The sequence below is a fragment of the Hypomesus transpacificus genome, chromosome 8 (assembly GCF_021917145.1).
Source record: "Hypomesus transpacificus isolate Combined female chromosome 8, fHypTra1, whole genome shotgun sequence".
Classification (NCBI taxonomy): domain Eukaryota; kingdom Metazoa; phylum Chordata; class Actinopteri; order Osmeriformes; family Osmeridae; genus Hypomesus; species Hypomesus transpacificus.
Window position 1 is genome coordinate 11,178,461 of NC_061067.1, and position 60,948 is coordinate 11,239,408.

Consider the following 60,948-nt stretch of genomic DNA (forward strand, 5'->3'; position numbering starts at 1 on the left):
TGATGTGGCATTTCTCTCCAGGGCGGTAGATAATAAAGCCACGGCAGTTGACCAGTCAAATGGTCAACTGTCCTTTGTGTGACCATCTTCAAACAGGAAACAGGACACAGTCCTTCTATGGCACCCATCCCCGGACCCAACTAAGACCCTCTGGACTTTAGTTGGGCATCTTAAAACAACACCATAAATACCTTAAGACAATCTGAGTGTCCCTTCCACAGAGTAAACCACATCACAGAACCTCAGTTTCTGACTATAACAAAGGAACTTACTTTTTACCGCTTAAAGAAACATAGATATTGAAACTGTGTCAAAAATTGCCATTACACCACTGAGATAGGAAAGGGCACCCACAGCGAGCTTGGAAAGTTGAGTGTGTATTAGTTTTTTTGGGGGGGAGCACCATCGTAACTTTTTTTGAGCAATAAAATATATCTCTTGTTCTGCCTGTTTTGTGACAAACATGCCTAAAAGGGTATGTCTCACTCTATCTTTGCCTCCTAGTCTACAGTGTCTGCTACTCAACGCAGGCCTTCTTAACTAATGCACAAGCAGTGTACCCTTCATCGTGAGAGGTTACTACAGATAATACAGCAACAATTGGCTAAGTGGATATACTTAGTTACTTAGAGTATAAGTGATACAGACATCTATCAAGTACATAACATTGAATAGGTTTGAATAGAACATCCTATTCATACATGATGTAAACATGTAAACATAATACCCCCCCCCCACAAACACACACACACACCCCACTCCCCCCCCCCCCCCCCAAAAAAAAAGAAGACTAAATGTAAACAGCAAAGCTCACCAGGACAGATTGAGGGAGTAGACCTTTTGAGGGTAGATAAGTGCTGACGCACAGCCTTGTATTAGTCATAAAGGGAACAGTGACACACTTTCACTTAGGTTTCAAGAAGATCATCTTTTTTCAGGCCACGTGCACTTACCCTGTGGTCATTGCTGCAAATTGATGCATTGCTTTCATATCAATAAATATTGTACAGTACAGCATGTGCTTCAGGCCCGTAAAGAATACCCCCGCAGCCACCGCACCGCGGGGGGGCCTCGCATGGACGGGGGGCCTCGTGGGAGGTCTCCCAATTTGAATTACATGGGATGCACACTATGGTCTTATTGTCTTGTCTGTGTTTCCAGAGGTGATTTGAAAATGAAGAAAAGTATGTTTAATTGTGCTTTCTTTGTTGGCTAGGTAAGTGACGTGACGAAGCAGGTCAGGTGGTCACACAGACCGGCGAGCCCGCTGCAAATAGGTAGCTAACTGTAGGAAAAATGAAATGCACATTTGAAAGCGGTGCCCAAAAACGGCATTCCCCCCCTTAAAAATATCTGAATTAAATGCCAAACTTACAAAACTTACTAGTCTTTTCCGACCAGCCGGTGAAGGAGGGTGCACAGAAGAGACAGGTATTGTACTGTTTGCTATAGCTAACATTACTGTACCACGTAGTGTAAGGGGTCCCATTATCGTCCACTCTAAATCTCCAACGTTCGGGGCCCCATTATAATCCACAACCGTTTCTTCCGTTAATTTCTTAAAGAAGATATGCAGCAGCAACGAAAGAAAGTAACTTATCGATATGTACACATCTTATATTGCTGCACACCAAATTACAGCTTCTTACTTTGAGATTTGAGTATCTAAATACGCTCTCAAACCGTATGTAGCATCTGCCTTGCGCAGTGTCAAACTGACATTTCTCCATTGAAAGTGGTTGGGTGGATGATAAAGGGACCCCCTGGCTAACTGCTAAAATCAGGAAAATAGCTAGCTAACGCTATACTTTGACAGCTGTACTGCTCTGTCTGTGTTGTGCTTCCTAGCGTTAACAGCGAGCCTCCTTTAAGAGCCAGGAAAATTTGCCTTCTTGCTCCTTTATTGACTTCCTATCAAGCTGACACCATTAAAATGGAGTGAAACTACAAATAAGAGAAAGTAGAAAAAGTGCTTAATTAGCCTATAAAATATATTACATAACTGACATTATTAGCAAACATGCTAACGTATGCGACATAGTAGTATCGTGCAGTTGCAGCGACTGCGTTTGACTATTTACAGTAAACATACAAAAAACATAATCAAAGTTACAATAACTCATTGTATTTCAGTTATATACATATTATGATTGTGTAAAACGTAGCTACAGTCATTGCTTTCAACAAGTTTCACACGACAGATCGAAAATACAATACTTCATAGCTATTTGACAGTTGCTATGTGAACGATGCCCGGTTTGTGTACGTTCCAAACTTCCTTTGCTTTCCCGATCTCTATGGGCGTCAAAGTTAAAGTCCCATTCACCGTTTACACTTAAATCATATTCTGTGACAGAGGATAAGGGAGAGCCAGGCGTGCGCCAAGCATTTCCCTCACAAGACAAGCTTGAGTTTTTATATTGTGCATTTATTATAAGGCTCTTAGAATGTTCTAAAAAGTTCAGTTGATCGCGTCTGGGTCCTGTTCGGCCCGTCGGTATTTGTATTACATTATTCCTTACATATGTGGGGGGAGGGGGGGGGCCTCTCAGACTTATTCTGCGGGGAGGCCTCATGTGTTTCCGTTACGGGCCTGATGTGCTTCATCCAGCTTCATTTATGTTTTTCCTCCCAACATGCATTGTTTTTCCAATTATCATTTCAGTACAGTATATTTACTACAGCTGTGAAAAATAATGCGTTAACACGTTATGATTAAATTACAGGATTTTACTCATTTAACGTAATATATCCACAATTCCACCCAATCTGCACTAGTCGCCTCTCTAATGCAGACAGACGGCAGCTGCTATCCAAACAAACAAAACATGGATAATTCTGATGAACCTGAGGACCTTCTGGATGGGAAGTTTGTGTTCCAAAAAAACTAAGATAGAACATTCAATAAAACTAAAGTGATATACAAACTCTGCGGGAAGACGTTATCGATTCACCAAAGCAATACCTGCCTAAAGTACCACCTCAACGAGAAGCATGCGTTGGTCGGCGAGGGGAGTTCAAGTGGATGCGCCAAAACACCCTCACTGAACAGCATAGGCCCCTCACCAAGTCTGCCTGTGACAAGTTGACTAGCACAGTTGCCAAATGGATTGCAAAAAGTTGTAGACCGATTAATATTGTTGAGGATGAGGGGTTCACCGAAGTTTTGCGAGTGGCAACGGGGGCATCAAAGCACCACAAAGACGCACAATATATACACATACAAGGAGAAAATCTGTAAAGGTGATTAATCATGATTAATCCACAGAAACCTGTGAACGATTTTTTATCATTTAACAGCCCTAACATTTACCCATTCGAGTCATTGGTATGCACTAGTGTACTGTGCCCATGATGCAGTCTGGGATTAAGATGTTGGTGAGACATACTGACATAGATTCCTGGAACTATAGATAGATAGTGCACATTGCTTGTAATGGAGTAGGTGACACAAACACACACACATTCCTGGAATTATGGATAGGGCAAGGTGCCCGTGATGCTGTCTGTGAGTAAGATGTCGGTGACACACACAGATTTGTGGAATTTTAGATAGACAGTGCAGTACTGAATTACAGTTCTTAGTGTTTTGGTAAATACATTTCTAAAATCCCAATTGAAATTCTCAAGAGTACTTCAACCTCCTCATAAAAGCAATTCATCATTATTTTAAACAAATTGCCAATGCTCTGGTAGATGTATGCACATGCTTATGTAGCCTACAATTGGCTGCTGTTTCCTACACTATCAATTGCTTATGATCAAAATGTATTATATTGGTTCTCTGTTAAAATGTCTTACCCCACAAATATCTAAACATTTAGTTAATAACATAAGTCATTACATGCACAATGGTTGAGACAGTTGTCATAATTGTAGGCTTAATTTATCATACAGCACTGCATGCACAGTTCTGCCTAATGGATGTTTGCTATGTTTAAATTAACATGAGCTTTTTCTTTCTTTCTTTGTGCTATTCAGTACTGTAAAATAGTCTTGGATAGTCTTTTCAGTTTCGCATTCACATGCGATACAGAATTAAACACAGACAACTAAGCGATTAGGCTAAATTCTAAAGAACATTGCTCCTATCGTATATCTGTTTGCGGCTAACTATATCCATGGCTTAAATGGAATTGATTCAGTGGCACACACACACACAAAGTTTCCTGGTAATGGTGCATAGCCCTGCCTGTGATGCAGCTGGTAATTATAATGTTTGTCAGTTTATTTGGTGTTAATTTAATTAGATCATCATCAGTTAACGCATGAAATGATGTAACAAAATTTACTGATGTATACTGAATTATAGTATCCACTTCATATTGTCTTTCTGTAAGCTAGCCAGCATATCATCCATAAAGAAAACTCTAAAAAGAAAGAAGAAATGAAGAAAGAAGCTGATTCAATGTTATGCCAGGATAAGCAGCACTGCTCATCTGGCAAAATCGGCATTGCTAAAGCGACACGAAAATATGTTTCTAAATGACAGTTTTCTCCCAATTTTTTTTTTGTGAATTGCCAAGTGAACAGTGGTCCACATATAAGTCCTTATTTGAAGATGCCTTAAGCAAATACACAAGCAAATCAGGAGTGCCTACATACCAGCAGGCACTGTACAAGGGTATACTGTATGTAAGAAGCGGGAGGACCTTCCCCCATCCAGTGTGCCCTGCGGCTGGGGATGAAGTGAAAAGGAGGCTAACTCTGAGAGACATCTCCCTAGTGAGTCAAAGCCAGGCCCAGGCAGTGACGTAAATGTCACAGCAAATATGTCAAAGGCGCAGGACAAGAGCAGGGTTCATCATGGAGTCTCATCTTGAATCCCCTGTCATTCATTTGGAAATACGGAGAGAAACCTTTCTTCTAATTTCCTCTGTCTCATTTGCTCTGTATCACACCACAAAGAGTCCCCAGCAGGATAAAGCATCTCTTTATGGGCCGATGTGTCACATGAACATGCTTTGAATTCACCCAGATTTTGGAGTTAGTTCTGAGCTGTGGGACTCTACAATTGCACATACAGTGCCCTCCAAAAGTATTGGAACAGTGAGGCCAATTCCTTTATTTTTGCTGTAGACTGAAAACATTTGGGCTTGACATCAAACGATGAATGTGAAACCAGAGATCAACGTTTCAGCTTTTATTTCCAGGTATTTACATCAGGATCTGATGCACAAATTAGAAAATATCACCTTTTTGTTCGAACCCACCCATTTGTCACGTGAGCAAAAGTATTGGAACATGTGACTGACAGGTGTGTTTTGTTGCCCAGGTGTGTCCTATTACATACATTATTCAATCAATAAATACCACTGAATGTCTACACTCAGGTTCAGATTGGGTAAGATAGGTTTTGTCTATGCAGACTGTATTCAGAGGTGAAAACAACATGAAAACCAGAGCGCTGTCTTTGGGTGAAAAACAAGCAATTGTGAGTCTTAGAGAAGATGGAAAATCAATCAGAGCCATTGCAGAAACATTGGCCATAGCCAGTACAACCATTTGGAATGTCCTGAAGAAGAAGAAAACTACTGGTGTACTAAGTAACTGACGTCGAACAGGTAGACCAAGGAAAACATCAGCAGTTGATGACAGAAACATTGTGAGAGCTGTAAAGAAAGACCCTAAAACAACTGTTAGTGAGATCAGCAACAACCTCCAGATGGCAGGAGTGAAGGTATCACTATCTACTGTTCGCAGAAGACTTCATGAACAAAAGTACAAGGGCTACACCAGAAGATGCAAACCACTCATTAGCAAGAAGAATAGGAAGGCCAGGCTGGAATTTGCCAAAAAGTACAGAGATGAACCTCAAAAATTCTGGGACAAAGTTTTATGGACTGATGAGACAAAGATTAACTTTTACCAAAGTGATGGAAAGGCTAAAGTTTGGAGAAAGAAAGGAACTGCTCATGATCCCAAACACACAAGCTCATCTGTGAAACACGGTGGAGGTAATGTCATGGCTTGGGCTTGCATGGCTTCTTCTGGGACGGGCTCATTAATCTTCATTGAGGATGTAACACATGATGGCAGCAGCAAAATGAACTCGGAAGTCTACAGAAACATTTTGTCTGCCAATTTAAGGAAAGATGCAACCAAACTGATTGGCAGAGCCTTCATCATGCAGCAAGATAACGACCCAAAACACACTGCCAAAACAACAAAGGAGTTCATCAGGGGCAAGAAATGGAAGGTGTTAGACTGGCCAAGTCAATCTCCTGACTTAAACCCTATAGAGCATGCATTTTACCTGCTTAAGAGGAGACTGAAGGGAGGAACCCCACAAAACAAACAACAACTGAAAGAGGCTGCAGTGAAAGCCTGGGAAAGCATCAAAAAGAAAGAATGCAAAAGTTTGGTGACGTCAATGGGTCACAGACTTGCTGCAGTTATTGAAAGCAAAGGATTTGCAACTAAATATTAAGTCTTATTCACTTAAATATGTTTTAAGTATATCTGTTCCAATACTTTTGATCACATGACAAATGGGTGGATTCAAACAAAATGTGATATTTTCTTAGTTGTGCATCAGATCCTGATGTAAATACCTGGAAATAAAAGCTGAAACGTTGATCTCTGGTCTCACGTTCATTATTTGATGTCAAGCCCAAATGTTTTCAGTCTACAGCAAAAATAAAGGAATTTGCCTCACTGTTCCAATACTTTTGGAGGGCACTGTACATTGATACATTTAGTTTACTGAGATGTGTATTACAGAGTCAAACCTTCAACACAATGATAAATCTGATCACCTCAGTAAGACAGCGTACAGCAGACCACATTAGCACAACCCCTGACTTTGCAAAATATGACGCCTTATAGAATGCCCCTATCTTTTTGGATGAGCTTCAAAGGCTTGATACCGTCTCCTTCTCCCCATGGGGGAATGAAGGGGCAGCCAAATGGCCCACCTCCCTTAGCCTTACTCCAGAGAAACAGGATCAAACAGAGGGATCTATCCAAAAGAGACCTTTTAATGCAGTGTTTCCATACATTGATTTAGTGTATTTCTTCGAGTAAACACCAGTGTTTCCCACACATAGACTAATTTGTGGCGGTGCGCCACAGAATCAACACCGACCGCCACACATTGCGTTTCGTGAAACATTTTTTTATCGCTATTTAGGTTAAAACACGCAGCGTATTCGTTCAGCTGCATTTCCTTTACCCTGCCCTCCCTCCGTCTCTCTGTCACTCATGCGTCTTTCTCACATATGCACAGTCACAACGTCAGCACACGTTAGCAACAATGCATACATTCGCCGTTCTAGTAAGACTGAAAGCTATATCAGCGAGCTTTCAGCATTAGTGGCGTAGCTAAAAGTCGAGGAAAGTTGAGGCTACTTTTCGCTAGGTACCTTACTCGAAGGTTCCCCTTCGTTCTTTTGGTGAGAAGTCTCAGGAGCTAGCTACTACCGGCGTCCTGGAGCCGACCAGTTAAATAGTTGTTTAGCACTAGCGTGGCTACATGCATAATGCAGAAATGATATTAGTTGTTGTTAATTTTGTGAAGGTGTGAATCATCTAGGATTAATATTTAATGTAACAAATTATTAACAAATTAACTGTGTAACAAATTATTAACAAAGAAATTATTACGACTCCCCCCCCCCCCCCCCCCCCCCCCCCCCCTGGCCTGACGACCCCCACCCCCCTCCCCGCCATAACTAGATTTCTAATCTGTGGGAAACACTGAACACCGTCCTCAAATAAACGCGGTCTCCAGGGGCGTCGTTAGACCCTTTTTCCTGGGGCACGTGCCCCAGTATAAAGCTGCTGTGCCCCAGTAAAATCTAAAGTTTTAGTTTTAACAATTTACTTTATTAGTCAGTGCATTAATTTAGGTTGATAATCCCAGAAAAAACAGTGCGAAAAATTACAAAACTAAAAGGAGTTTCTAAATGATAGGCCTACCGATCATCTTATCTTTACTAGAACATAAAAACAATATTACATGAAGCAAAAAAAAATTGTACACTTGCATTAACTATAGATGTCCCTGCCAAAGCTGATATCAAACTTGCCTCCCTGAACTGTTGTATAGTGGGTTAAGCAAGGGGAGTTTCTATAGCCTAGTAGTGCATTGTACGCAGCACGCTTGAAAGAAATGGTGGGCCTGTGCCCCAGTATAGTTTTATGTCTAACGACGCCACTGGCGGCCTCGCATAAACGCTGCACCAAAAATTAACATTGTGTAATAAATGCCTCCCTCAATTAAACGCCACATTAAAAAAAGTTCATTGAAGCGAGGTAGCTGACTTCTCCACTTACAAATTCGCCTTTCATCAACCCCAAGTTCACGTGCTACAGATCTGTTGCTACTGGTGAGCAGTGTTGGGGGTAACGCGTAACAAAGTAACTGTCTGAATTGTAACCAGATTACATTTGTCTGTAATGCAGTAGTATAATGCATTACTGTTGATAACTTCAGTAATCGCATTACAGTTGCTAACAATGTGTAATGTAAATTGTGTTGCGTTACTATTGCTGCGATCTGCATATCGGAAGAAGAAAAAAACAACAAATCAAACCTCCCTTTACAGTAGGCCTACGTGTGTTTGGGTAACACTCGTCACTTGACTTAGCCCCAGAGTTCAAGAGGCGAAACAAGAATGGCAGAGCCGACATCTTTTGAGGTATGGAGTTATGCACATTCCTTTGTATTAGTTGCGCTAAAGGACAGATACGTAAATGTACATTGTGCCCAAGCCAAAAACACCTCTCCACCGCCGCGAACACAACCTCTATCTGTCAAAGCATCCTCAACGGCAACACGCTAACTCAAGACTAGCTGCAAAAGACCCTTTTGGACCCTGAGTGACACTGACGCCGATAAAAAGGTTGCCATTGTTGACTTTCAACAGCAGGTTACCAAAGCAGAGATGAACAGGCTTGTAGCAGCATACATAGTAGAGGAAATGTTGTCTTTAATGTTTTAAGCATTATTTTATTTAGAGATATTTTGCTTACTGCCAGTACTGTAGCCTTGTTATGCTTGACAACTTTTAGGTTGATGTTCACAACTTTTTTGTCAGCTTTGTGGTATTAAAAAACATAAAAGAGAGATATTGTGTATGTCCTCATTATAATAAGAATTTGAGTTGATTTGGGCCTAAATATGGTACATATATTGTTATTTGGCAAGTGCATCTCAGGTAATGTTACGGAGTAATCCAAAAGTAATGTAACTAGTAGTGTTCAAGTTCAAGTCTTTTATTTGTCAGGTATACAGAACAACACAAGGTTAGACTGGGCACTGAAATTCTTAAGACAAGACAACGCAAGCACCTGGCATAACATAACATAAGTACACAGAACATAATTTACATCTATGCCGAGCTTTAATAAGTGAAACTTCCTAAATATACAGATAGCAATAAATAATCGACTATACTAACCCTAATACTAAAAACTTCCTACATTACAGATAACAATAAATAGTACACTATACTAACCCTAAATGCACATAAAACCTGTTTCAACCCTGTAACCTGTTCTAACCTAAGTGGAGTACAGTACAATAGTGCAAATTTGCAGATCAGTGACTAAGTCAATGACCATACAGGAGCTTGGTAGCGAGGTACAGTGAGGTACAGTAGTGCAATGTTACTGATAGCGCAACCAGTAGCTGAAAGTGACAGTGTATAAGTGACTAGTGTGCAGTAAATCAATGTCCATATCAGTGTCCATTCAGAAGCCTGATGGCCCTTGGGTAGAAACTGTTGTCCAGTCTGCGTGTGCGCAACTGGATGCTGCGGTAACGCCTGCCAGAAGGCAATGGGGTAAAGAGACTGAGTGTAACTTAATAGTAGTAGTAATATATAACTTTTTTGAGTAACTACCCCAACACTGCTGGTGAGTGCTTTCTGCACAGCTTTCTGTTTGAAAGTGAAAGTGTAAGAACGTTTCGGCATGCTGCTTCAGATTTCTATACAATCCAGCCCTATTTTGGGGGGGCTCCAATAGTTTAATACATTTTTTCGTTCAAATTTTAAATCTCAATTTGTTAATTTATCTTCCTAAAACCCACTAGAGGACACTATTTAAAAGGATATTTTCAAAAACTTCTTCTGGGGGGGAACATGCACCCAGACCCCCTAGTTTTGCCTGGTCACAGAAAAGATAATAGATTTGATCTAGGGGTTTAGCCCCCCCAAAAGTGGGAACCTAGATTCCCCTCTGTATACAATGTAGAACACTTCCATTCGAGACAGTTAAAGTATTAACCAACCACACCTAATTGATAGCCAATGAGAAAGGGAGTTGCCTCACTCATATACAAACAATAGCGTTGTGAATGGTTTGCACTAGTACTCCCAACTAAATGTGTTCGTGTTTGACCTCCTTGTCTTTTCTTTGTTTATCTAAGGCCACACTGCAGTAGCCTGGTCCTAACCAGACTCTCGTACATTTCATTTGTACAGAGAGTCTGGCCTCGCTCCATTGACAAGCGTTGACTTCCTTGTGGGCGGGTACTCTGTTGAAGTTTAAAACTATTGGATTTGCCCAGAGCCACTCTGATCTGCCATCACCATTCGCTAGCGTTCGCCTTAGCCAATTCCTTCACCACTACTGTAACAGAGCTAGCTGCCGTAGCTGGAAAATCAAACGGTTCCCGAACCCTGTGGGGAGGAGGGGCCACAACATCATGGCCACCAACAAAATGCAGAAAAACATGTTCTTGCTCCAGCTTTAGTTATCTAAATATCTAATATAGATATTTGGCAGTGGTGCCACAAAGGACCGAATGGCTTCGCTCGCATCTTTCTCCGCCGCCATTACGGAACTACAACACAAACTAGCGCACAACATCAACGTCATCGTTCTCAGCCACTCCCTCTGTTCGCTGATTCGCCGGTAGAAAATCAACCTGCAAAATCTGAACTGCGTACCAAATGGCCAGACCGAGTACAGAAGCAAAATTCAAATTAAGCGGAAGTACGTAGGAGGGCAGAGCCAGGCTAGCACTGCAGCTACAATTCACTAAACCTCTCTTACTAATTAAACGCCGCCCTTGAATAAACACTGCCCTCGAATAAACGCTGCACCAAAAATGAACATTGTGTTATAAACGAAGAATGTTTAATCGAAGAAATACCGTATTTGAGGTGACAGCCACAAATTTGTAGAGCTGCGTGCAGCCCATTGATTCGCTCAGACCCTTTTTGCCCCAAGTGTTTTCTCTCTCTCACTACAGCTGACCCGTCTGTGAATAGCCCCCTTTCTCTGTGCACGCTTTGAATAGAACCCTCACCCAGGCTACAAAGCAGCCTCATACACTGATAAAATGAACTAAAATTAAGTAAAATATATTAACTCAACTGTCATAAATTGTTGTTGGGCTGATTTTCTGAGTACATGTTCAGCCTGAGTATCCGTAAGGTCAAGAGGTCCTGCAGCGAGGCCTCCCACTGAGCAGAGTATAGCACACAGCCCAGAGAGTTAGGAGACTGTGAGGCAAATCATGTACGAACTGGGACTTGAATGTAATTAACGACCACTTTAGCTGCTGAATGCTCTAGTGTCAGGGGCGGATCTAGAAAAATATTCATGGGGTGGCAAGAGGGTAACAGGAGATTTTGAGGGGTGGCACCCCCGTGGCAGAAGTATATATGCTGATTTATTCGCAGTCATATTAATCAACGTTTATTTGGAATCAATGTTTATTTGGAATGCCCCCAAATTAAGACATTTTAACTCAAAAACATAATGCTACATTATTATTGCACATTATTTAAGCCTCAAATCAAAGATATTGAGGAAACACTGAACACAATTTCAAAAGTGTTTTCATTGATTTATTGGCTAATCCATAATAAACTGTATCATCCAACCAAAGTTTGGACAACTTGGCCGGCTAGTAGTAGAAGAATGTGCCACAAGTTTGAAGTTTGTATGGTCCATTTTGACAAAAATGTTGAAGAAACACTGAAAATGGTGTGCATTTAAATGGCTGATAGATTTTTTCGGCATTCAGGCTGTCTACTCTTTTACCCAGGTCCCTAAGTATGACACAAAGCTTGAACAAAGTTACAAATATGAATGTCTGTTGGATCTCAAATATAAAACTGATTTCACCTCGGTCTCAGTCGGTGCAGTGGGGAGGGTGGTTGGAGTCGTTTAGTGCTGCACTCACTTGAGATCAGTGGGATATTAGCAGGCCCAAAATTCGCGAGCGAATTACGTTTTAAGAAAACCCGTGGAATTTCAAATAGAATATACGGTGGCTGACATGTGCAAACACGCTACAAATAGACAAAGTACAAGCAAATTGACAAAATACACAAGATAGAGTGTGGCTTGTCTGGGTTGTTATATGTTTGGAAACTGCACGAGGCAGCTCGGATCCAAGACGGATTCGAGAGACCGCAGATAGAGTGCGGCTAGTCTGGTTTGTTATATGTTTTAGATCTATTACTTTTATCACTTGTATTATTGTTTTTGTTGATTTTATGTAAAGCACCTTGAGCTGCAATTACTGTATGAAATGTGCTATATAAATAAAGTCTTACTTACTTACTTACAAGCAAATTAAGAAAACATGTATTTGACCACACATGCGCAGCATTCAGGAAACGCGCTGCGAATATAGAAACACGCTGCAAATACACACAACACAACCAAATATATAAACACGCTGCAAATATAGGAACGCGCTGCAAAAAGGAAACACGCAAACCCCGAAAACAAATGCAAACAGAAAAATGCTGCATCCAGATAACACAACGGAAGCGCTCCAGGCCAGTGGGAGCGCTAAGTAGAAGAGCGTGATTTTAGAACCAGAGAAGGCAGATGAGAAGTTTGTTTTGAATAGGACCAAAATCGAAGTGAAGAGGCGACATAAAAAGATTAGTATTCATTTTTACATGTGCCCCTCCTCTTTGACAGTTTTTCAAAAGACTTACTTCGATGTTGGTCCAAACTTTTCATATGCTCTCTCTTTCTCTCTCGCTCTATGGGGCTGAAAATCAAGATTGTTCCACTTGGCTCTCCCCCTCGAGGCCTGGAAACTTCCGTTGTGAAAACTGGATGCAGCATTTTTGGTTTGCGTGCTTTTGTTTTTGCAACGCGTTTATGTACTGCAGCGTTTTTAGTTTGCGTGCTTTCGTTTTTGCAACGCGTATTTGCAGCGTGTTTATTGAATGCTGCACATGTGTTGTAATTTTTTTTAAGATGTTTTCTTAATTTGCTTGTGTTTTGTCTATGCATGTGCTTTCTTAGTTTGCAGCGTGTTTGCACATGTCGGCCACCGTAAGAATGCATTGGTCTGAGGCAAAATTTAAATAAGCTTGTCAACTCATTATGTCTGTATTATTTTCGAAATGTTTAACCTGTCTTAATAGAGACCATTTCCACCAGTGTAGGTAGTAACCTAGGTCTGTGATAGCAATCAAAGGAAGTCTGTCAACCCTGAAACTGATACAGTAACGTTTACGTTAGACTATAGCCAATATTAAAACGTTAGTCAAAAATGCTCAGATTCAGCCCTGAAGAATTGACATGGAAACACTTATCAACCAAATAATACAGGAATAGACAGGGACAGTGTGTGTTCAGGCGATCTTTATGAGGATGGATCAATCCTTTTCTGGAAAGTCTGTCAACATTCAATCGACCATAGCCTATTCCGCGTCAAACTGTTGTGGAACATCTTCGGTCGCTTCGACAAAATAACAGGAACAGGAGTTGTATATCCAAAGGTAGTCAGACCCGCCGATCTGACTCGTCCTGAAGCAGAAAAGAGTTACAGTCCCAGCATCACCTTATCTTCCATGATCAAGCAGTAACTGAGTCAAATGAAATGCAAACAGTCGGACACCAATGATTAAACACAGATATTAAAATAAAGAACCCATTTGAGGATATTTTTAGGGTGGGACAACAAACACAGATTTAAAAATATCCCATTACTGATTATACAATGTTAACATTCCATTCAACAATAATGAGAGACTATGCAGCGTTATGGCCAAGTGGTGAGGAGACACTGGACACAGTGGGAAAACCCCAATGATGTTACAGGGGAAAACCCACCGTCACTCCGCAGAGTGGACATTCAACATCCATGTATCCACGGCAGACCTGGACATTCTCACAGGCCCCCTTCACCACATACATACAACTTTAGCCAAGCTTTTTAGAATTGTAATATAGAAAAAATAAAAAGAAATTATCAAAAGAAATGTAATTCAAAATGTAACTGTCAAACCAGTCTCCTGGTTTAACTCCTCCAGTCTTTGGGTTACAGCTTCACCTGGAACAGAATTTAGCAGAAGATATCTCTTTTCTAGTTAGCAATTTTTATAAAATTGGTTAACCATTTGATTCACCTCTTCATTATGCTATGTGAAAGGTTTAAGTTGTAGTACATATGATCTCCAATAAATCAATTCAAATGGTGTTAAGCATCTGGTATAGGACTGGGAAAGACTTCAATTCACATAGTAAACATACTGTATCTATAATTACCAGGCAGTATTTTCCCCTTCACATTTCTTTAGTTCAATAAAGTGCATGCATATCATGTTTGCACAAAAAAAAATCTTACGGTTTTCTTGAATAGTTTTTAAATCCATATGCTATAAACACTCTTTCGTTATCTCCACCCCTCCTGTTTGAGACATGATTCATCCCATGGCTCAAATCAGCACATAACGAAACAGATTCCTTAGTTCCATAAGTTCCTCCTGCGAATTTACATAACCTACCAGAATTTACAATATGTTTCTTTGTTTCCTTATTTAAACAAAATCAACTGTTAATCTTGTTTCTTTCACTTCAAAAAAGGTTTTCTTTCTTTTAAAAGTAAAGTTTAAGACCTATACTGTTTCAGATTCTCCATTTTACCAAATCACACCTCTTTTCATCAAAGATATGATAAACGCAATTTTCATTTTGCCAAACCAGAATCTGTATGCTTCTTAAATGAAATATAGACCAATTAATGTTCTTAATGTAGCTATTAACCAAAAATTTTTCCCAACTATATTTTCTACAAAGGTCAGATAGGTAGAACTTCATAACTCGCTTTGCTGCAGTTCAAAACGAGTCATTTAGCTCAAACCATCATAACCACAATTCATCAGACTTTATGAGTCTTCCCAAATTATTTCTGAACTGAATGTTATAATAACCCTCTTCATGCACAAATACCATTTATTAATACAACATTATCACAGCCTAACTGTTTATCCCAAACATTATGCCAGGCTCTGATAAAACTTTCAAATAAAACTTAAAACCAAATTACAATTAAAATCCAAATAAAAATACATTTAGTTTTTTCTCTGGCTCATTTTTAACCAAATTACATCTAATACCTTTATCAAAACTCTTAAAAAAAACTATTTTGACTTAAAATGTTATCCCATATACCTTCAAAGTATATTGATAATATCCTCTTCAGTACATCAATGTTTTTTAACCTATCATATCTTCACATCCACAAAACGTTCTTGTTTCATTTCATAACCTTCCATGATCCTCTCTAAACCAATTTTTTATGTAACTTTCCAATTGCTTCCTCATATTTTTCACATATATTTCCTCAAACCATTCTTTGACAAACTCAGCTGGTTAGCGTTTACCTTCTATTCACTTAATTTTGCTCTAGTATAACTCTTCCAATTGTATTAGAACCAATTTATAAACCAGGGGTTAAATGTCTGCATTTTTACTGAATACCATTACACATCACAGATTCTCCGATTATAAATACAAGTTCTGGTCGGAAAGGTTTCAAAAAACCTCCCTGTTTGGCTAGGAATTATAACAAATGTTGATCAAGCATTTGTTAACTACCAAACTTGGAATTCATCTAAACAAACACATCTCTCAGCATTAATACTCACTCATACATAATCATGCAGAACTATACCCTCTGGGATCACCTTTGTAAGATCGTAAGTAAGTAAGTAAGTAAGACTCTTTTAGCCCCCACCTTTCTCCATCCCTCCCCAGGATTTCTTTAACTTCTTGGTCAAAGAAAAAAACACGCAACACTCATCTCTATTTTTATTCAACACAATCTGACTCCACTCAAATATGACTTGATCAGAGGACTTTAACCCCTCCTTGACAGGGCTTGTAATGGAAATGTTGGTCATATGCATAGATGTATGTGTATGAAATCTATAATCTTCTATGTTCATTGGTAAGAGACAGGAAGGGAAAATAATTAAGTTGAGTTCAAAGGAATGTGAGGTGCTGATGGCTCTGTGGGCAGCTTGCCCTGGGGGATGGGTGAAGCATTTTATATGGCCTTCTGTCCTCTGGTTACTGTAAGGGGTCAATGAGACAGTTGCTCTGAACTTTGGCTAGAAGGACTGTGTCCTGGACAGTTGACCATTTGACTGGTCAACCCCTGTGGCTTTATTATCTACTGCTCTGGAGCGGGTTGCACCAACAGGATTTAGGACCAGTCTTAAACTAAGACTGGCGTAACTCAACGTTCTATGTCTAAAATGATGTTGCGCCTGTTGCACCACGCTGACTTAAGCTGCTTTTTCCCTAAGTCTAGTCCTAAATGTTACGCCCTGTGGAGAGGAGTCTTATGTTAAAACAGAACGTTTTCTGTGTTGGTTTCTATAGTAGGCTAATTTTCACAAAACCGTTGAGTGCAGCTAAAACAACAAGTAGCCTATAACAATGGCGCGTCTAATTTATAGATTGTATAATGAACGCGCTTTAAGACGTGAGAGAGTAGTGCGAGACAGAACTAACCCGCTGGATATGTACAATGATGAGGAGTTATTTCAGAGGTTTCTTTTCAGTAGGGTTGAGATTTTTTCTCTAGTGGACGAACTGTCCGACGATTTGCGCTTTCAGGCAGACCGAAATGCTGCCCTGACGCCAACGTTACAGTTTTTAATTGCACTGAGGTTTTATGCAAACGGTGCATTTAAAAACACCGTGGGGGACATGATTGGCGTGCATAAATCTACAGCTCGTAGAGTTATTCGTAGGGTCTCGCTGGCACTGAGTCGCCGCCTACCGCATTATGTCAACTTGCCTAACGAGGCCGAGGCAATCGCTGTCAAGCAGCGTTTCCGCCAGGCGTCTGGCATCCCTGGTATCATCATGGTAAAAATGTATGGGTATCATGGCAACGCACGTTCCATTCTAGAATTCCACGGGCACTTTCATTAACGCGCATGTTACCACCAGTCTTAGTTAAGACTGGTCGTAAATTCAGTTGGTGCAACAGGCGTTAGATATGGGCCTAAGACCGTTCTTAACTAAGACTGACTTAGGACTTATGACAGTCTTAGCAAAGACTAGTTGGTGCAACCCACTCCTGGAGAGAGCTGTGACATCAAAGAACTTTGGGACACACTGGACACTTGGTATTGTTTCAAGCTGTCACTAAGTTGAGTTAGCCAATCACAGAGTTTGCTTCATTGATTGATTGACCTTATGGAATGCCATTTGATCTTAAGTTTATATAAGGCAGTGCATGTGTGATGGTTGGCCATCACTCCTGCGAACGACCTGTGTGGATGGCACCTCCTTCGTTGAGACTGATCAGCAAAGCTTTGTTTATGTAATTGTATAGTCTAATAAATTGTATTAAAACCATATCCCTTGACTATTCAGATCTACACAGTGCCACTCGAATTCTTCCTTAGCAGGCTCAATGGACTATAATACCTTGTATTGTGCCACTCTGCTGGCTGCTCAACCATAAAAATCAAGAAGGAGCTACATTTAAATCTGTCACGATTTAAAATTGGCTGAATATTTGAAAAAGCTGAATCTTTTGGGAATAGCTGAATGTTGTGATAACGACCTGCAGCGAGATGAAGGCAGAAAACAGAAGAAAGGAGAAGAAAAGCTAAACAAAAAGGGGAACATTTCAGAAAGATGAGCGGCAGGAAAATGTGAAAATTTAGCAGAAAACCAGTTGCTGATGTCTGGGTTGAAAGAATTTGAAGGTAAAAGGACAACACTGGAATTACTTGAACTTGCTGGAAAAAAAGGCAGAATTGATTAAATGGCTGAAAGAAAGTTATAAGTCCTCGCAGAAAAAGTTGAAGGTTTAAAGAAGGAGATGGGAGATGAATTATGTTCATATTTTGAATTCTTTTTTTAATCCTTATAAAATGAAGTCACCTAGAAATGCTAAACAAGTTGACAAAAGGGAAAATGAGCAGAAATGTAGTTGCTGGAACTCTTTTCAGGGCTGGAAAGTACTTGTGGAAGGACTTGGAGCTGAATTAGCATTGAAAAACAAACTACTGTAGGTAAGTAAGTAAGACTTTATTTATATAGCACTTTTCATACAAGAATTGCAGCTCAAAGTGCTTTACATAAAATCAACAAAAACAATAATACAAGTGTAAGTGTAACAAATTACTGTAAAACATGTAAAAAAAAGAATAGTGCTGAACAATAGACCAATTTTGTGTAAAGAAGTTCAACTGTTAAACAAATATATATTTAAAGAAGCCAATATGACAATTAGTATGTACTCTGATATTAGAAGGAAAGGAATAAATGAAAGCTTAAACTGGACCAAGTCCAGTAAGATTAATGATTGTTCAGTTTTTATGAAGACGACACAATAATTGTCTTTTAAAGCATTAGAATTTTTTAAATCAAATATTAACAATCCAACCGATTTCTTTTAAATCGGGAAGTATATTTTTTGATTATTACAAAAACATCAAAAACATTTCACAAAGTAGTTGGAAAAACAGAAATTACAAGGTTCAGTCATATTCTGTTATGGATTTCAAATAATGTCCATTATTATTTGATGTTATGTTATAATTCAACAATAATATTATTAATCAAATGTATGGTCTTATGTTAATCTTTAAAATTTACAGAACTACTAATATGAATATTAGTACAAATTATTCCCAAACCAAAATACCAGCTGATACCCCACACTAAGACAGGATTCACTCAATCGTGTGTTCCATTTCAAAAGTGTGTTTCTTCATCCCTGTGCAATTTTTGGGGGTCTTTAGAATGGCCAAATAAAATGTTCTATAAACTGTTCTGCTATCATTAGTTTCCATATGGTGGAAAGGTTTTACGTATTAAATAATAACCTGATCATCAATGCAGGTGGCCGTGATGGAGAGCATTCCCAAATGTCAGGAATGCTCTCCATAATGAGTCAACATAACATGAGTGTGGGTCCTGTCTTATTCCTTTTATAATTACTACTAAATCCATCTAATCCACTTATTTCATGTGTACATTTATATGTGATCACTGAAGAGGTCAGTTTATTTAGTTTAACTATGTCATTGTTTCAGTGATAACCAAAATACAGGAAAACATGATGGAGAACAAAAGAAGACACATTTTTGTCAAAGGACAAACTTAAATATATAAAATAAAACGTTTTTGTTTGGATTGAAGTAGTTCTATGTGAGTATGTTCCTAGAGTATATTTCTTTATGTCTCACCCTAAAACTGTTGGATATATTAAATAAGAAAAAAAACAAATAACACAAAGAAGATAGACAAATAAATTAGTACAAAACTAAATTCCCATTATTGGTTTCTGTGATCATATTGAAAGGCAGGGCTGAGCAATGTAAGTCACCAACACACTAAACCTGCTCAGACATCCTGTGTCATTTTCATTATTACTTATTTTCTGTGGTTTTATGGTAACCAAGTTTGAATTTAGTCCTTCTTTCTTAGTGAATAAAACAAGGCATAGATCATGAGAGTTATGGTAATAACTGTGTGTCTTTACCATAACTCACATAGTAAGTTGGTTATTACTGTTTGTTTATCGGTTTCCAAATACACTGATAAAATACACTATTTATAAGTGTTTTATTGAACACTGATAAACAAAGATATAACAATTTCAATGACTCGCAGTTTTGTTCAGCCGTATCTCTTTTCACATGGTGGGGTTTATTTTCTGTGTGTGAGTCCTATCTTATTCCTGCTATAAGTACGACTAAACCAGTTCTCTCTGGTGTGCTCATGACTACATTTGCACATGATATCTGAAGTAGTCAAAGTTTCTAGTGAACAGTGACCAGATATGAGGACACATGATGGAGAAAAACACTAATGCATTGTTCTGAAACATTAAATAAACATTCACATTTACACAGATGGACAGGATAAAATGTTACTCAGAGTCCTCCATTTTGTCCACAGTTCACTTTTATGTGGTTGCTGTTTGTTGAATCTGATGGTGCAAACTAAAGAGTAAAAGGAGCACCGAGTCAATGTGAAGATGTAAAGTGTTCTCACCATGTGACCTTTTTCACTTTCACTTGCTGCTGAACTGCTGCTTCCATGTACCTGCTCAGTGTTCGCTGCAACACTGTAAAGATGGGTACAGTCCTTCAAGAGGAAACTAGGAGTATTTTTACCTTTGAGCTTCATTACGAAGGCCTGATGCTGCACAGAGGACCTGCTGCAGCTTTAGCTGACGCAGCGGGACCTCCTCTCTCCTGATGCAAATCATCCTCACAGATGACAGCTAAATAACACAGTAAAGCACTTATTAATGTAGTTAGAATGAAACATGTCACAGTGACAGCTTTTATTTAGTAAAACATTTAAAATACTGGTTTGATTAAACAATTAACCTACAGAAGATCAGTGCACACATTGTAATTACTGGGAATGTTGATTAAAGTTAGTTTATCAGTGTGTTACTGTGATGAACAGAATCAACATACTTGCACAATTTTCCCCTCCATCTTAAGGAGGCCCTTGGTCCCCTTCACATCCTTTATGGATGTGTGTGAAGACGGGGGACAGACGTGACCACCAATCAAAGAGCCAACAGCAGTTTGTCTCTATTGGAGAGGAAGATGATGCAAGCATGAAGGTGGAACTGATCTTGAGGAGAAGACAAATATATAGTCATGAACATTAATCTTTAAAATCACAAGCTGAAAGGTCACATGATGCATGATAAGTTTACTGTATACCTTGAACAGTGCTGCAGAGCACAAACCATCTCCTGTCAGTGAGATTTAACATGTGGATGTTTCAGAAGTGTTGATGATAACTTTCTGTTCATCTGTTAGGGTCTCAGCTATGAAGGATTCACAGGAGAGGAAGGCCTACAGAAAGACGATGGAACTGGGAATTTGCATACTCAGAGTAATGAAATTAATATTTTGTATTTCCAAAGAGAAGATCTCCACTCTACCTTCTGAAAGCTGAGAAGATGCTCTGCTTTGAAGAAGGACTGGGATGGCAGGATGCAGAAGATTTCTCTGTGATGGGTCTGGTTTGGGCTGACAATTCATGAAGATGATGTTGAAGTGTGTGTTGTTGTGCTGGAGTTGGTGCTGAAGGATGTTGTCATGAAAGATACAGGAGAACATGTCTCCTGTCTGGAGGAAACAAAGCTAAACATCTAAACAGTTTTAGTTATAGTAGAGTTATAGTTCTTTGACCGGCCACCCCACCCCCAACCCACTTTGCCCTCCACCCCAGTGGGGTATCAGCTGGTGTTATTGGTACATCAGAAAGCATGTGCTGCACCTACAGCTCATGCTTTCCGATGGTAAATGTAGCAGCTTTTATAAAGCTGCTCAGACAGTGGTGGCCTGTGCATTTATCAATCCTGACCCAACCCACCCAGATAAATGCACAGGCCACAACATGTTGAAGATAGAGGTCATATAAATGTATTTATATTATTATACCTATTATCATTTTTATATATTATCATCAATTGATTCATTATAACTTGTATGTGTCATATTAATTAAATTATAAGTATTATATCAGCTGTACATAATCTTTTATGAGGTGAAACCTTAAATATTGAGAAAACTTACAGTATCTGGGAAAAATTCATTATCTGATTCTGTTAAACATCAATAGCATTTTGTGATAACACTTTTCTTAATACTTATCTAAAGAAAACATTATTATCTCTTCACCAAAAATACAAACTTCAGGCAGTAATTCTTTAAATTTTGTTATGATTTTTAAGACTCACCGACCTCCTCATGGTTCACTGGTGGACACGACACAGAACACTGGGTTGTGATAGCTGTAATACGTCCTCATTACCCCTGACTGGAGACATCTCTGTGGCTGGGAAATGAAAACGAGATCAAGCAGTGTGTTCTTGTCTGTGGTGGCAGAAGTGATCAGCTGTACATATCCCTTAAACTGAAACAGATCTAGAATTACTGACCCGAGTACCTGATTCTCATTGAAGTCTCCACACACAATTGCAGGGTGACAGTCCAACACCTTGTTGGGGGCTTTTTTGGTGTCAAAGAAGGAGAAAAGCAGGACAGGGGTCAGATGAGGAGAGGAAACGGCCCCATGTAGGGAATTAAGCTAGAGAGGAAGACTTGTTTGTCTCCATGTAAGGAATTAGGCGAAAGAGGAGACTGGTTGTGTCCCATATTCAGTTATGGGGTAAGAGCGAGCTGGGAGAGTCACTCTCCCCTCCCGTTAGAATGTTCTTTTCAGAAGGAAGTCAGGTCAGGATGACCTGATAGGGTGGTGCGTTGCTCTTTAGAGCCACGGGTTGCACAAGAATGGCCAAATGAGGGAGGACATCTGTTTATCTTGAACAAACTGTGTGTTGTCTGATAATTGGCAAAGATATTTGTATGACGTAGGAAGACTGTATAAAAGTTCTTGTCTATTGAATGCATGTCGGACTTCTCTGGCTAGAGAAGCTCTGCGTATGGTTCCAAACTACCTGGCAATAAAGACGAAAGCCTTTGTAATCAATCTCCTGACTCCAAGCCTGTTAATTCTTACAACACTAAGAACCACTTTCGAGACTCCAACAATTGATGACGCCGACGTGATTCGCTACATCTACATTTGAGAAGGTGGGCAATGAAAAAAACCTGTGAAACCTAATGAATACCTAGATGCGAATCTTGAACTAGAGAAAGTGAAAAGGCTTTGGAGAAGGGGAGTGGTTACAAATGTTTTAATTGCTTGGATGTATGTTTCCCTGAATGTAAGAAAGATTGAATGTTAAATGTTTCTTGCTAAAAGCTTTCTACTGTCGTACTATTAAACTCGGGCAAGGGGGTATCCGGCGACCCCTGTTTATAACCAGTGTTTAGGTACAAACATGCTATGGGCCTCTTTAAAACAAAATTGGAGTAAACTGAGGACATAACTTTTTAGGGCTTTTTGAATCTAGCAAAGGGTAAAATTCAAAAAGTCTGGCACATCGTGACTTGACCAACAAATGGTCAAAGCGTGTGTAATTACAGTAATGGTGTTACGCTTCAAAACAAGGCTGTTGGAAAGATCAGGTTAGCCAAAGGTGTTAACAATTTGGGAGAGCATCTGCGTGACTACAATTTCAACAGACCTCAAACTAATTATTATTGTAATATCCGTCCTAGGTAAAAAGTTACACTATTAACAACAAGTGACAGCAAAGTATAGCGGCCGCTATTACTTTAGTCGAAAGTGAGTCAGGACTAGCTATCCGAAAAGAGTCATCTTAAGACGTGCTGAAAAAACTTAGTTTCGACGGATATCCGTAGATAATGTATATAATGTATAAAAAGATGTATGTTTTTGTGACATTCCGAGAGATGGGAGTCTTGGGAAGTTCTGAGAGTTCCTAAGACAGCTGTGTTCAATAAAGGCTGTTGAGGGAGCAAGAGGAACCAAAAGACAAAAATCTCAGTTAAAATGCTAAAAAACATATGGAAGATGGAGTCAGGTAAAAACGAAGTGATAAATCTATTGACTGTTTTGATATTAACACGTAGAACCCTGAAAAAATCAGCAAAGTAGAGTCTGAAACATGAGAGATTACGGCTGTTGCGCAATCGTTCCAGGCTCGCTCCAGGAAGGCGAGTTGTAGGGGAGGGGGTGAGCAAGGGCTGTTCAAAAAAGGGCGTCGCCCTGAGCAATGTGTGAATATCGTAAATCAGCAATAGAAGGAAAGAATAAGTATATGGGAGGATATGAGAATAGTAATTTAACTAATTGATAAAATCACAGAATGAAAATTTATGAAATTAATCAGTAAAAAATATTCAGCAAAGTATAGCGGCCGCTATTACTTTAGTCGAAAGTGAGTCAGGACTAGCTATCCGAAAAGAGTCATCTTAAGACGTGCTGAAAAAACTTAGTTTCGACGGATATCCGTAGATAATGTATATAATGTATAAAAAGATGTATGTTTTTGTGACATTCCGAGAGATGGGAGTCTTGGGAAGTTCTGAGAGTTCCTAAGACAGCTGTGTTCAATAAAGGCTGTTGAGGGAGCAAGAGGAACCAAAAGACAAAAATCTCAGTTAAAATGCTAAAAAACATATGGAAGATGGAGTCAGGTAAAAACGAAGTGATAAATCTATTGACTGTTTTGATATTAACACGTAGAACCCTGAAAAAATCAGCAAAGTAGAGTCTGAAACATGAGAGATTACGGCTGTTGCGCAATCGTTCCAGGCTCGCTCCAGGAAGGCGAGTTGTAGGGGAGGGGGTGAGCAAGGGCTGTTCAAAAAAGGGCGTCGCCCTGAGCAATGTGTGAATATCGTAAATCAGCAATAGAAGGAAAGAATAAGTATATGGGAGGATATGAGAATAGTAATTTAACTAATTGATAAAATCACAGAATGAAAATTTATGAAATTAATCAGTAAAAAATATTCAATTTGAGAAAATTAAGGTAATGAAAAAATACAACAGGCAAGATCAAATGTGGTGAAAGTGTCTTACATGCTGTTCTCTGAACATTACAGACGCTGATCCGGGCATTTGGACCCCGGTTGTGTGAAAAAACCCTCCTCAGGGAGGAGTAGAAAAAAATAAAAACTGTTGCCATGTGTAAAAATAAAGAGGAGAAACAATGAGTGTGTCTCCATTACTGTCAGCTGTGTGTTTGCCTCGTTCAACAAACAACTCATTTACATTCACATTCACATTTACATTTACATAACGAAAAGATAGATACAGGAATGAATGTATGCAAATGGCATATGTATAAAAACTGGCCAGTAACACTCATATTCTAAAGTTTAGATCTGCCTGTTCCATCCCAAACGCATCATGAGTGTGCCAAAAAGACCGGTAGAGGGAGGAGCCAGAGCTATCCTGTCGCCTGACCAGACCGTGCCAGCTGCTCCTCTGCGCGTGACCGCCCAGGAGGTGCTCAGCCTCCAATTCCCTCTTCTCCGAGAACGCCTCGTCGAGATGAACAGGAAATGGGCCAAGCGCACTGCCAAGATGACACCGGCATGGCCAGAGCACAGGACTTTCGATCTAAGCCTCTGCAACGACATGAGGGTCCTGATCGCCAACCACAGCCATTCTGGTTCGGTCAAGAAAAAACTCAAAAAACGCAATGAGGAAGCTGAAGTTCTGAAGCTGTACGAAGATCAAGGACAGAACTATCGTGATACAGTTAAGGCTTGCATGCTCGCAGCCAAAACTGATCATGAGACTCTAGATAGGGCCTCCCCTCCCCCATACGCTAAAGAGAAGAGCGGCTCTGCCCCACCCAGAAAGACTGTGTATACGGGGAAAATGTGCAGAACTTCAGTGGGACAACGAGCTCGTTCAGTGATGGTCTGTGACAACATATCTCTGTCAGCCTGAGACAGCTCATCTGCCTTTTGTTTCACCCGAATCCTGTTCAACATGTCTGCAAAGGCAACATCATCTTTCTGTCTCATGATCTCAGTCAGAGTGATCATCTGAAAATGTTCCTGCCACAGGTCAATATCTGCTGGATCGTGTACACAGAGCGGTTTAGACTGTCGCACAGGTGGCAGCTGATAAAAATCTCCTACAGCTAAGGCCGAATCCCAATACTCCCCCTTACCCCTTACGACTTCCCCTTAGTTTTGCGCGTTCCCGTGAGAGCTAGTGGTGTCCCAATACTCTTTTGGAGCTAGGGGAAGGGCTAAGACTAAGGGGTATACACCCCTTAAAACCAAGTAAGATTGGGAGCTTACTTGAAACCTAGGGCTATGTGAAAACTGCGAGACTGGCAACAATGGCGACCAAATCATCCAGAGAGTCCGATAAATGTTATGTTAGGCTTAATTAATTGATAAAAAAATTATGACAGTCTTGTTTTGTGTTATATACAGTCATGAACATATATATTTGCAACCATTTTCCTAATTGAAACGTTTCTAAAAATTGCTAGTTTGGTACGTTAATGTTACAGTTCTGAATTGCACTACAGTCCCGCATTTCTTTGACTAGCATGTCTACAGTTCTAAGTAAACTCCATTAGCAGCGAATTTCGTTTAATATCAGTGCATAACGCTACTTGCTTTGGAGATATCGATACGTGCTAGATGACGTACCTGTAACCAAGTGGCGTCCCATTTCCTAGGGCTATGTAGCCCTTACCCCTTACTTTCGAGGGCCAAGGGGAAGGGGTAAGTTAAGGGGAAGGGGTAAGGGGAAGGGGTAAGGGGGAGTATTGGGATTCGGCCTAAGACTGACATTCCACCAAACGCTCTCTGATTGCCTTTGATCTGTTTCAGTCGTGCGTCCACATAAGCAAAAAGAGGCTTCGAAACCATCGAGATCTCATCGATTATGATGATTTGAGCATTAAACAGTTCAGATCTGAGTTCATCCAGTTTGTTACCAAGTCCTTGGATTGGTGGTTTCAGACTGCGGGGAAGCTTCAGTAGAGAGTGAAGTGTTGTGCCACAGATGTTGAAAGCTGCAGTTCCAGTGAAAGAAGAGAGTAAAACAGTTGGGTTTGATATGTCAAACTCCTCTGAGTAGAGTGGCAGTTTGCTCAGTATCTTAGATGCCTCTGAGTAAATGCATTTTATCAGGTGTGACTTTCCTGTTCCTGCACCACCGTTGACATAAAAGAAAAACTGCTCTGGATTTAGACCACGTTTAAATTTATTGCACCAGTCTCTGATTGCATAGAACACACAGGCCTGCTTCTGGTTCAGGTTCTGATACATATCTCGTAGCACAGCTGGATCCATAGCTGGGGGTTCTCTGATGGCTTTCATTTCTGTTACAGCAGCAGACTGAGGACAATAGTCAGGCACATTTTCCTGTTCATCGTTTGGCTCTCTTTCCTGCAGGTCATCATCACACGGCAACCTCACAACTTCAGATTCAGGAGCAAGATTACACCATTCATCAATCACATGGTCTCTGCTCTCCTCAAACTGTACAAGTGCATTCTCAATCTCCTCAGTGTTTTTCTCATATTTGTCTCTGTTTGTTTTGACAATATGTTTCACACTCTCAGGACAGTTTGAGCCTGGTAGCTGGACCCAGCCAGAGTTGTAAAAAGAGTCGTAGGTTGGAAGATCGGCACTTCGTATTTCATACTCAGATCGGTGAGGAAGGTACAGTTCAGTAATCTGACATAAAACTGCTCTGGGTGTTTCTCCTTTGAACAGTGGTAATATCTGATGACAGAGGGCTTATCATTTTTCCGCCTTTGGACAAATTCCAGGTCATTCAGAAGTGGTAAAACACCATCACGCTTTGAGTGGTCTGCACTGACAGACCTGCAGGTAGCAGCAAAATCAGCCAAGCACATCTCCTCATACTCTGGTGTCTCAGGTCTGGCTTTGTATTTGTCACTCAAACTTGTCATCCAGACATTACAAGACTCTGACGGGGTGTCCTCCAAGAATGACATGGGGCGACTCATTTTCACTGGATTGTCATCAATCGGAATGAACACAACACTGCGTGAACACTTTTTCATCTTTATTCCACATGCACGAGTCACACACTCCTGAGCACTGATCTCTCTCTTTTTTGAGTAAGCCTGCATGAGAGCTCTCATCTCATCACACTCATTAACTCTGTCCATGTTGGAATTCTCCATGACTGTTTTCAGGTACTCTGACAGACCACTTTCCTTCTTTGTGATGTATTTAGTCAGATACTGTATACACGAGTAAGCATTCAGAATGAAAGACACATCTATGTTACTGTCCCAGGCTTTAAGCAGATGTGGGTTGTACCCGTTTATCCAGCAGTCTTTGGGATCACGCTTCAGGTGGATCGCAGTCTTTTTGTTCATACTCTGAAGGTACTGTTCACACTCTGCCAGTGTCAAGTTGCATTGAGAGAGGACCTGCTCTAGACTCAAGGAAGCAATTTCAGGTTCATTCAGCAGCTGCAGCAGAGGTCTGAGTTTGCCCTTTGCAGTTCCAGTGTTATCATCCTCACCAGGTCTTGTGATCATTGTGCTTGTGAAGGGTGGCTTTGGAAAACCAAACCGACAACCAGAGTTCACACTCTTGAAGCAGCTCCTAGTGTGGTTCTTACTGTGCTTCTGAACTTCAGAGACTTTCTGGTACAGTTCAGGTTGTGTTTCTGGGTCAAGTAGTTGTGCTGAGATGTATCTGTCTACAAAATCACACACAGTCTGATCATCACAAACATCCAGTTCAGGTGCTCCATCAATCCAAAGCATTCCATGAATATGTGGACTTCCTCTGTGCTGAAACTCTACTCTGTAGAAAAAGCCAATCACTTTCCCCAGTGGCTGAGCATCTGAGAGCAGCAGATCTCTGAATAGTGCCTCAACGCGCTTATCAAACAAACGCATGCATGTGACAGGGTTGGATCGCAGAATCTGACATTTAGCAGTCCAGTCAAGTGATTCAAAATCTACCTCTTCACCTTGCTGTCTCTTTATTGCTTCAATCACTTCAGGCCATCTGAATTCAGCAGCTGAAAATGTGCAGAAGAACGTCGGAGTTCCCAACTGTCTGATCATGGCAAACAGATCTTTCGTGGTTTTCTCCCAGTATACTGGAGTCCCTCTCAGTGGCTGCATGAATCTGATTGCATCTTTATTTCTCACCAGTTTCGCAACCTCTCTTTTCGTCTTGTAACATGCCTGAGGTTATCATGCGTCCATCTCTGGTCATAGTTTTACCTTTCCTCAGCTGTATCGTCATGCTGTTATTGGCCAAGTGTATCTCTATCACAAACTGTGCAAAGAACAAGTAGTTTGGGTCTCTGGCGAAACGATCATCCACATTAAAAAGCCGTGACTTGAAATATCCACTTGGACTGACTTTTATGTGTCTCATTTGGTCCAATGTGTTCTCACCCATAGGAAACTGTACCGGGAATGACATTGATTCCAAATGTGGAGTCCTGAAGAAGCTTACTGGGCTATTCCTTTGTGTTGGTGCCAGACAATAAGTGTTATCACTGTAACAGAGGATCACTTCTGATATGTCAAGAGGCTGAAGGCATGATTCTAAAGCAAACCCTCCATTTGGCAGATCACCTTCGTCTCCATCATCGCTCTGCTGCTGTGGTTCACCATTCTGATCATTTTCAGGCTCATTTTCTGCCTCACACAGTGTATTTCTCTCACACACGTCAATTTGCATCAAATCTGCATCATCATAGTCATCCTCCCCCATGCCAACATCATCATCATCATCATCAGGAAGTGTTGGGTCACAGAGTTCCGCTTCATCTCTAATAGTAACGTCCTGATACTGTGGATGAATCTGCTTCAGTTTCAGTAATGCAGAGACTAGTTTAGACCAGGTTACTGTCTGAAAAAGCTGATGCCCTCTGTAAGACAAACGTCTTTTCAGTTTCACTCTCATCACCTGAGACTCACTCCTCAGTCTGGGTAATGCATTGTTTCTAGGACCTCAGATGGCACACACACAACATTTCCCCTGATCAGTCTTTGTCTGCCTCTTGGAAGAGGAATGATCTTTGCAAACGATATGCACTTAGCAATGTCTTTCCAGAATGTTCAGATCTGACAGTTCGCTGGGAATTTCAGACAACTCAAGTTTATTAGCTGCTGCGAGGTTTGGCATGCATCCTTTCTTTAAATGAACGTGGCATGTGTGACAAATCCACTCTTTCCTTCTCTCATCAGGAACTGTCCATGGTTCACTTCTGCAGGCTTCATCACAAACATGAACATACTTTCCTGTCAGACATTGTGCAACCACATTTGGATTTTTGTCAAAGTTTGACCTTGTGCAGGTTTGTACCTGGTTGGGAAACGAGGCCTTATGGCACACAGTGCAGACATAAGTGGGACCAGCCTTAATATTAGATCTAAACACAGATATGGCTTCATTGATCAATCTATTCTCAACTGTCTCGTGTTGCAGACTCTGTGTTTCTCTGGTATCTGTTTCACTCCGAGTGTTTCTGATCATCTGTCTGTATTTTCTTTTTATGCTCACTGTACATCTGATGTTATGCATCATCCTAAATGAATTATTGTTATATTTTTTTCTCATTAGTTCTTTCATAAGCTGTCTGTGTCTGAGCCTGAATACTCTGTCATTTGCATAACGATGAGTGATATAAGATCTCTGTTTCTGTCGAAAAGCTTCACTGACTGTAACGGTTTCTGATGTTCATCTTTTTTCTATCTCGAAACACTTTGTTTGTTCTATAATTATTAGAAACATACTGTGAAATGACAGAGGCTTGAGTTCATACATACAAGATGACTGGATGTCAAACATTGTGTAGCACAACTTGATCCTGTCAATCATGTCACTCAGATGTGTGAATTTCAGCATCACAGCAGTACCTAAGTTCAACAGCCTGGAGGACAGTGGCATTCCATTTGTGTTCCTGGAGTGTGGGTCAAAGTATCCGTACTGACCAGATCTGTATCTGAAAACTCCGATACAAAACCCTGACATGATAAGCAGCCCATACTGTACATCTGATGACAGAAAGCTCAGTCCATGTTCAAGGCTGAGAAGCCTCTCTCCACCTCCAAATGTTCCATACACAGACAGCTGAGTCAAGTCCACCTGATACTTTGACCTGCGTGCACAAACTTCATCTGGAAGTTCATCAGATGCCAAATGGACACTGTTAGGAAACCTTGCTCTGGCCTGTCTGTACACAACATCACCTTTATCCAGAACTAGGTCAAGATCTGCTCTGCTAATATTTTCATTCTCATGAAGAAATGACAGAAACACCAAACTGTTGGTTACACACTGACTGTTACTGTATTTTCCATATTTTAATGAAGCCTGACTGCGTGAGGCACAGACATGTGTCACTGATGGCTGAGGTTCCACATTCACACGGTGTTGATGAGATGTTCCAGCTGCATCACGTCCTTTCTTTACCATGTCAGCATAAGACACCTGAGGTACACCCTGCTTCACCTGTTGTTCTTTATCATGCTGGACAGCATCGATGACCGTGTTCCCATCAGAAACTGCACTCTAGCCTCTGTTGTTTACCTGCTGTTCATCAGAAGACTGTCCAACACACATACCATCACTGTGATGTCCTCTCCTTACAACCTCAGCATAAGATACATTCTGTGACACTGGGATACCTTCTGCTTGTTCACGCTGAGATTCTTTCTCCTTCTGCCATCTGAGCTTCTGAGCCTGAGAACGTTGACCCTTCCTTGGCATCGTTGCTGTGCTTTAAAACCTCAAAACTTACTTTATTTGTACTGATGTCACAAACACACTCCGGTTGTTGTTATATTTCAAATGTAGCTGTGTTTAGTTTATCAATATCCAACAATTAATTTATTTAATTGGTAATTATACATGCAATTACAAAAAATATGAAAGTAGAAAAGGTTGGTTGTCAAATGTGTGGGAAATATGAACTATGGAAATGTATACCTTATGTACAGTTATGTTAAGAAAAAAAAAATATTTCATGTATTTACAACTCAATAACAGGTTTTATAGGACAAAACAGTAGATATCCAGAAGATAAGTAATATGTTTTAAGTACTCGGTCACACCACAGAGAAAATTATTATCAAGGAAATATACAAACTCAAGACTAAGTACAATTTGTCTTGAACTTTTACCAGCAGACAAATAAATAAATATGGTAGTTAGAGTTTTACTCAGTAAGAATAAACAACATTAATTGGGTGAGATCTCAGATTTCTGAAACAGAAAGAAAAGGTTCCAATCAACCTTGGTTTTCCAAAACAAATCTGGTTCCGAGAACGTTGAGCCAAAGCAAATCTGGTTCTGAGAACGGTGAGCCAAAGCAATTCTGGTAAGCCAAAGCAAATTTGGTGAGCCAAAGCAAATCTGGTGAGCCAAAGCAAATCTGGTGAGTCAAAGAAATTCTGATAAGCCAAAGCAAATCCAAATATTAGATAGAGAGGGGACAGAGGGATACAAGATAGAATGTCCAAATATTAGATAGAGGGGGGTAGATTGATACAAGATAGAATGTCCAAATATTAGATAGAGGGGGTAGGTGGGACAGGAAAGACAGAATGTCCAATAATGATAGGGACAATGAGAGGAGACACGTTGAACAGGAAGACACAGAGAAAACAATAATTAGACATTGTTGATAGCAGTAATCTAATCTAGCAGTCTGTTACATAAGATGTGTAAACAGTTCAACATTTAATGGATTCAAATAAACAGAATATTGAAAAAGTTAAATAAATCACTTTTTAGGCCAGTAGTTTACAGATGTGTGTGAAAACAGCTGGTACTATGAAATGTGGACTTGATTAAAATAATCTCAAGACCCACTGACTTGTTTAACATGAAGCAGAACAGTACAGAACTGATCACTGCACATGTTCTGCTCCCATTACACACTGATTTCTGCCTTCAGTGATGTTCCATTAAAACTGTCAGCTTTCAACTGTCAGCTTTCTACTGTCAGACTCTGCTGCTGGGACCTGTTCTGATCCACTTTACAGGCAGAACAGCTCAGCTCACATGGCTCTAACATGACTTCAGTCAATGTTTACAGGTCTGTTTTCACTACATTTATATTCATGTGTGAACTCAGCAGTTGTGATAAACCACAAAAACTCAGTGATTAAAATGTGAAACACTCCTATACTCAGTGATGTAATGGACTGAAACTCAGTGACTAGAAATCTGATCACCAGCCAAGCAGGAGTTCTGGTCCGGTTATCTCTGCGTCTGAGTTCTCTCTGGGTCTGAGAGGAGAAACAGTTTGTTAGTATCTGATCAGAAGAGTCTGAACACACACATCATCTGATCTCACAGCTGATTGGTTCTGCTCTTGTCTGTACAGGATGAGGTTTAGTCCAGACTTTTGTGGACTTGAAGTAGTTAAATGTTGTTGGTTGATGATCAGAGAGGCTGAATGTGTTCATGATCAGAAACATGGAAACTATTCCAGTTCTGCTCTCAGAGACATTCCAAAGCTTTGGGGATCAGAGATCAGATGGAAATCAGAGCAGCAACACATCAGCTGTAAAATGTGTTCTCTGACTAATGATCGATGTTTCACTTCATTCATGCAGTTTGAGAAGGACAGGTCTGCTAGATGTTACACAGCTGCACACTGACAGGAAGCTTCACTTCATATGAAATGGAGCAGGTGTCAGGAACGCATCCATCAAGGAACTAAATGTTGGTCCTCACCAGTCAGAGCAGGAGCAGGGGTCAGAGGTCAGGTAGTCTAAAGAAAGGAGGAAAAGAAGGTTGTCAGTTAAATTCTTCCAGCTAAGGACACAGCAGGTTCACCAACAGGGGGGCAATAAAACACCATGTAATGACACTGCAGCTTAGACTGTGTGTCACTGGAACATGGAGCTGCTGTTGTTGTGGGCTTTTCACACTCAGCTTTTCCATCAGCATCCAGAACATGTAAAGAGCACAGCTGTGCTGTCATTTCAGCTTTTTTTCCAGAGAAAATGACTGATGAGACACAGTTAGAAGCAGTACAAAGTTTCATCTTCTGTCAGCTGCCCTGCAGTGAACATTATGTGCTGAGCTGCTGCGATTGGCTGCTTTATCTGTCAATTACTTACACCGCCCACAGGGACAGGACAGTAAAATGGGGACATCCACAAATAAGGAAACACTTTCTGCTGACATGGGAGACTCACTTTAAGTGGAAACACTTGAAATATTTCAGTCTGAATGGAAAGTTCGGACTAAAACTGTCTGTAAAACATGCATTAATGCACACAGTATAATCATCACCCGTCCACACATGGTGACAGAATCTGAATACAACAGTGCTACAAATATACTAACAAAGCAAAGATGTTTCTAAAAGCTTCAGTACGTGTGGACAGAATATTTCTGCGTTCATTAAATGTCTGTTCAGGAGGGAATTCACTCACAAACTCTGATGTAACCCAAATAAAGTAAATCTGATCAAAGTTTAATGATCTTAAAATACAGATTAACTCAGTCTGCTGATATGATCTACAGCCTGTTTAACTATACAATAAGTCTGTACTTACCAGCCAAAGCAGCAATCAGGGTTCTCTCAGTCTGAAAAAAGACACACAGTGTTAGTTATCTGAGTGTAAAGACTGAAGCTACCTGGACCACAGAACACAGGGAGAGTAATACTCATTAATAGCTGTCTCTGTCTCTCTGATCATTTACATTCAAGAATAGAATTCTTATTCTTATTATTATCATGTCTCAGTTACAGAGACATGAACACGATGTGGTTTGTGTTATTTCACAGGACCCAGTTCAAGTGTGAGGTGTGTACCGCCATAGCGAAACAGAAAAGAACTGTCGAATTGGACAAATATGGCGGCAGTCTCGTCGACATGACGTCACGTCAGTGGTATCCATGAATACACGCATAGAAACAGCTTTTACCACTCAAAACATTATTCGTGGTTAAACTAACTGAACAGAGGCTGGAACTAACTGTTTTAACTAAGCAGAGGCCATGAATACATTTAGATGTTAAGTCCTCGTAATCAAATCAAATCAAATCAAATTTATTTGTATAGCCCTTTTTACACGCAAGCATGTCACAGAGGGCTTCACATGCGCCCATAGAACTGCCCCTCAACCAACCTAAACCCTCAAGGAAGACAAGGAAAAACTCCCACCGGGAGAAAAAATGGAAGAAACCTTGGGAGGAGCAATTCAGAGAGGGATCCCCTCCTCCAGAGACGGTTGGTAAGAGAGAGGAGCAGAACACAAGCTAAACATAGTCATACAGTGTCAATGGGTTTTGAAACACCAAAATCCATTGTTCGGCTTTATAGACGTAGTCGTAAGTCATCTTAGACACAGCATTAGGACCAGTTTTAGACCATTTATAAAGCGACTGTTAGCATTCAGGGTAATGGTTGCTAACCGTTATTAGCCAAAAGCAGTCAAGTAACCGTGGCTCATGGACAATATATTTTTGCTATTTGTTGCTTTATTTTTATACGGTTTAAGCCAAAAAACAGTTATGTAACTTATTTGAACAGCAATAGTGCTCCACAGCTCGTAAAATGTGCATTGGCGACAGACCGAGTTAGAGAGCTATTTAACTATTGAACGCCGATTGTGCCAAAACGTCTAAACTCTCGTTCGTGTACAGACGTCAAAAATTGACGGCTATGTTGTAAGTTACTGAAAAAATTATTACGTTTGTATACTACATCATAGTCACATTTCGAAAAAGGTATACATTTCAGTTTGTTAAAATGCCCACTAGATGGCAGTGTGTGTGCACAAATAGTAAGGGCAGAGCTTCTGGTCAATGTGATGGGTATAGCCAAGGATAAATTGTGGCGCAACAGCAAGCAAAATAATATTACAATAAAACAGGTTAGGAATACACAGGGTTGAAGACAGCTGGACAGTACACAGAGAAGCCTTAGTCAAGAAATAAAACACGTAATACCCATGGCAATATACAAGTAATATCCAACACAGGGAAAGTTCTCTGCTTTTTTTTTTTTTTTTTTACTGTCGGAGGCCGAACACACCACAAAACAAGGCTACAGCAAAATATAGGTTATTGACTTGACTAGGAATTAATTATTCTACGCACCATAGAGGCTTAATTATTATTGTTATAACATGTATATATTACATATTTCCGGTACAGCTAGACCTCGCCTTTCTCTACCCAGAAGATGGACTGGCCAGGTTCCTAAATGCAAACACGTGCACGCTGGTGCTATACTTCAGAATCAGAAGGGATTTTATTCAACATGAATGTTTGCACAAACAAGGAATTTACTTTGGCAGGGAGGTGCATACATTAAATATATAGGAATATTGAAACTTAAATATGTGGACTAACTATACAAAAGGAGCAAAGTCTAGCTAATACTAAGGGGGGTCTAGCTAATACTAAGGGGAATAAAATATAAGTAGCCCTAATTTACAATAACCTAAAAATACAGATAGTGCAAACGATACAATAGTGCAAATTGCAAAGTGCAGGGTGTCATTGTGCAGATTGTGATTTAAAGTCAGTATGAGTCCTTGGCCTTGTTAAAGAGGCCAACAGCGGATGGGAAGAAACTGTTCTTGTGGCGTGAGGTTTTGGTCTTGATGGACCGCAGCCTTCTGCTGGAGGGGAGTAGCTGGAACAGGGAGTGTCCAGGGTGGGAGGGGTCGGCCACAATCTTCCTCACTCGCCTCAGGGACCTTGAGTTGTGCAGATCCTTGAGGAAAGGCAGATTGCAGCCGATCACCTTCTCAGCAGTGCGGATGATACGCTGCAGTCTACTTACCTGTGGGTGAGACTTATGACACCTTTAAAAGGTGTATCTTGGAATAGGTTAGAATAGGTTCTGCAGATCAGTTTGGGGAGGACTTAATGTAGTCGTAAGTTAATTTTATCTTACATGAACACGTGTTTTGTTCTGTTTAAATGGATGGATTTTAAAGGCGTAGTTACATAATGCAATAACATTAAACACAAACTAAATTTTATATGGTCTGCTCATCTTTATTACATTGACGTGATTGAGACTGCTTACTCATTCCAAGGCCTATTGACAATGTGATTACAACAGTTAAATTATGTGTGTGTGAACTGTATTTAAGAAAGGATATTGAGGACCTGATCAGTTCCCAAACTGTCTATTTCTACCCAAACAATTTGTGTGTTGCCTGAGATGTTCCAACTGTTCGTAACTTGGTTGAAATTGGTTTAGGGGAACCACAACTCTTTGTAGCCAGTCAAAGGCAAGTGCAGCCGCCCCTTGGTCAGCCACCCCCTGGAACTGGCTGCTCCAAATATATCTTGGATACCAGTGTGATGTTGCAACTGTTGTGTAAGACAACCTCGCACAAACATTTGATATGGTGACGTGTATCTGGCAGTCCTCAGGTCACGTTTTATACGAGGCAGGTAAACAAAGTGAAGAGCCCAAAGATGCCTTTTGTTGTTGGCAATAATGATTCCTTCATTTTCTATATAGATATGTAAACAAGGAGTGCTAGACATCCGTTTCAAGTCTTATTGTCAGGTACATAGAACACCACAAAGTCAGACTGGGCACTGACATTTTTGGGACAAGACAATGCAAAGCAACCTGGCATAACATTATAAGTACTTAGATTACATTTATGATAAGCTAAAAAAAAAAAGATAAATTATAAACCTCCTAAATATACAAAATAGTATACAATATATTAGACCTCTAATACAGATAATGACCTATACTAACCTTACACTCATACTAACCCAAGACAAGTGGGGTACAGTTAGTGCAATATTGCTGATAGTGCAACCAGTAGCTGAAAGTGACAGTGTGTAAAGTGACTAGTGAGAAATGCATCAATGTAAAGTGGCTAGTGAGAACTGTCCATGTAAATGGTCATTCAGAAGCCGGCCGGCCCTTGGATAGAAACTGTTGTCCAGAAGGCAGCGGGGTAGAGACTGAAAGATGGGTGGTAGCAGTCTTTTAGAATCCTGCCAGCTGTCCAGAAGGCAGCAGGGTAGAGACTGAAAGATGGGTGGTAGCAGTCTTTTAGAATCTTGCCAGCTTTCCTGAGGCATCGTGTGTGGTAGGTGTCCTGTAGGGCTGGGAGCTTCCTGTCGATGATAAACTCAGCAGACCTGACCACACTACGTAGGACTCTGCGTTTTTTTGTCACGCCTCTCCAGACATCGCCCCACAGTCTTTCAATGCATTGATTATGAGTGCTCCCTCGGGTTGATCCTCGGAAGACATCCATGAGGAGACAAATGACGTTGTTTTCCCCTCCATAGTCAGATCTGACTCTGGATGGGACACCAAACTGGGCGACTGCTTCCGAAAACAGGTTCATTACAATGTCACTTCTGTTGTTGTTAGAAGCCTTCAGGAAAACCACCAGTCGGCTGAACCCATTGATTCCTCCATGGATTACAATCCTCCGCCTAAGAGAGGAAGGAAGGGAAAACAAAAGATTTCAATTGCACATCTTATTTTATAAATAACAAAAAAAATATGAATGGCTTGAATGCAGCTAAAATGATTTGTATGCATTTCTGTGCAACATGTTGGGTGTTTAACAGAAAGGAAGTCCAACCTCTATTCCATTCATGTGAAGCTGAAAATCTTATTTTAAATTCAAAACTAATAAAATAATCAGCTCAGTCATTGGCTAGGGACACAGTTAGGGCAAATTAACGAATCACAGTAAAACAAGCCACTTACTTTAAGAGCTTGTGGTTGCGATCAAGATGCCACAGCGAATTTGACCCTGCCACTCGATGTGTTCTCCTCCGAAGCCTGTGGGACATACTCCGAATAGCAGCACCTTCAGATCAAGTGCATCATCTGGTCTGTAAAAGATGAAATTGTGCTGTCTATGGAAGACAATGTATACATATTAGGACTTACATAAAGTATTCACATTCATCCCTAGTAACTCTAAATAAAACAATGTGTTTAAGGATCAGTGACAAGGTAGCTATGTGGTACAAGCGCATGACAGTTTTCTCTCCAAAGATATGGGATATGAAAGAGTTCTATCAAAGTATATCAATTTCTTCATGAAATGTTTAGAAAGCGTAATTCTGCAGTGTTTCATGTGCTTTGTAAATAAACAAAATAATTGTGTAGGGCTCAGTGAGAAAGGGGTCACATTATTCAGATCTCTCCTGAACTAGACCTTCAATTGACACATACCTTAACCGTCGGTTCACTGTTCTTCTTGAGACACCCAGAAGCTCCGCAATCCGTTTAGCAGAGAAGTTAAAGGACAACAACATCTGCAACTGCTCTTGGGCGATTTGGTAAACCGGCCTTCCTCCAGTCTGTCCTCCCATTCGAGGTACGGTGAAACCAGAAGCAACTGCAGTTAAAGAGAAAAATGTTAGAGGCATCGTGTTTTGAATCTTGCTTCTTCAGATTATGTTTAATCTGACGAGTACATTACCAGGTTGTTGTTGGCTTCCCGAACTAACTCGCTAATGAGCAAAAGCATCTCATCCACCACTCCAGATTGATGCAGTCGCCCTCTGCTCCAGCGAATGCTCGTCGCCATTATCTCTAACCTGTTAGCATGACAAAATATATTAGTGGTAGGCTAACTACAATAAAGCTTGTTTAACAACTCTGAGGTTGCTGGCTTCAGTAACATAACCGCATTCAGTAACGCAATATTCAAAGCCTTATAAAGTCTAGTTTAGCGGCGTTAATTTGAGATTGCTCATTATTAAAGAGTTAGCACTAGTACAAGTGTGTTGACGAGTGGTATGCTAAATACAACAACGCTTGTTAAACAACTCTTTGAGATTGCTGGCTTCAGTAACATAATAATCGCATTCAGTAACACAATATTCAAAGCATAATGGTCTAGTTTAGCGGCGTTAATTTGATCTTGCTCATTATTAAAGAGTTAGCACTACAAGTGTGTTGACGAAAAGTCAGGAGCCCAGGAGGACAGGACTAGCCAACAGCTATACAAAACAAGTAACTTGGCTTAACGTTGCTAATTGATAGCTTACCTGGTTAGAACAGTCTGTATGGAATCCTGGTCATCTGAAGATAAAAGTCGAGTACAATCTGAAAAAGTCTGGGCACAATTGTTGAGAAAGTTTGTGGTCGTAATTTTCTGAGATTTGCCTCCACCAGAATTCGAAATCACACACAACGTGTTCGTCTTCTTCGTTGGTTCTTTGAATGGCGGTTAGCAAACAATGTATAGGTGCATCATCGCCACCTACTGGACGGGAGTATGATACCGGATAAACCGCACAAGTGCCTCTCCCCCACACAAATGGACTGTCCCAAATATTAAATGATAGCTACGTAAGAGCCCACATGGTCACAGTAGGACTATGTACAGCCTCGCGCAGACACTACGTAAAAAGGGGGGTGGCTATGTTGAAGCCAACCAATAGCATGGAAGCATAAATGCTCCAAACGTGTACAGACGTCAAAAACGGACGTGTACAGACGTCAAAACGTGTACAGACGTCAAAAACGGACGTGTACAGACGTCAATTTTTGACGTCACGTCAAAAATTGACGTCTGTACACGTCCGTTTTTGTGTGTACACACAGTTCAGACGTTTTGGCACAATCGGCGTTCGATATTTAACCTACCTGAGCAGACATTCAAGAAGAAGAATGTGCGTTGCTCGCGGACGCTGACGCAGAACAGACCTTGAAGGTCACTTGGAAAATCTACATACATTGATTCATAGACATACGTCTATGCATTGATGACCGTCGAGAAGGATGATTCTGGTTCATCCTGGTTCTGGTTCTGATGGAGGTTTCTTCCTGTTAAAAGGGACTTTTTTTCTTTTCACAGCTACCTCTGCACGCTCAGGAGGGAGATTGGATCGGAGAGAAATTTCACAGCAATTTCCTTATCATAATCACTTTTTTTAACTGGCTCCATATGAAATGGACTAATTTGGATTTTAATGAATTTGATTGGATTTGATTATCAGTGGATTGTAATGAATTGGACTTTACATGGCCTGAATGGTATCTCTGAAGTACTCTGAGTTGACATTTGTTGTGATTTGGCGCTACATAAATAAAACTATTAATGAACATGTACATGTAAATATGTGTATCATACAACATTTAAAGTACTGAAACATATCTTTATTGAAATCATAAATCAAGGTTGATTTTGTCCAGGATGTCTTAAAGCACTTTCCCTCTGTCACTATGCACTGTGCTCTACATAAAGTATTGATTGTCTGTTATAGTATTGCAAGAACTGAACCTTGCACAGACATCCCAAGTCTTCCGGAAATTCCGGGAGTCTCCCGTATTTCAATAGCGGCTCCCGGACACCCGCAAATGCTATACAATCTCCCGGATTTCTGGGATTAAACGAGACTGTGCAATGGCCATTTATGGTCGAAACAAGGGCATATCGCGCGTCCTGATTGCGTCCCGGGGGGGTGGGGGGGGTGTACGAGCTGTTTGAGGGGGTACATCATGCGTGCGGATTGCGTCCCGGGGGGGGTGGGGGGGGCTATTGACTACTAGATATAGTCAATATTTTTGACTGGTATTGTGTATAGGCTACACATATTTGCATATATTTGTATGTGCGTCACCGTCTCTCTGGCTCTGCTCCCTGCCTTTGTTGGTTCATTTCAGACCCTTTCTCTCCCCCTCTCTCTTCTCTGCAATCTAGTCAACTGCACTCACCTGTTCTCCTTCCTTTATAAGATGGTCTGCTAGCCCCATTTCTCTACCAGGTTGTCTGCAACCTGAACCTCAGCACATTAAGTCTTTTGGGCCTGGTTTTCTATCTCTCTTGGATCTCTGGATTTCTGCACCTGCTCTGTTTCTTTGCTGTTCTTGAACCTGCGTATAACCCAGTTTCTGTATTGAGTTTGATTGTAAGGATTTTGGGTTTGACTATTTAGGGATGTCCAAAGTCGGTCCTCAAGGGCCGCTGTCCTGCAGGTTTTAGATGCTTGTGCAACAAGGTAAAAACGAAACTAAGTACCTTTAGTGAACTTTCATCAAAATCTTTGCAGAATTTAATATTTCTTTTTGGTTCCATTGGGTTCAGTATTGTTTCGGGTGGGGCGATAATTGAGGTTTGGGCACTTTCAGACTGTCCCTCGTGTGGAAGTCTGTTACAGGGCTAAGCTGCGTTCCTTCATTATCAGTGAATGAAATTAATCAACATTGTCTATTTTGCTAAGTTTTCAATAACGTGTATTTCTTTTGTGACCTAAGATTGCCTTTGTATTACTTCCGATGATTTGTACCGTGTTAAATATACAAATTAATGTAATAAAATATGTAATTTGTGAATCGTTGTTTAGTCGTTGAGTAGAGGCTAACTGGCTAATTCCATTCTGTAGGATGACTGTTGTTCTGCCCCTGTACTGTGTGTGATCGCTCCAGTGTGTTAAAGGTATGTTTTGTATATGTTAAATTACCTAACCTATCATGTACTTTATCATTGCCCTTTCTGTAAATTAATACACTATACGATCAAGTGTTGTAGCTAGTAGGCTGTAATGGACTAACGGTGGGTAATTTATAATCGCCTACACACAGCTATTTGTTACGCCCTCGTGTGGAAGTCTGTTACAGGGGATGACTGTGGTTCTGCCCCTGTACTGTGTGTGATCGCTCCACTGTGTTACAGAATTAAACTTGATGACAGCACAAGTCCACGACTCATCTTCTACATCAGTGGTTCTCAACCCTGGTCCTCAAGTACCCCCTGTCCTGCACGTTTTAGATATTTCCCTGCTCCAACACACCTGATTCAAATGAATGGGTCGTTATCTAGTTATGCAGAAGCCTGTTAACGACCATTTCATTTGAATCAGATGTGTTGGAACAGGGATACATCTAAAACGTGTAGGACAGGGGGTAGGCTACTTGAAGACCAGGGTTGAGAACCACTGCCCTGCACACCATTCAGCCGACCACAAAAAGACACTATAATTGTTATTTATGTAGCAGACCGGTTAAAGTCCGCTACACCTGTTTCAACACACCTGATTCAGATTAAATGGATCTATTTGAAAGATTGTTATAGACAAGCCTGCTAATGATGCACCGATTTGAATCAGGTGCGTTGAAGCAGCGAAACCTCTAAACATAACTTTCAGGACAGCGGCCCTCGAGGACTGGATGTGGATCTTTCTTCTGACCTGCCCTCCTTCTGCATTAACCTCCCTGATGTCAAAGCCTCTCCCTGGTTCAGCCACGTCTCTACCTGGAACTCAGTTTACTAGCATTCCTCAATCGTCTACTCGCCTGCAGGTTCCTGCATATACAACTGTGAGTCCAAATCCTTTTCATATCCAAATAACAAACATTATTTTGGTCAGTCCGCCAATTCTCATGTGTCCAGGCTCACCTGAAGAATGGTCTTGATCGTGCTGTTATCAGCCGCTGGTCTCGGATTCTCCTGCAATCATTCTTTTGTCTCACTGTACAATATATCTTTAAAACTTTCAGAATGCCTCACAGGTTTTTTCTTTTCTTTCTTGGGAGTCCTTCTGACCATACTTGTTACATATGAGTGTGCTAAAACACTACAACTGAGTCCAATTCTGAACTTAATATTTTATTATAAATGATTATTTTAAGTTTTAAACAGAACATTCAACATGTGTTTTTTTTTTTTAAACAAAATGTAATAACAAACCAACGTTAAAACGTAAACAAAAGTTAAATTATATTCTAATGGGGGGGAAGGTTTTTTTTTACCGCCACCATTTGTGTGATTTCTTTCCCTGTACATTGTACATTGACATAAAGCTTGGCTTTTTCCAAGCAAGCCTCGAATGGCTCTCACAAACTCTCCTGGATGTCCAGGAGAGCGCCGTTGGACAGCAGGACCTCCAGCTGTCCTTCCGTGCTGCCCTCTGCCACACCCAGGACCTCCACCCCGAGTGCCTCCTGTGTCTCGGTCACCATCTGCCAAAAGAAATATAACTTATGTCTCATGACGTCTTGCGATTGTTGGAGGCTCAAAAGTGGTTCTTAATGGTGTAAGAATTAACAGGCTTGGAGTCGAGGAAGTTGATTACAAAGGCTTTTGTCTTTATTGCATAGACTCTTGAGAACAGAGAAGCCAGAGAAGCCAGAGAAGTCTGACATGTATTCAATAGACACGTACTTTTATACAGTCCTACCCACGTCACACAATTATCTTGGCACCATTCAGACAACACATACTTGTTCAAGATAAACAGATGTATCCACTCTATTTGTTGGGTTCCTATGATACCAGGGTCGTCCTAACTAGGGAACACGCTGCTAGGTCATCCTGACCTAGCTTTCTGATGGTAAGAACATTCTAACGGGAGGGGTGAGTGAATCACAAAGAAGTTCTTGTCCCATACCCGAATATGGGACAACAACATCATGTCTCAACTTTAAACTATTTCCTTACTAGGGGCTGTTTCCCAGCCTTAGCTGACCTCTGTCCTGGGCTACTCCCTGCACGTACCACCTCACCCTACATAGGCCCAAAAAAGACCCCAACACGATCAAATAGTAAACTCCTTTTCTTCCTTTTTTTTTTCTTCTCAATGATATCACTTGTCCCTTTATATCTGCATGATATATCTTCAGTGTTGAAAACCACAACCATTTACATGGCTTAATGAAATATACTCAATGCCCTGTAATGATCTGCTCAGAAGATTAATGCCTAACAAGGACACCTATGGTTGTATACCTAATTTTGGACACCTAATTCAACACACAAGTTTTTTTTCCACATTATCCTGAATGTTGGTCTGTATTAACTACACATACTTATGTTAATATAGATTATTTTACATTTATTGCATTGAATTTAACCCATATTTCTTTCCATCAATGTCCTTGTCAATAGGAATTGCGATTTACCTTTATGTTGGTGTAGGCTGTTGACTGCAGACCCCCTGCAGCCCTAATGGTCATGTGGGAGAAGCTGTGTGTGCTGCCAAGCACCAGCTCCTCAACGGCAGCATCACGCCACAGATTGATGGTAACATCAGATTTATCCTGGAAATAACACAGAATGATATATTAGAACTACATAAGAGTTCTACTTTATATGTGTATATATATATATCTCCTATGCTTTGAAAGATAAAGATCTGGAGGTAAAATGGATAAAGATTGAGAAGAGTCTAATTGATTTGGTAATGCTAAAGCCTGAAGTCCTAAAAGAAAACAATGAGCAAGAGTTTTGAAAATCATGATAATGAATTTAATTCCGTATGTGTAACCATGTCTTTGCTTTCTACTACAACACTTTAATAATTCAACACAGACATTCTGATATTGAGCAGGTCCTTGCCTTCACTGATATTTGTTGATCTAAAGATATTACAGTAAACGTATTCAGATTTTTAGCAATCCAACGTGTAATTTAACTGCTAAAGTTTCAGCTACTCTCACTAAGCAATGCTGTGATATATTACATGGATATAGTGAGCAACACACATTATAATGCTTTAGAAAAAGCCATTTCTATTGTGTTTGGCAGGAAACTGTTTAAATGCTTGGCACCATGGAGCTGTTTGAAAGTACTGACAACTTTGTATGACAACTCTCTTTCAACTGAAGGGTTAGTCCCTGTCTCATCCTCACATTCTTGTGTCTTACCTGCCGGAGCTTCAGCTCTCTCAGTGGCACCTCCTCTCTCCCACTGCGCACTTTTTCACAGCTGAAAGCTGACAACAACAAGGTACATCAGTTACTGATCTAATTAGACCTAAACATTTCCTTGTGACATTTAAGTAAAAAAACATTTATAATATCGGCCTGGTTAAACAAAAAAACTACAGAAGATCCATTGTTTCAGATTCTTACTGTATGACTTTGTCTACCTAAAAACTTAATATCTGAATTAAAACAGGATAAGCTAAGTAAACAGACTAAAACTACTGGGAATGTAAATTTTATAAACAGACTCAGCATATAAACAGAATCAGCATACCTGCACAATGTCCCCCTCCACTGCGAGGAGGCCCTTGCTGTCCTTCACCTTCTCCAGTGTTGTCTGTAAGGACGGGGGACAGAGGAGGGCTCTCGCCTGCTCCATAAGCCCGTCCTTACAGACAACAGGCGAGCTCCTAAAAAACTTGGTGTCCCTGGTGACTAAAATAATGTAAGGAGGGGACTCTCCCCGCAAGGAGTGCCCCCTCATGATGTAGCTTTTCCTCTCCATAATTTTTGAGGAGAACTCCTCGAACATGGTCACTCTAGTGACCGTCTCCCCATCCGTGATGGCCACAATTTTGTTATTTTTCGTGGTTTTGGCCACCGCAGAGCTCCCCCTGAACTCCCAGGCGATGACTCTTGCCTGATCTTTAATTAACAGGACCTTAATCTGGAGCTCAGGGGGCCTGTAATACGGGCTGGGTTTGGCATTAAGGAGGGTCGCCGTCAGTGCCATTCTGTAATTACAATAGAAAAAGAATGACTTGACATGTGACTCATGTATACATACATACATACATACATACATACATACATACATACATACATACATACATACATACATACATACATACATACATACATACATACATACATACATACATACATACATACATACATACATACATACACACACACATATGTGTGTGTGTATGACACTACCGTTCAAAAGTTTGGCATCACCCAGATAATTTTGTGTTTTCCATGAAAACTCACACTTTAATTTATGAAATGACTTGCAAAATTAATAGAAAATATAGTCAAGACATTAACAAGATTAGAAATAATGATTTTTATTTGAAATATTAATTTTGTTCTTCAAACTTTGCTTTCGTCAACGAATGCTCCATTTGTAGCAATTACAGCAGTTCAGTACTATGTAAGGGATAATGTATAGAACGCTGGTCATTATCGGGAAAATAAACCCCGACAGCAGGGCGAACAGCGGAGGGATTTTGTTTCGCTCTGAAGGGGCTTATTTTCCAGATAATGACCGGCGTTCTATACATTATTCCGCTTATTACACGGCTACTTGCCGAAAAAATAACAGCACAGTGTGTCTTTTTACAATGTATTTGTTACCATTGTAGTGTTGATCAGCAGAGAAATAGTTCGCCAAAGACGTTGAACTTCATAGAAGTTGAACATTCTTTAGGCTTCAAATCAGCTGACGTCACTAAGCAACGGGGTACGCTGGGGTTGAAAAGTTATCGGACTACTTGCGGAGGCTACGAAAGACGTCCGAGGCAAAAAGGCCACTCTAGACAGCGGTCAATTATACATAGCAACGGTCAGTTGTCGAAAAAGAATAGACCGCAGAACGTTGGGAAGCCCCATTCAAGTGAATGGAGCATTCTACAGCATTCAGAACGGCCGTGTAATAATACATATAGGCCTATATTAAATACAAAACCACCATACAAGAGACCACGGTCTTCATTTAAGTTTTTCGAAAGTCGGAGCTGTAAGCTATAAACTAGTTGTTCTAGCGTTCCGTCTCGCGCGCCCCCTGTTGCACATAATAGCTAATGTTTTACCTCAGTTTCTAATAGAATCCCCATTTTATATCTCATTTTTCTGTCCATTAACCTAGCCATCTCCCAGAAGTTAACGAGCTGCTAAACTAATGTTCTGCTAGAGATAGTCACGCGAGTTTTCGTGACGTTGGTGACGTTAGTGGCGTCAGTGACTGTGGCTAGCAAGTTAGCCACCGTTAGCTTCACTTTTTGCCACAAAAACGTAATTTCTACTTAAACCAGGCAACGGAACGTAAATCCCAATACAAGCAACTAAATTCCTACCAAAACGAAACGTTTGACACTGAGGTTGTCTATGTAGTCCAAATAACAACAAAGTTTTAGGGGGGCAAAAAGAAATAATATTAATAATATATATGTGAGATAACAATGGTTGTGCCCTTACCGAAGGCAAAGCACACCCAACTAGAGAGGGTACAATTTCTGGAGAAATTGTAGGGTGTGCTTTCTTGCGTCGGTTGCAGGTGGGTCCGTTTTCCCTTCTAGAGATATTTTCAATCATTTAGCCTACTCATATTGCATAATTCATTAAGAACACCCTTTGAAACAAGGAACCCCCTTTGAAACAAGCTACTGTAACAACGTTGTCACTGGCAGTATTTCAGATGGAATTGCGATTCAAATAGTACCGTCTGCTAACTGAAAATAAGCCCCCCAAAACGTAAATGAGTTCGATATGAATTTAGGGGGACATGGCTAATTCAAAAGCAGTTTGCTAGAGGCAAGCTAGCTGCCGTTGCTATCCACACTTCACTGATTGTTTGAAAGCGCCGGAAATTAGAATGTTTCTTTTGTAAGGGATAATGTATAGAACGCCGGTCCTTATCGGGAAAATAAGCCCCGACAGGACGAACAGCAGAAGCCCTGAAGGGGCTTATTTTCCCAATAATGACCGGCGTTCTATGCATTATCCTGCTTATTACACGGCTACTTGCCAACAAAAATAACTTTACACAGTGTCTTTTTACAATGTATTTGTTACCATTCGTATTGTTGATCAGCAGAGAAATAGTTCGCCAAAGACTTTGAGCATTATTTAGGCTTCAAATCAGCTGACGTCGCTAAGCAACAGAGTACGCTGGGGTTGAAAAGTTACCGGACTACTTGCGGAGTGCTACGAAAGACGTGAATCCGAGGCAAAAAGGCCACTTCCCTGGACGGCGGTCAAATATGCATAGCAACGGTCAAATATGAGAAAATTGTTCACTGCAAAACGTTGGGAAGCCCCATTCAAGTGAATGGAGCATTCTACAGCATCAAAGAACAGCCGTGTAATAAGACATAACAAAGTTTAGCCATAGCTTTGGCATTGAAAACAGTACTGTAGACATGGGCGTCAGCAGCATTTTGAGAGTGGGGGGGACACATTATGCGGGGGGTCCAGGGGTTTCTCCCCTACAATTTTTTTTAAGATGTAGATGCAATTTCACGCATTCTGGTGCATTTACCACAACTATTTACCATAGTTGTTATACATATACTGAGGGGCTGGACATTAAAATATTTTGAAAACTAAACTTCCCAATAAGCAATGGAACATCTTCAACTACCTGTCACTTTTCAGCACTCACCTCAGCAACAGAGCTGTCTCCACTGCCCCTGCATGCTGCCCCTGCCTCTGACTCACTCTCAATGTCTACCACCTATATCAGGAGACATGGAGATGCATTGAGCATTCTTTCATATTGATAATAATAAGCTTAATGTAGATTTTTCATATGAAGATTTCTGAGATGTAAATCATGTTATCAGCATATACAATTCACAATTGGTATAGGTTTAGTAGCCTAATAATTATGTAGGCTACATAAAAAAAATAGCATCTCCCTAAAGCATGACTGGACAGTTCAGAAATGATCATATTTGTGTTCAAACCTGTAGTCTTCTCCACAGATCACATCCTTAGGATGTAAGCTTTCAAAAAAATACATGGTTTAGGTGGTTGAATCAGTTTCCCTAAATGGCACAGCCCAAAAAAGTATCAGCCATATAGCCTACTCCATATACCAATACCGAATTTATTATGCATGGGCAGCATACTAATATGGAGAGATGGACGTGTCTCTTGTCTCATTAGATAACATCCTGAGGGTATAAGCTTTCAGAGGATAAATGGTTTTAATGGTTGAATCAGTTTTGCCTTCATGTTACAGACTAACATGTAGCAATACAATTCTGCAAATTGCCAAAATTACAAGTTGAGCAACCTTATTTAAATTGGAAGACAATTCTGAAATAAAGTTTTTTTTTTCTTTTTTTCAGTCATTAGAAAAACTAGCATGTTAGCTAAGGTTAACTCCAGATTAGCTCAAGGTTGTTATGGCAATAAAAAAAAACATCAGCAATTTCTTTTGTAGCTACATGGAAAAAACATCTTGTCATCTCTTTCTGCCTGAAACAGACGCCTAGGTCTGAACACGGCCAAAAGCACAACATAGTTCAGACCCAGATTAAGAAATCAACAAATGCTGTTCCACTTGTAATGGGTAAATAAAGTATGGTATTGCCTAGTGTAACCAGGTAGAAAGTGGGGCAAGATTCGCATTGTAAGACCGCCTATCAAAGGCTTACATATAGCGATCCAACGTCACGCTGGCCCTTTAAGAGACAGGCCTGCAAATTACCGCTCTACCTGGGAGTGCCGCGAGATGTTAGATGCCGTCAATGCAATGTGCAGTGCAAGCAAGGTGGTGCTTAGGCAGAGGTTAAGTAGTATAATAAAAGTTTATAGAACTACTAATATAAATAGATAATAACATATAAAGCTGTGTACTTCGGGTTGGTGATATAGCGCCGATCCAAGTGGAAGTACTTCTCCAGTACCAATTTCAGCTAATCACTGTTTCCCGAAGAGCGTAAGTGTTGTGAAAGGAGTTGAATACTTTTAATCATTTATCCTGTTTGTGCAACATGATGTGTTTTGATAAAGTATATTTCTTTTTGTTGAATAAAGAGGGGAGAGAACGTGTTTGATAGGCCCCCCGTGGGTATTGTCGAGTTACGAGTGATTCATCATCGTAAGTGATTTACTTTTATTTGTCAAAAATGAGTTTTGTTAATTTAAAGGGTTAATGTTCATGTAACTTCTGTTCGTGAAATGTTATGGCAGGTTTTCTACTGAACACAATGGGTTCAGCAAGTGAATGTTTAAATGGCTGAATAGTGCTCAGGATGCATTAATCCGAACAGGACAGTGTTTATTGTGAGTAGATATCTATTATTTCATATTTGTGATTGAAATGAAGCACCTGTGTTGTATCCCGAATATAAATGTTATATATGTGTGTTTCTTGTAGGAGGCTGCTACCGTTGTCTATGTTGCCCTAAAAACTCATGTGTTGCAAGTTTAAAGCCATCTCTGTAGACCCCGAATGTGGCACAATTAATGCTGCACCATTACGCAGTCTGGAATAAAACAACCCACAATAATTTCAACCTGTGCCCCGTCGCTATTATTCATTCACTTTGCCGGGCCACAGATTATGGTGTCAGAAGTGGGATTCCATTGCCTACTTCGGGTCAGCGAGCAAGTAGAGTTGGGAAGGGCATAGACAACGGTAGTAGTGAAGAGTAGTTGAGTCCCAGTGCCAAGAGGATCAACAACGTGGAGTGTGGTGTGCCTGCAGAGCCTGCGAGGAAGCAAGGGACCGGTTTCCAGCAACACAGGAGGGTGGCCGCACCGTTGTGGTGTCCACTGGCAAAGGAGGCCCAAAGAGATTGGTTCCTTAGGTTGGACTGAAGCAACTGTGACTATTATTCTATCCGTGTGACATTCAAAGTGGGAACATTGTATCAACATGGACCAGGTCGAGGGTGAGTCTGGTGACGAGGGTGCGTCTGGGGCTCAGGCTGGACCCAGCCGCAACGCGAACAGCGCGGATGCTGTAGATCAGAGGTCGCCAACCTGTCGATCGCGATCGACGTGTCGATCTCGGAGACTTTCCCTGTCGATCTCCAAAATAATTTCAGAAATACTGATCTCCGACTAATTCATGAACGCGGAGGATTCTTAAACTGAACGCGCGTTCTCTTGTACCTGGATTTGCATATTGGCCTGTGCGTGTTGCAAAGCAATTCACCGACAGAATAAATGGGCGTTTTTTCCCAAAGACGACCTTTGAGAGACCTGCTATCCCAGGATACCTGTGGGCGTGGTTGCCGTTGGTTTGTTTATTTACCCGGCCGTGTTGTCCACATAGTGTTAGCAAGCATGGCAGAGGCACCACGAAAGAGGGCGAAAAACTACAGTTTCCATCATGAATGGGAGGAGGAATTCATCTTTACCTTGGTAAAAGACAAGAGTGTGTGTATGTTGTGCCACCAGCCACAGGCACTGTCTAAGCGAGGGAATTTGGAGCGGCACCACAACACTAACCATCCGAAATTCAAAGCCTGCTATCCACCAAAGAGCGCAATCCGCGCCAAAAAAGTTCAGGAGCTGAAAGTGGAGTTGAAGGCTCAACAGTCGCTTTTCTCACAACCTACGTCTCAAAGTAAGGCTGCAACTGAGGCGTCATTTCGTATTAGCCACATTTTGGCTAAACACAAGAGACCTTTTACAGATGGGGATTTGTTTAAGGAACTATTGACCGTCACCGCAGAGACTGTTTGCAGCACCTTCAAAAACAAAGAGGACATAAAAGCTGCATTCCATGCTGTGCCTCTTGGTCCTACAACAGTGACACGAAGGATCGAGTTACTGTCGGATAACGTTGGTCAACAGGTGTTGGAGGACTTGTCACTCTGTGAATATTTTTCACTGCAGTTTGATGAATCGCTGGATGTAATGGACACGGCTCAGCTTGTTGTATTTGTCAGAATGGCTTTCCAGGACTTTACAACAAAGGAGGAATTCCTCACTCTTCTCCAATTAAAAGAGAGAACGAGAGGTGAGGATATTTACAACGTTTTTAAAAGCTATGTCCGTGAAAAGAACATCCCCATTCAGAAACTGGTGGCAATCACTACCGATGGGGCACCGGCAATGTGCGGTGTGCACGCTGGTTTTATAGCACTGTGCCGTAATGATCCGGATTTCCCCGACTTCATGAAGTATCACTGTGTGATTCATCAGCAAGCCTTGGCTGGGAAAGTTGTGGACTTTTCTCATGTCATGTCACTGGTGGTCAAAGTGGTAAACTCGATTCGAGCAAAAGCGCTTCAGCATCGCTTATTCAAGGCGTTATTGGATGAGCTCGATTCGGCGTATGGAGACCTGCTTCTGCATGCTGATGTCAGGTGGTTGAGTCGCGGAAAAGTGCTGCAGCGATTTGTTGACTTGCTGCCTGAGATTAAGACGTTTCTGTCGAAAAGGAACGAGGAGCACGAGGAACTTTCAACGGATGCGTGGCTACTGGACCTGGGGTTTCTGACGGACCTAACCGGAAAACTGAACTCGCTCAACCACGAACTCCAGGGAAAAGACCGGCACCTCCTCCACATGATCAGCGCAGTGAATGCGTTCAAGGCCAAACTCTGTGTCTGGACCACGAATCTGAGGAAAGGGACGCTGACACACTTTACAAACCTGGAAAAAATGTCACAGTCCATCAAAGACTCTTCTGACTTTCACCCTGAGCAGTACTGTGTGCACCTGGACAAACTGGCAGCGGAGTTCAGTCGACGTTTTGGTGAGTTAGAAATCATGAAGGATATTGCTGCATTTCTTTCAAACCCATTCCTGCCTATTAATACAGAGGAGGTTGCAGACCAATTCGAGAAAGCATTTGCTTTGCCAAGTGGAGTGGACATGGAGATGCTTGATTTGCAAAATGACATTGAGCTGAAAGCCAGGTCAAGGGACAGTGACTTTTGGGGACTTGTCAGCCGAGAGAAGTTTCCTCTCCTCAGTGCATGTGCACTAAAAGTGAGTGCCTACTTTGGATCGACCTACCTCTGTGAAATGGCATTTTCACAGATGACAATCACCAAATCCAAGTACAGGAGCCGGCTTACTGACAGACACCTCACAGACTGCCTCAGACTGGCTGTCTCTGCTTATGAGCCAAACTACAAGGCACTCACAGACAGTGTTCAGTCACAGCCATCACACTGACTTGTCACATGAGAAATTTGTCAGTGTTGTGTTGTAACTTCAGTTTATAAATAAAACCGTTCATATCCAGCCTGCTCATTGCAAAAGTGTTTTTTCTTGTTCATATTGTTCACAAAGTGTTTGATTTCATTCAATTACAATAAGGCCAAATATAAAGTTAAGTTGTAAGTTCAGTCTGGAGTCTGTTCTGTCTCTCAACGCCTCAATAGGTAGATCTTCGGGTCACCAAGGCAAAGGTCGGTGATCTTTGGCCTAAAAAGGTTGGTGACCACTGCTGTAGATCATGGGGATGGGGGTAATCCAGTTGCCCAACTACAGAGACAAATTTATGAGCAAGGTCAAAGGCACGACTAAGTTATGTCAACGCTGGCAGGCATGGGTAATGCCAATACCAGATCTTACGTATATATCCCAAGAGAACGTAAAATTGTGCCATTCAGTGGTGACCCAGGTAAAGATGGTCAAACCGTAGACGAATTCATAGACGAAGTTGAACGTGTAATCAGGGGGAGGGGGTTAAACACTGAAGATCAAGTAGATTTCATTCTTTCTCATTTAAGGGGTTCAGCATTAGATTAAGTAAAGCTGTGTATGGGGGGGGCAGACAAAACCTCCTCAAGATCTGTTTGCATATCTGAAGGGAGCCTTTAGAGAGAAACGTACCACCCCACAGTTGTTGCATGCCTTTTAATGCACGGAGACAGCTCGGGGGGGAAGATTTTCGTGAATATTCCCATGCTCTCTCTCAGTTGCTAAACTCTGCTCTCCAACAGTCTACTGATGTTGTGCCTGACTCGCAGATCACCCTTAGGGATCAGTTTGTTGAAGGGGTAAGGGATGCCCTCCTGCGTAGGGAGTTGCGCAAGCTTGTCCGAGAGAAGCCATGGTCCACTCTCTTTGATGTCCGTGAGGAAGCCATGCTGTGGGTGGTGGAAGATAGACCCCGTTGTGCTAGTGTGGCCAGAAATCGGAATATCGTTGGTACAGAGTCTGGGAAAATATCTGAATGTTCAAACCCCAGTAACAGTGCACCAGGTGAGGTAGTTGGGGTTTTGCAAGAGGTAGTAAAACTGATCACTCAGCAGGGTAAAGCCATGGGGGAACTCGCTGCTGCAGTTCGCGAACTTACTGTACAGAAAGCTGGTTCACATGGTAGTAGGAGTGGGCAGTCTAGGTTCAAACTCAAGTAAGCAGATGATGGCCAACCCATATGTTTCAGGTGTGAGGAGGTGGGGCATGTAGCCAGACATGTCCTGGGCAGCGTAATTACTGAGACCATTCCATTGCCACAACCAGCTCTGTGGTACAGGGAAACGGAGCCCCTCCGTTGCAGTGAGCCGGCAATGCGAGGGAAGTCAGAAGGCTCCACAGGCAGTTCATTAACCAAAGGGATATGGGATATGTTGAGCTAGATATTCAGGTGCTGGGATTAACTTTCTCCGAGTGTGGATTCCTGGTAGTTCGTGATGGGGGTGCTGCAGAGTCAGACCTTTCTCCCCCAGGCATAATAGGAATGAATATCGCCCAAAAATGCAGACAGCTTGCACTTACTGAGTTTGAAACCACCCTAGGAGGGAAGCTGACTCTGTGTGGAGGGAAGCCTTCCATCGGGTACAGGGGGCTGAACTGGTCGAAACGACGCTGACCGCTAGAGTAAGTGGTGCACACAAGACACGCGTGCCAGCATTTTCTGTGGCCACAGTCTATGCTAGAGTAAACAAGAGAGCTAGTGACACCAATGCTTGTTGGATGCTAGAGCCCGGGTGGGCTGATCTCCGTCCCCACTGTGGTGTCCTTTAGTAATAGAGTATTTCCAGTACAAGTGGTAAACCTTTCACAGGACGATGTTTGGCTGTCTCCTAAAATGAGTCTTGGAGTGCTTAGCCACTGTCAGTGCTATGAGAGTAACCCCTGTGAAGTGACATTCCAACGTATCTCTGCTGATCACAAAGTAGTGACTGTAGACCAGCATGTCAAACCAGGGTCTGATACTGACCCAGAGAACCTATTAAGTAGGTTGCAGATAGGGGGTACACCGGAACAGCAAGCGGAACTAGGAGTACTGCTCACAAGATATGCCGATGTGTTTGCACTCCGTGATGAAGACCTGGGGTACACCGATAGAGTGAGACACGAGATCCCGTTGACAGATGATAATCCTGTCTCTCAGCCGTACCGTCGCATACCACCAACGCAGCTTGAAGAGGTTAGGGAGCATATCTCTGAACTGCTCAGAAAGGGTGTAATATGTGAAAGCTCGAGTGCATATGCTTCACCTGTTGTATTGGTGCGTAAGGCTGATGGAAGTCTGAGGCTGTGCGTGGATTATAGGAGACTGAATTCTAAGACTAAACGTGACGCTTTTCCATTGCCGCGTATAGACGAGAGCCTGGATGCATTGGGTGGGGCACAGATCTTCTCAACCATAGACCTTGCTAGCGGATACCACCAAGTGGCGGTCCATGAGAAAGATAGACCTAAGACGGCTTTCATTACACCGTTTGGGCTATACGAATATCAGCGGATGCCCTTCGGACTGTGCAACGCGCCCGCAACTTTTCAACGCCTCATCCATGCCATCATGAGTGACTTAGTATTTCAGGTCGTACTAGTCTACCTGGATGACTTACTGGTGTACTCGTCCACGTTCCAAGATCATCTAGTGAGACTTGAAACAGTGTTAAAAAGGCTGAGGGAGACTGGGCTGAAACTGAAAATAGAGAAGTGTCATTTTCTACAGTCAGAAGTCAAGTTCCTGGGCCATCAGGTTTCGTCAGAGGGGGTGCATACTGACCCCGACAAAATAAGTGTGGTTCGGGAGTGGCCAGTCCCAAATACTCCTAAGGAACTTAGATCATTCTTAGGGTGTCGATGAAACAACTTTTACACACATGCTACAAAATCCAATACGCTAGCTTCTAGCTATATAGGCCTATAGAATTATATATTTTTTGTATTTTATTCAGGGTGAAAGATTCATTATATAAAAGTATGCCACCGGGCACTCAGTCGTGTAACCTACTACTGCTAATTGCTAATGCAATAGCCTGGGGGCGCTGTTTCACTGCTACATTGAATTGCCATTTAAAAAATGCATTACCATTTCAATAAAGAGTTGAAAAACCTTGCCAATATGATGTGCAATATCACATACTTATAAATGAGCTTTCATTCAAATCTGTATCCCCAAAAAATCCAACTGAATTTAGGATTTCATTGCCACTTTGCACATTAAATTGTCATTTGAAAACATGCATTGCTGTTTAAACAATATAAAAATAGGCTAATCAACTTCCATATATCATAGCCTACTATTGCAGTGATGTTACCTGTCAACAAGGCTATCCTCTCCTTGCTCTGGAGCTTCCTCTTCAAGCACTCTTCACTTGACTCTCTCTGTCCCCTGTCTACCAGGCCTGCACGATCTTCTCCCCCCTGCCCGTGGCTTACGGATGTTATTCGTGAAGAACGGTCCACCCTTCGAGCAGCTGAGAGGAGATGGCGCAAGTCCAAAGACGGTCTGGACCTTGATAAGTATCACTCCCTCCTTAAATCCTTCTCTTCTCACATAACTGGTGCCAAAACCCTCTACTTTCTTAACAAAATTAACTCCGCTTCAAACCCCCACAAACTTTTCTCTACCTTCTCCACCCTTCTTAACCCACCTCCCCCACCCCCTCCCTCCACCCTGATAGCAGACGACTTCTCCTCCTTCTTTGAGAAAAAAGTAGCCGACATTAGCAGTCGGTTCCCTAAACCCACCTTTCCTACCCCCTCACCCTCCATTTCTGACCCAACTAAATGTCTAAACTCCTTCTCTCCCCTGTCCGAGGTAGAGCTCTCTGACCTCATTCTCTCATCGCCCCACCTCCTGTCCCCTTGATCCTGTCCCCTCCCCTCTCTTTCAAACCATCTCCCCCTCTATCATAACTTTTCTGCTCCATGTTCTAAACTCCTCTCTTACCTCTGGCACCTTCCCCTCTGCCTTCAAACAGGCCAGAGTTACCCCTTTACTCAAAAAACCCTCCCTTAACCCTGCCGTCCTCCAGAACTACAGACCGGTATCATTGTTACCCTTCTTCTCTAAAACAATTGAACGTGCTGTATCTGATCAACTGTCTAACTTCCTTTCTCAGAACAACCTGCTCGACCCCAACCAATCGGGCTTCAAGACCGGCCACTCCACAGAGACTGCCCTCCTTTCAGTCACCACTGCCCTCCAGTCTGCCAGAGCGGCTTCCAGGTCATCCGTCATCATTCTGCTGGACCTTTCTGCGGCGTTTGATACGGTTAACCACCAGATCCTGCTCTCCAGACTTTCTGAGATGGGCATCACTGGCACTGCACTCCAGTGGATCTCATCCTACCTGTCGGGAAGATCCTACCAGGTCTCCTGGGGAGGCAAACTGTCAGGCCCTCGCCAGCTCTCCACTGGTGTCCCACAGGGCTCCGTCCTTGGTCCCCTCCTCTTCTCTCTGTACACCACCTCACTTGGACCAATCATCACCTCCCATGGCTTCTCCTACCACTGCTACGCTGACGACACGCAGCTGTACCTGTCGTTCCTTCCGACCGATCCGGGGATCTCAGCTAGGATTGAGGCCTGCCTCGCAGACATCTCCGCCTGGATGACTGGGCACCACCTCCAGCTGAACCTTGCCAAAACGGAACTTCTCATCATCCCGGCCAAACCCTCCATCTCCCATGACCTCTCAATCACCCTGGGATCTGCGACGGTGACCCCCTCATCCTCTGCCAGGAACCTTGGGGTTACCATGGATGACGAGCTCTCCCTCACGGCCCACATTGCTGCGGTCTCCCGGTCGTGTAGATTCACCCTCTACAACATCCGGAAGATCAGGAGATACCTGTCTGAGCACTCCACCCAGCTGCTTGTCCAAGCACTTGTCCTCTCCAAGTTGGACTACTGCAACTCGCTGCTCGCCGGTCTCCCATCATGCGCAACCCGCCCTATTCAGAGGATTCAGAACGCAGCGGCCCGCCTGGTCTACAATCTACCCAGACGCTCCCACGTTACCCCGCTCCTCATCTCCCTCCACTGGCTACCCATAACGGCCCGCATCAGATTCAAGACCCTGGTACTGACCTTCCGAGCAGTGAACGGGACTGCGCCCGACTACATCAAGTCTCTCCTGCAGCCTTACACCCCCACCCGCCACCTACGGTCTTCTTCAGACAACCGCCTGGTGGTCCCACATCTCAAGACCGCCCGGTCCCAGCACAAGCTCTTCTCCTGCCTGGCACCCCAGTGGTGGAATCAACTCCCCACCTCCATCAGAGACACCGACTGTCTCTCCACCTTCAAGATAAGGCTCAAGACGCACTTGTTCCGGGAGTACAATGGTACTTAGGAATGGTTTGCTGAACCCAACGCTAGTTTCCTCAAGGATCACAATGACTCTTGCTTAGACTGTTGCTCTTGTTGGTTAGTGGTAGCTGATTTAAACTTTTGTATTCTATTTTAGTTAATCCTATTTTTATTGCTTTCCTACAGGTACACCTGCACTTAGAGATTAATGTTGTGTAATTTTAACTTGTTTAACTACATGCTCTTATGGTTTCTTCCCTTTAGCACTATTTTTTGGTTGTTCACAATATGTACTTCTTGTTTTTGACTACCCGCAATGCTGTGGGGCTATCTTGTTGTTATTATCAGTGACCTATGCACTTTGTGAAGTTCTCTCTTGGAAGTCGCTTTGGATAAAAGCGTCTGCTAAATGAATAAATGTAAATGTAAATGGAACAAAAAAGCCTCAAGGACCCATAAGGTCCGCCATGATGGATTTTCCTGTACAGTGATAATTTGGGAAAACATTCAAAATTCCTCTTCTCTTGAACCAAAGGTCTAATTGACTTGATATTTGGTACATATATGTATCATTGAGGTGTTTAAAAATGTTACTTAAGGCAATTGAATCAACAAAATGGCTGAAATGGGTGTATTTATGTAAATGTCCACATTGCCTCAATATGTTTGCGTCACTAAATCAAATTTATTTTTGAAGGATGGTTCAAACCTAATAGGCTTTAAGGTGACATGCCTTTGAAGTACCATGCAAAGTTTCACCTTGATATGTCAAAATATGACTGAATTACAGCTGTTTGAAATTGGACCAAATCTGACAATGCTCGCCATTGGAGAAACAGCTTTTTTGATTATCTTTGATTATCTTTATTGAACTTTGTGTATTCCATGCCTGGGAATGGATCAATTGGCTGAGATGTTGTCCTGGTAAGCAAAGGGTTGTAGGTTCAAAACCAAACCAAACCAATCAGAGGCATAGTTTTTTATTTTTTATTCTGACAAAATGGTTTCTAGTCTTCAGATAAATCCTCCGGTTGTAAAACATAGCAATGCGTGTTTATTTGAGCCCATCACAACACTCCAATCATCTGTTTAGCGAGACTGTGTAAACCACTGCAAAACAAGTCAGGTTCACCACAGTAGCTAGCTACTTGTAGTCTACGCATGGTAGAGATAACGCTAATGGTTATCTCTAATGAAGTAAATTGATTGTTCAGGTGGATTCCTTGTCTGTTGCACAAATTCATTTCAGTAACCTAAGCCAGGACACATCCCCACTGATGCTAGGCATGGTTTGAAATTCCCTTCCATGACAAGTTATGGCACTCCAAACAACCTTTTTTTTTTTTTTTTCTATAAGTAAGTTATTTTTTACAGCAGCAACCCAGTCGTCCCATTGTCCCATTTTCCTAGGAAATGTACAAGCAGTTTCAACTTTGGCTGAATCTAACAACGCTTACCACAGGAGAAACAGCTTACTTTTTAATAGTTACTGAACATTCAACTATTCAACACTACACTATTCAACACTGAGAATAGCTAATTGGGCTGGGATGGTGACCTGTAAAGTATAAGGTAGTAGGTTGGAATCCAGCCATTATCTTTTGGCCTGTCATCATTTTGATTATCTGTTTAGTTCAATAGGATGACATCATTCTGAAATACCATGCACAATTTCATGCAATTTCACCTTGAAATGTCAACCGTTTCTTAACCTTTGTCCCAAAGCTGACCAAAGCTAATACTCTGCCCTTTCTATTCATACGATCTCAACAGTTGGTGTGTAGCAGAGAGGATAGAGAGACTGACTTGTAACCTTATGCTCATGAGTTCAAATCCCCATTCAGCCTGTTGTTGGCCAAACATGAAGTAGTTTTGCTCTTTTGTTGTCCAACTCTCGATCTTCTAAAGTGTACATGTTTATAATATTTTGCGGAGGAACCTGCATCGCTGCTTGCAGCTATATTTATTATTATTTTTCTTCTCCTTGCGCCCCAATATCTCAAAAAGTCCCTTGTCATAAATTGTCTAATTTGGCACATTGATACTACATCCAAGTGGGTACGCCCACACCAAATATGGGCCACATCGGACCATAGGGGGCGCCACAGGCCACGCCCAAAAGTCCAATCTTTAAAGTAATGGCATTTCCACCCCATTGCTCCAATTCTTCTGAAACTTAGTGTGCATGCCTTATTTTTATGAAGAACAAAAAAGCCTCAATAACCCATAAGGTCCGCCATGATGGATTTTCCTGTACAGTGATAATTTGGGAAAACGTTCAAAATTCCTCTTCTCTTGAACCAAAGGTCTAATTGACTTGAAATTTGGTACATATATGTATCATTGACGTGTTTAAAAACGTTACTTAAGGCATTTGAATCAAGTACAAAATGGCTGAAATGGGTGTATTTATGTAAATGTCCACATTGCCTCAATATGTTTGTGTCACTAAATCAAATGTATTTTTGGAGGATGGTTCAAACATTATAGGCTT

General features: G+C 41.4%; 1 protein-coding gene and 2 long non-coding RNA genes across 5 annotated transcripts; 1 reads left to right on the top strand and 2 right to left on the bottom strand.

Annotated features, from left to right (window-relative positions):
* Window positions 1-30,952: 30,952 nt before the first annotated feature.
* Window positions 30,953-34,681, bottom strand: LOC124470387. Its single transcript, XR_006956401.1, has 3 exons — window positions 34,145-34,681; window positions 33,315-33,351; window positions 30,953-32,863 (listed from the first exon to the last, which is right to left on the bottom strand). It is a non-coding gene; the product is annotated as an uncharacterized LOC124470387 (long non-coding RNA).
* Window positions 34,682-36,312: 1,631 nt separating this feature from the next.
* Window positions 36,313-39,791, bottom strand: LOC124470386. Of its 3 annotated transcripts, XR_006956400.1 has the most exons (5): window positions 39,598-39,788; window positions 39,027-39,144; window positions 38,777-38,942; window positions 38,303-38,454; window positions 36,324-38,022 (listed from the first exon to the last, which is right to left on the bottom strand). XR_006956400.1 is itself a non-coding variant. In XM_047024238.1 (4 exons), exons 3-4 carry the CDS (start codon window positions 38,386-38,388, stop codon window positions 37,482-37,484), a joined length of 627 nt encoding a protein of 208 aa, XP_046880194.1. In that variant the 5' UTR covers window positions 38,389-38,454; window positions 38,777-39,144; window positions 39,598-39,791; the 3' UTR covers window positions 36,318-37,481. The 3 variants fall into 3 exon arrangements, 2 of the variants coding, with proteins under 2 accessions (XP_046880195.1, XP_046880194.1); XM_047024238.1 differs by having other exon boundaries at window positions 36,318-38,022; window positions 38,777-39,144; window positions 39,598-39,791; XM_047024239.1 differs by lacking the exons at window positions 39,027-39,144; window positions 39,598-39,788 and having other exon boundaries at window positions 36,313-38,022; window positions 38,303-38,430; window positions 38,777-38,813.
* A 9,865-nt stretch (window positions 39,792-49,656) lies between these two features.
* On the top strand, window positions 49,657-51,026 carry LOC124470266. The gene is made up of 3 exons (XR_006956392.1): window positions 49,657-50,087; window positions 50,180-50,272; window positions 50,367-51,026. It is a non-coding gene; the product is annotated as an uncharacterized LOC124470266 (long non-coding RNA).
* Window positions 51,027-60,948: the final 9,922 nt, after the last annotated feature.

Excerpts from the sequence above, each read along its gene's own strand:
- LOC124470386 (XM_047024239.1), bottom strand. The coding sequence starts at position 38,388 with ATGTCCCACAGGCTTCGGAGGAGAACACATCGAGTGGCAGGGTCAAAT. Across the intron at positions 38,023-38,302 it reads CGCAACCACAAGCTCTTAAA|GCGGAGGATTGTAATCCATG; the intron begins GTAAGTGGCTTG and ends TTCCTCTCTTAG.